The following is a 72,089-nucleotide window of genomic DNA, read 5'->3' on the forward strand; positions in this document are numbered from 1 at the left end:
TAATGAGAACCTATGTGGCAGCTTCTCAGAAAACAACATATACCTTCAAAGACTGCAGGGCAATAGACATATCATATACTCAACTTACTACATGTTAGCGAATCAAAAATGTTACATGATGATGAAGTTGAGAAAATAGAAAAAAATACTTTATGAAAATTATCTAATCTACCTACACCTATCTTGTCAAAACTAACTAACCTTAACACTAATTTACATTATTCTAACTAACCCTATGCTAGCTACACCTATCTAGCCTATTCTACCTAATCTTAACTCTAACCTACACTATCATAACTTATCCTAAACTATCTTATCTACTATACATAAAAGACAAGTTAAACATCTACCCCCACACACCCTTAATACACATACATCAGCACAGCACATATTACTAATATTTCCTACACATACACTACTTATACATGCAAACCTAAACAAATATGAACAACATTTGCAGCATTGTTCATAGGAAGAATGGTTTGTTTGTGATGGCTAGCCGGCAGACACGATCATGCACGTTTGTACATTTTGGACTTTTGCAATTAAACATAGCTACATGAACAGGTATGGGCCAAAAACCATCTTAAGTGTTGATCAGCATGAATGTCTGACCATGCATATATTCATTCACTTTGGTATTTTGTTGCAGGAGAAGTTCACCACATGTAACATAGTATGATGCAACACAAAGCAATATAGGTGGCATTTGGAAACACACATACTCTATTTTAAATTGCATAAAGACTCTAATGTTTACACTAGATAACGTTGTCTGGATAATGTGTTCCAACTCATCAGCACCAGTGTCTAACTCATATATTGACAGAGCAAAACATATCATGTCAAGACAAGGTAAGCCTTGCTCATTCCACTTGGCTCACACATTTGTTGAGCCATTCTTCGTATTGTTTGTGCCATGTGTTAGGTGTCACATTTTGCATCTTTATAACATCAGCTGATTAAGTGTCTGATTATGGAAATTGCGCCATAGACAATCAACCTGTTGATGAGCACACATCACCACATGTGGGAATGATACATGAATTCTGTTGTTATGCATACATTGTCCCTAAATACACATTGATAACACTAAGACATATCTCACAGTACGTCTGAAGCATGCCCCATGCATTTGACTGTTTTGACTACTGCTGGGCAAAATCATCCCAAGGCCCCTTGCACCATGCCACAAAAGCATTGGCTCAAAGCAGGGCAAATTAGTGCTGGGACGGGTAAGGACAGGTATACCCTGTACGTGACATCATAACAAACATATCAGGCTATTCATGTCACAGGTACACCAAGTGCTGACTTGTAGCAAAACATGCTACCTTAAACATGGTGCAAAGGTGCATGTCTTGGAAGACGGCATGCATTCCTGTCCTGTAAGTGGCACCTACATCAACTATAGTATTTCCCATTGTCATGTTCAAACTTACACGTGTGCAGAACAATTGAACATTGCATTCCTCCTTACACATCATCTGCGACAAATTAAAAGATTTTTGGGTAATGCCCTGCATAAACACCTATGTGAAATCAGGTCCTGTTTCATAATGTAAGCATGCATATTTTAAATATTAAAGCCACAAATCATACAACGGGCCTCTGGTGCAGAAAAATAACAATTTCAAAGCTTTACATGGTAAGTTATGAAGCACCACAGTAGAGGAACTGTCCAATGCAAATTTAAAAAATGTGTACACTGTGACAGTTACACAACTACATGCAGCTGGAACATAAATTCATACCTACAGGTCTCCAATCCAAAGTGGTGCACCAAAGCAGCCTCTAAGACCACCACATCAGCCTATCCATGCTTTAGCCGGTATACAGTGAGATCCGCCCTAAACACCCTGGACATGTGCCAATGCACCCTTTCCCAGTGATCCTTACATTGCTTTGGGGGGTAACCGTGGCTGACTCTACCTCTGATGCCATCATTTTTCAGGCCGTCAGAAACGTTTTTAGCTCTACCCTATAATGGCATGACAGCAACCACAGTATAACCAATAAACCCACAACAAACACCCCTTAACCTAAAAACCTAAGAAAACAAGGACAATAACAAGACAATTTGTGACTACAATACACAATAAACACAATTAGCACAAAACAGGGACAGAGCAGACAGCAACAAGACCTAAAAGCACAATGAAGCACCAGGCACTTTCAAAACACCTCCAACACCAAGAACAAACTAACAATGAATAAGGCAAAGTGAAAGTGAAAGTAACTTCACACTTCCTAGTAAGCAGCCTTCCACACTCACCATGACATTTATTTGGTTTATCTCACGTGCTTTCATCAAATGCGTCATTTTTCAGTACTGAAATTGCCATTGCATGATGAAGGCACAGAGCATTAGCACTTATGCAGTTCTTTCCATGCATTGGCGTTGATACACGGCTTACAACTGGCACAATGGTGCAATGCACCGTACAACAGGGGCAATGCGTGGGTTGTGACCATGCAACTGTCCTAATGTGTGGGACCTAACGTAGAGGACGGTGAAATTAAGGAAATCACATCTTTGGCACACTGCAATTGGTCCTGGATTTATAGCAGACAAATTTAAAGTTTGTTTTTATGTGCCATTTTATTGGTCATAGTGTGCCTATGTGTGACATTATACCTTCCTAGGGGTGGCATCTTGAGTGACAATCCATTGCAAGGGGAAACAAGTAATTATTTTAATGCACAGAGGCATTTTTAAGTCTTTCTTTTTTAGTTTGAAGTAGGCTTGGGTTTACGTAGATAGCGGCAGTGATGCAGAAATTATGTCATTTATGTATTACTGCACCCCGTGTTGCATTGTACTTGGCAGAGCTGTGAACTGAGTTTGCACCACTTGGAAGGTTTGTGTGACAAAGGGCAATGTGCAGATGGTGATTCTATCTTGGTGACATTAGTTCATGCCCCTGTCACTTCATGAATGGTAGAATGTTACATTGGCCTTTGAGTGAGTCTGGAATCAAGAAGTGCATGTGCATTCCTCTCCAACCAGCCAGGGGAATAGTAGGCAACATGGCAGTATAGCAAGGCAGGAATCAGGAGCATTCTCACACACTTCAATTGTCACATCCGCTACCAGGATACACCCCTGAATGTCCCCCACAGTCATATGTTCATGTGAAGATTGCTCCTGGGGCCTATGTGCCATGCCATTGCATTCCCTTATTCTGATCAATATCTTCATTCATTCAATCTGTCAGGAATCCTACCATAATATGTGTTACAGATGCAAACCTTAAGGAAGCACAGAGCCAGTCTGTCTCACCCATACTACAGTGTATGTGCCACCCAGCTTGCAGATTTACTGCATTTTGCATAAACATATGGTATAATTCAAGTATGGCACAGGTGATTGTCAGGCAGCCATGTATTCTAACACAAAGCTAGACAAGGTCTGCCATGTAATTTGGTGTTAAAGACACGTTTGCACTTAGGGCCATCTGCCTGACCCAGTATGTGAGGCACTTTCACAATGCACCATGGTAAATGTTCTACCCAAATCTATTTGTCAACTATTTGAGCTAATCAAGGCCAGCTTGTGTAGCCCTGAAAAGTGTCATTAATCACGAGTGACACAATGAATTACAAATCACTGCATTGCCTTACTCTACGAGAGAGAGTCTCCATGACCATTGCATAGGGGTATCCATTCACATCTGATAGTTATATATGCATTCCCAAACATAACAAACCAGGTAACCCTTAAAATGTTCCAGTAAGTGCTACTTTCTCAGGAGTAGCATTACAAGGCGTTAGAACTTAAATTCTGCTCCTTAATTCTTTTTTCTATGTGTGCTGATGGTGGAATATGGCTCACAGATAATTTTTGTTAGCAGAAAGATGCCCCTTCATGCAGACATACTTACCTGCGTATGATATTTGCATTCTTGCTCCACTGGGAGAGTGTGCCTGGGTTTGCCCTAGGCAGCCAAAACAACACAGGTGAAAAGGCATGAATGTTTTATATTCAGTTAGATAAATCACATTACTTGCAATCTCCTTTCACAAATAGCCATGCAGTAAGGAGACTATTTGTGCTACACTGTGTGGCCATGGTCATTCCAGGCCCCTCTGTTTACAGTCACAGGATATTAGTGGAACTGTACTGTGATCCACATGTGTTGGGTGTAAACAAACATCATGACTTGCAGCACACTCAGTCATCACACAATATTTGGTTCTACACTCCCTTTGGACTTTGCTTGAGTGTCTGAAGGTGAAGACAATCTTAAAGCACATATACTCTCATCACGTGCACATTGTTCCACATTGCAACCTTTCTGTTGTATATGTCCTGCAGAGGCACATTTGTTCAATGCATAGTGTTATCATACACACATATTTTTATCAACAGGATGTTGGGCTGGGGTGAGTGTGACACACAGCAACAGATCTTTGCAATAGGTGAGTAAGCATTAGGCCTCATTGCAGTGAACCAGGGTCACATGATATTGTACACTACTGATGTTCACTGAACATCATGCTGCCAAACACATAAGATCTCTGTCTTACTCCTGTCAAAGGCAGTAGCAGTACATCTTCTCTGAAGGCCGGTCTTTGTGTGGTCCTCCTGGTCCAAGAGGCAGCATTCCCTGACACAGTCCTATGCAATAGCACATAATGAAATGCCATTTCACCATTGGGATGATAGAAGATTTGAGATCCCATCAACTATGCACTTGAACACTCAAGGCAGGGGTAAACTACTCTTGTCATGTATGCATGCATGCAGTACACTGCATCACATTGAATTGCTGTGTAGTTTGACTGAATATTTGGAGCCATGACCGCATGATGCGCAATGGGTCAGACAACATGATTGGTACATGTTTATGCCTACTTCTAGTTGAGAATGAATGGTTTCAAACATTTATTTTCATGTTGAACATTAAAGATTTTTGCTTACATTTTGTCCATTGTGGAAAGTAATTAGGAAAAAAAACTAAACACAATGGCTTTGCTTTGCCAACGTCCTGCCATCATGTGTTGGAGGTCTCCAACATTGTCCTCCATTTACTTACTCTCCTCCGGCTCAAAGTCCCATGGCACATTTGTTCGGACACAAATGTTGTGTAAAATGGGACATGCTAAGATGATCTTGCATACCATATGGAGTGAGTAGAGCAATCTTCCCCAGACATGTCCAGGCAGCGCAACCTGGATTTCAGAACCTCAAACGTGCATTCCACCATGTTCGGAGTCCTGGTCAGAGCCTGGTTGTACCTCTTTTCAGCCTCAGCCTGGGGATAGGGGAATGGTGTCATGACCCCCAGCTTCAGACCATATTCTTGAAAGTAGAAAAAAGTTATATTTTAGTTCCAGTGCAACGTTTCCAGTGTGCTCCTTCATGAGCTATGATTTTTCCTCTTCTTGAGCTTCTTATATGGAGTTTCCTGCCACCTTTGGATTCCAGTTCAAGGACTGTCAAGGTTAAGTACTTAACTCTCACGTTAGTGCACACTAATCCATAGACTAGCAATATTTTGAGACTTATTCCTTGAAGGTGTGAACATTTTTGGGGTATTGAATCCTACCCTTGAGGCCAAGCGCTCTGAACTCTTTTTTTTTAAGTGGCCTGAAATCTTTATACACAAAGTTAAAGTTTGTCACTGTGTGCCAAGACACATTGCATCTAGTACTTTGGGACAAATTCCTAAAGACTGAAGTTGTATTTTTGTAGAATCAGAATCCTGTATGTTCTGGAGTTCTGCAAGATCACCAGTTATTCTTGAAACAATTTCTGCTCTCTTTCATGCAATGATTTTGATTATGCCTGCACGTGTTCCAGATGGGTAAACTATTGATAAGGATTCTAAGTAAGGAAGATGGAGGTAACATTGTCTTTTGTTGTTTTTAGTGTATCGCATCTTCATTGAGAATGTCAAGGACCAGGGAGTCTCGATTCTTCTAGGCAGTGCACGAGGCAGCGGAGCAGTTCCTGCACTGATATGGGTTTAACTTTTTCTTGCTTTCACCCTTCCCCCTTTACCCTCTGGGTGCAGTCTGTGGAACTAGGCAGTCGTTACTTTTTACACAAGGCTGCACCAGCTGGGACTGGAGGTCCAGCATCGCCCCTGCAGTTGGAATGCAGGTGAGTACATGACAACACATAGGAAGTGACTTAGACAACTTACATAATTTATTTTTGTTACGCATCACCTGGGAAGGCATATTTATTTTAGGCATTCCCATGTTTGCCACGTTTGGTATACATGACATGCATCATAAAACATGGGAGTTGCATGGATACACCCACACAATGCACATTAGACACCTCCCTTACACACAGTGATACCAGACAGCATTTGGTGCTATGTTGCATGACTCCAGTACGACATTCTAAACCACACAAAGTGGCTTGGCATGTCCTCAAATATCGGTTTTATGAGCACACATGTTATGCATTGCAGAGTGAAAGTATGAGGCACACCACTCTTAAATATGCCCCATGCTCCATCAACAGACACATAGGGGGTCATTCTGACCCTGGCGGCCGGTGACCGCCAGGGTCACCGACCACGGGAGCACCGCCAACAGGCTGGCGGTGCTCCCAAGGGCATTCTGACCGCGGCGGTTCAGCCGCGGCAAGAAAGGGTAAACCGGCGGTCTCCCGCCGGTTTACCACTGCCCTACAGAATCCTCCATGGCGGCGGAGCGCGCTCCGCCGCCATGGGGATTCTGACACCCCCTACCGCCATCCTGTTCCTGGCGGGTCTCCCGCCAGGAACAGGATGGCGGTAGGGGGTGCCGCGGGGCCCCCGTAAGAGGGCCCCACAAAGTATTTCAGTGTCTGCAATGCAGACACTGAAATACGCGACGGGTGCCACTGCACCAGTCGCACCCCTGCATCCTCGTTGCAGGGGCATTTCCGCTGGGCCGGCGGGCGCTCTTTTGGAGAGCGCCCGCCGGCCCAGCGGAAATGTAAGAATGGCCGCCGCGGTCTTTTGACCGCGGTGCGGTCATTTGTCGGCGGGACTTTGGCGGGCGGCCTCCGCCGCCCGCCAAAGTCTGAATCAGGCCCATAGATGTTTATTATGTCATACATTTCTACATGTTTGTTGGTATGTTGCATACTTCAAATTTTCTTACCAACAAGTAGGCCATTCCCATATTGGCCATTCTTGAAGCGCTCGTTCATGATACTGTGCCGGGGATGGGTGTTTCTCTCCATTGCAGATTGTCTTGAGGGTTTTAACCAACTCCTTCCTGAGCTTCAAAGGCTGGCTTGAGGGTTGTAGCCAGCACCTTCATGACTTCAGAAGTTGCTTGCACTGTCACTACCAAATGTTCACATTGCCTGCCTGCACTTTGTTTCATTAGACAGACTGCCACATCCAAATGATAAGTCACACATTGCCAAATCCATAAACATCACTGTTTGTTTTGTATGATAGTTTAGGGAGGAACTCCTACCTTGCATATTTCAATTTGTGTGTGGCACAGATGGTTTAGGCTCAGCTCTTGTCTGATGCAAGCCTTGAAAAATAATGTGTTTGGACAAATGCATGGTACCATAGATATGAAGTATTGCTTGCACCACAGTTGTGTCAAAGTTTGTGGAGCAATGGCAGCGCAAGCCTCTCAAAAATATGCCTCTACATTTGTGCTGGGTGCTCACAATGTTATTGCAGCTGATAATAATGTGTAATACAATCTCAAACAGTATTTGTATGTATTTTATAACCTTATTACCCCCATTTATGTGTGCTGTAACTCAGTATAAGCTGGTAGTAACAGTCAAGTGAGTGCATTTTGCTTTGAGATATAAATCGTTTAAAATTTAGAACATGTTCTATTACCATATTTCAGGTTACAAAGTAGTGTATGGCAGGTATGTCCACTGCTGGAAATGACCATCCTTTGTTTGGTATTCTCCCAGATTTTTGCTTTCACTGCCCTGTGTTTGCTGAAACAGTTTTTGTTGGCTTTAGGACCTTGCGTACTTTAGTCTGCAAACCACTGGTAAAGAGCTTGTGCTCTTTCTTCCAAACATTGTTAAACTGGTATACACTTGATTGGTGTACTTATAAGATCCTAGGTAATGGTATTGCATGAACTCAGGGTCCGTAAATTAAAAGCTAATACTGGGCTGCAGCACTCATTTTGCCACCCACTAAGGTAGCACTGTAAAACACGTCTCAGGCTGCGATTACAGCCTGTGTGTGCAGGTCTAAATCTGTCATTGCAATCTTGCAAAACAAACATTTTGCCAGGCCCAAGCCTTCTTTTTTAATTCTTTTAAGTCACCTCTAAGATTCACCCCTAATTTATTCCCTAAAGGTTCACAGGGCAGGGTGGATGGTATTTAAAATTTAGGACATGTGTCTGCTCTCCCCACCCCCCACAAAAAAAGTTATTTTACACAGGTTTACCTTATCACATTTAATAAGTGATAAATTCAGCATGGAAACAGCTACAAAAATAGTTTTCCCATTCATTTTCATTTTAATTTAAAATCAGCTTTAATGTAAAATTGGATTTGAAATTACTAGTTTGAAAATGCCACTTTCAGAAAGTTGGCATTTTCTGCCTAACCCAACTGTGTCTCTCTGCCTGTGTCCATGGTCACATTACTGTTAATGGCTCTCCTGTGGTGTTATGTGTATTCCTTGCAGGCAATGGATAAAAGGGCAGTGTATGTGGGGATGGGTGTTCCTCTCCAGTGCAGATAGTCTTGAGGGTTTTAACCAGCTCTTTCCTGAGCTTCAAAGGCTGGCTTGAGGGTTGTAGCCAGCTCCTTCATGACTTCAGAAGATACCTGCACTGTCACTACCAAATGTTCACATTGCCTGCCTGCACTTTGTTTCATTAGACAGACTGGAGCCAAACCCAGATGGAAGGGAAGAACTGACCAGAACTAGTTTTTGTACCCCACCCACAGGCCTCACACTGGCCATAAAAGGGGCACCCTTAGAACATGAAATCAGAGCACTTCTGGACCTGAGAAGATTTAGAAGATGGAGTAATCATCTGTCTAAAGTAGAACCACTTGACCTTCTTTCCATTGAATGCAGGAACCCAGACGTGACCTCAAGGGTCAGTTGACTGACCTCCAGTTTAAGCTATAGGGACACAACACGCTCTCAGATGCATTTCCTGCAATCCAGCTGGATTGACCATACCCAACTGGACATGACCAGGTGTCCTCTGCTGGCCTCTGTGGGATTGAGTCTTGACCACCCAAGTCAACTGCTGGAGTCAAAGTGTACTTGTCCCTGCTCAACTGAAGGTTCACCAGACACAATGTAGCATGGTGCAGAACAATGCAGGGCCTTGCACCACACTACCTTGCAGCTCCTGATCACTGACTTCATTGGATGGAATGCAGAATGGTGCAGAATTATGCAGAAGCTCACATCACACATCGCAAAGCTCCTGAACGGTAGCTTCCTTGGATCTGATGCAGCATAACGTAGAGCCTCTCATTGCAGACCTGCACAGCCCCAGATCAGTGGACTGAACGCAGTGTGATGCAGGGTTTTGCATCGCAGCACCATGGAGCCCCTGCACCAAGGACAAAAGGTACAACTCTCAGTCCCAGTTCCTAGTTCTATATTTGAGCAGTCCTCCACCGTGAGGGGCCTGAACCAGATACTTGCAGTTGGGGCTTCACGGCTTTTTGGAGATATTTTCACCTTAAGCTTTAAAAACTCATAATTCTGGTTCTACTGACTAGAGTATTGTCACTGTGGTCTCAGTTTATTAATAACAATTATCTATTTGTTTTAAATTGGTTTTGGATTCTTCTTGCGTTGTGTTTTCACTTTATTACTGTTCGAATATTGCATAATTACTTTACGCATTGCCTCTTAGTCAAGCCCGACTGATTTTGTGCCCAGCTACCAGACGGTTAAGCACAGGCTTATTTAGTGAGTTTTAGGGTTTACCCTGACAAGGATTCTGATTGTTATTTGAAGTGGGTTGGCAACTCCTTCAACCAATAATATAATTTCTTACTTAAGTATTCTTTGGTGGGACTCAGTCCTTGTGTTTGTGCAGTGCCACTCAGTGATTTCTGTAAAACTAAACATTCTTTGTATATTCTGACATCAAAATTGATTTAATTTTTTTTAATTATCCTTGTTTTTTAATTGGCCATTTTTTTTTAACCTTTTTCCAATTTCAGTTCCTGCCTCATACTTTGGACCTGTGATATTTTTCTTACAAGAATCAAAGGAGATCTCAGCAGCATTGACGACTTCACTGTGGCAGAACTGAAAATGCTGTCCAAGGAGAGGGGCTTGGAGCTTACAAAATGATCCAAGAATCTAAAGTATTAGTAGCTCTCAGCCTGGGAAAATGCTCACCTATTGGAGCCGACATCACAAGGGCAGGATGATGTAGAAGGGGGCGAATGAAATGGAAAAGAAGGGTGCGAATTACCTGAACATGGACACAGGGTCAATGGGGAAAAGAGGATCCACAGGAGGCAGGTCTTTTATCGGATCCAGAGCAGGAAGTGCTGTGTCCTCCAGCTACCTGGCTTATTGAAAGCTGGAGGAGAGGAAGGCTGAGAGAGAGCTGAAACTGCAGCTACATTAAATGAAAACTGGCCAGTGAAGAAGAAAGCTGGCCATGAAGGAGAAAATGTTTCTCTTAGGAGAGAAGAAAGCCTTGGTGTCTCATGGAGTGAGCACGAAGAACTGGATTTTAAAGTAAGACAGGTATCAGAGCCCAGAAAAGATGGTGACAACAACACAAAGGACCCAAGATGAGATAAAAGAGTCCACATCCATAAAGACCTGGTGCCTAGCTATGGGGAGGGAATAACACTGTTAAGTGGTTTGCAGCAGAAGCGGCAGCCCTGCGTATGCAAATAGTCCCAGAGGAAGAGTGGGGACTAGCCTATGGAAGCGCATGCCAGTTGTTTGGAGAAATACCCTACTGGCCCTAATGGTAGCTGACCAGGTGACATATGACCCTATAAAGGAAACCCTAATGAGCATGTTTTGTCTCACCCCGAGAAATACCGCTTAATCTTCAGGGACAGTCATAAACTGCCTACCCAGGCTTGGGTGGGTTTTATGGATTATTTCAATTAAGGCACTAAAGGGTTGGGTGAAGGGCAGCAAAGTGAGTGATTATCAATGGCTGAACAATCTAAATCTAGAGAGCACATGTTCAGTAATTTCTTTACAGAGCTGTGCCAACACCTGGTAGACACCAATCTCACTCTACCCAGGGAGCTTGCAAAGGAGGCTGACCTCTAAATTAGTACCAAAGTGTTGAGTGGAAGTGAGGAGGTTGTCCCAGTTAGTGTTAGGGTGGAGTGCAGAGGTTACTCTAGGGTACATGGGTGACATGGAGATGATGCCAAAGCTCACATTTCTGACAAAACAAAAACATTTATATCAGTGGGTCACCATCAATGGGCAGAGGATGGAGGCTCTAAGAGACACAGGAGCCGGCATGACTACTCTTCGATGCCATCTGATGTCCTCAGATCTAGTAGTCCCTGGTGTACTGCAACAGGTTATACCAGAAGACACCAGTTGAACCACTATCCTGGGGCTCTAGTTCCCTTTGAATAAAGAAGGGTCTTAGGTTCCTTAAAGATAACTGTATGTCTGGCGATGCCTCTTAACCTCCTTGTAGTGAGTGAGCTAGAGCACACCATCTGGAAAGAGTTGGAGCTGAGTTCTCACCTGCCGTTTTGGGACTGCCTGATTGGGTGTGCCTCACCACACAGTCCATGGCAGTCCATCAGGGGAGTCAAAATCCTGGAGCCTGGAAAAATGGAACAGGTACTTGCATAGAATGGGAGGAACAAGGAGCAGGGGAAGATTTCCACATACTGTGAGAATTTTGATCTTCAAGGTAATACCCCGGAACCTACAAGGAAAGATGTTGCTGCATGGGGGAACCAATTTGAGTTGATTGATTGGCAAACGGAAGGGGGCTGCCTCAAGCAGAGTTCTACGGTGTGCAGATAGAGTTCCCTTCTCCTGAGGGCCTACAGCAGCAGGCCAAGCCCAGACAAATGAAGAAACCTCTCAATTAGCAGAATGGTAAGCTGTACAATGAAGTTAAGGCCCCAGAGCCAGGAGCAACCCATGTGTTGGTGGTTCCCCAGTGCTACAAGGCCCTTTCACTGGACCTGGTTCATAATATCCCCCATGCATATGAGGGAACACCCTCTGGTGAGAGCTTGTGCTAAATGTGCGCCTTACGGAAAGGGCGGAAAAAGCATAAATGGCCCCTTCTGTAATATCAATGTAACCCAATGGTGCGTAAAGCAAGAGCTTATGCCTGTTGCACACCCAGTGCATTTTCCATAATAAGGCTCCTGGTCTTTCCCGTACAGCTCAATTTAACTACTAAACAAAGAGATACTTCAAAAAGTAACAATTTCAGCCCTTTTTCTCAAGATCCTATTTGCACTCAACAAACTCACTAAATGTAATTTTATTTCAATCTGTCAGTATTGTTAATGACCTGTAACCACACCTTCCTTGCCTCCTGGAGCTGTATGGTGTAGATACAAGTACATAAGGTTCACACTCATTTTGTCAAGAAATCCTGGCTACTCCACTTGCTAGCAGTATGTTTTGGAAACAAAAAAGAAGCAACTTACTTATTCAAGTTTCCATAGCTCAAGTCCCGTAATTATGAACTGGTGGAGGTCATGAAGAGAAACAAAGGGGCGCCTCCTACAACCTCTGTGTCTATTCAGACCCAGATTCTCAATGGTTTAGCATCAGTTTAGTGTTGCTTTTGTGACGCCAAACAGACGTTAAACTTTTTTTGGCATTCACAAACCAACGCAAATTTGTGAGTCAAAGTAAAGCAAAACAGCGCAAAATGCTGCTTTGCATTACTTTGCGTGAAAGGGGGTGTTACATGGGTGGTACATGGGCGTACCCGTGCTACCTCCCTTGCTTTTTTATGCTAAACCCTATTCTGAAACATCAGATGAAAGGGTTTAGTCCCCAAAATTAACACCTTTGAAAAGCAGGGGCTAAACTGAGAAATGTTTTTATTTCTCCTTGTTCTTCCCTATGTTTGTGTACTGCACTGTACAGCACACATACCAAGTAGGAAAATCATTTCCACTTGCCTAGGCATACTATTTTTTACAGGAAGTGTATCCTTCCTGTGCAAAACCTATGCTAGACTCACACACACCCTGAAATCAGCGCCCGCCCTAGAGAGAGTGGAGGAGAGTGCCATTTCTATGTGAATATTGCTCTCCTGCTCTCTCCTTGTCACACAGCCCAGAATTTGTGGCTGCTGCACTGCCTGACACCTTTCAGAATCTGGGCCTCACAGACTACAGGGCTGCCCCCCTACTGTTCCAAACACATCACTACACAACTTCCAGGCTATATTCTTTCAAGCGAGGGGCATTCCAGACAAGGTATCGGGCAAATTAGGTATATTTTAAGGATTAGGAGAGTAAAATACTGGAATGTGTACGAACTATGAAAGCTGTATTTATGTCACTCAGAACTGTAAGCTTCCCAAAACAGTACTGTCGATGGAGCTCAGTGACACGTCTAGGCAACATGAAGAAGTAATTGTGGACGGATTCACTGGCGGCATCGGGTTTACAGAGCCCGTTTAAAAGATTTGACGCAAAGACGCAGAGTCTGCGCACGTTCATTTAGTAAAATGCTGTGGTTGACTTAAGTGAGCCTTGGCCACCGCAGTGGCACCCGACTTCATTAGCGGAATTGAGTGGCATGCGGATGCGCTCGGGCGCCCTTCCCATGTTACAACACAGTGAGTCATTTCTGAAAAGACGGGCACCCCACCCTGCTTTAACTTGTGTGTGCTTCCCTGGGTGTGCGCGCAGTCATTTTGTGTACACTGCCTGAGCAGTTCAATAATCTTCTCCTTGGCAAACAGCCACCCCTTAGAGAACCCGTTGACGCACACCCTTGTTTATATAATAAATTGTTTTACATAATGCATCCCTTTCAGAGCTGCTTCGATTTGCATGCCTCGCTCGCTTCTGCTGCTGGCTGCTTGCTAGGAATTCTTTGACAGTGTATTTGACATATGGTGGGAGAGGCATTACACAAACCATCCCATCCTTCTTGCACGAATTCCAAAAGCAAACCAGTAAAGCTTTTAATGGGGTTACTGGATCGAAATCAACAGCACACAAATCTATTTAAAAAACAAACAAAAAAAACAAAGGAAATCAGCGAAGCTAAAGAGTTGCTTCATAAAAGATTTTTTTTAGTTGATGTCTGGCTGAGAATGCACTTTATATAAAATATGTCGCATAAACTAAATAAATCATAAATAAATAAGTACATGAAACAAAAGCTTTAGATTGATTTATATTAAGTTAGTATAATTAAAAAAGAATTGGGAAGCATTTTGATAGAAACGAGTGGTGGCCTGTGATAAGAAAAGGGGTGGGGCAGCGTGGCACGGGGGGAATAAAAAAATAAAAAATAAAAACGTACCTTAATTCTGCGCCAAGCTGCTCTGCTCCTCCGCTCCTCCGCTCCTCCGTCGTCGCTCCGGGCTGCAGGCACAGGCTCCCAGCCTGCCCTGCAGGCAATTCGGATATTGCTCAGAGCAGCGTCAGGATTGGCTGGGAGCACCCAGCAAGGGTGCTCTCAGACAGACTGGGAGCCTGTGCAGGCTCTTTCCAGCCCGGCAACACAGTGCCTGGCTAGGGAGACCCCTGTGCCCAAGATGTCCGGCCAAACATACATACGCACTGAGGGAGTGCTCTGTGCACTCCCCTCAGTGCTCGCCACCCCCAATGCCCCACCCCTTTTAATACACAACAATACTAAACATAGTTTAAAATAAACTTAATTAAAAAGGTTTGCAACTGCTGCTGCTGGCGGGGGGTGATGCTCCTCCGCCCTAGCAGAGGAGCTGCATCTGATGGAAAAAATTATTTCTGATTTTTGTCCAGTGAAGTATAATCCAGTGAGCACATGTGACATTCTAACATGGATGGACATTTCTGTATTTTCCTCTCTGAACATGCCTTGAACTTCTACATCATGGCACTGTGAAGAATACCTAACCTATTCCAGCAATGAAATGTCAAAAATTTGTGATGTCATCATGGGTAGCCTTGAAACATTTGCTTAACCTATTAATTTTCCCTTTTTCTTTCATAAAACAGTAGCCTCTTTCCTACTAACAAGCCTGACACAGGAGCTATGGGATCACAGGCAGAATGGAAGACTACAGCATAGCAACCCAGCAGCCCTGCCTCAGCAATTTATCAGATCTCTCCGTCTGGACAACATGGGCAGTATTCAGTCCCTGATGCCTCATATGTGCATTCCTTACCATCTGAAGAATCATAATGCGGACATAGAAAAGGTTCCAACTCCCGTCCATACTGAAGCACCATCCTGGGAAGTAAAAACCACACCAAACATTTGTGAAAATGTAAAACGTTCGTAACAGTCATCCATTAGGTGTCAGACCTTACATGGGCACTAAGATATTTTGGGCCAGATAAGACAGAAAAGCCATGTTGCACGGTAGAAAGGGCAAGTAGCTGTCCTAATCCTCTGGATATTGACACAATGAGATCTGCGTGGTTCACCTGCAGTAGTGGACAGAGTTATTGGGAACTGCCCTGCAGTTTATTATTCATTTCTCTCCCACACTAATTACACCTGGATCGTATCCAACAGGGCTTACTGCTTGCAGGATTAGTCTGGGATGCTATCAACCTGCATTTCTCCATCTCTATCAGGCACCTGACCGTTTCCTGTATCAAAGGCTCATGAAATGCAGGCTGGAAAAGACCATAGATATGTGCCTAAAATGCTAGTGCAAGGCATCCACGTGCATGACTGCCTAATGGAGATACTGCACAACACCAACACTTCTGAAACCATGATGCTCACCACAGGTACTGCTAATTTAGGTTTCCCCTCAAATCCATTTTCAGGTGTCCTGAAGGACCAACACCAACCTTATTTCTAGGGGTAGAACCCGAAGATTAATATTTTAAGTAGCAGCGGGCGTACCCCAGCATACAGGCTAAGAGACTTAATTCAGTGGATAGATTCATAATTTTTGAAGCTTCACGTCTAAAATTGCCAGGTGCTTCCTACCTAAAATTGCCTAAGCTTCAATATAAGCCAATGGAGAAAATATATTCCATTGATTTTCTTTTAAAAAACTCCCACTTCCCGGTCTGAAAATGTTGGCATACCATAGTGGCTTTGGGTTTTAAAAACAAGCTCTGTGGAACGTCTTCTGTTTCAGCCAACTACCTCTTGGAGTTACTCTGGGTTCTGAGTTCAAGAGATGCAGGCCCAGTCCTTCTCACCTAGACAAGAGGGCAGCAGGTAGCAGGTTAGCACAGTGCAGGCCTGCAGAATGGCAGTCCTTTAGCAGCACAACAGTTCTTTTTCCTGGTAGTGTATCCACAGGTCCAGAAGTGTACTGAAGTGGCAGTAACAGAGGTCTTTTTTTTATACCCTGGTGTCCTGTTTCAGGACACCAGGGTATAAAGGTGGGAGAAACTCTGACTGTGAACCCTGGCTCTGAAGTGCAAGGTATTCCCTGTCTTCCCTGACCTGGATCCTCGCTGGCCGGAGTGACAATGCAGCCTATTCAGGTGTAAGTGAGGCTATGCCAAACTGCTCCTTCAAATCCTGCCAGTGTTGGCCCGTTTAGTCACACCTAAGCTCCCATTGTGTGCAGCTGTCTAGGAGGCATACCCAAAGGTCAAGTGCCAACTACACCAAGTCATGTGACCAGAAACAGGCTGCAAGCACCAAATGGCTAGGGCAAGAAAATGCCCTTTATCTAAAAGTAGTATTTTCAGGATTACAATTTAAAACTCAACTTCACCATAGATTACGATTTTAAATTGTGATTCCAGAGACACCAAACATGAATCAGTTATCTCTTCCCATTTTAAAATTACATTTATAAAATGTAATACAGCACCTGCAATGCTATCCTATTGGAGAGATAGGCCTTGCAGTACTGAAAAACAAATGTAAAAGTTGTTCACTACCAGAACATGAAAAGCTTGTCCTAATTTATAAATACAGTGCACCCTGCCCTCTGGGCTGTCCAGGGCCTCCCCTAGGGGTGGCTTGTATGTATTAAAATGGAAGGTCTGGGCATGGAAAAAGTTTTATTTTGCTAGGTTGAAATGGCAGTTTAAACTGCACACACAAGTTCTGCCTGCAACATGTTTTAAAGGGCTACTTAAATGGGTGGCACAGCCATTGCTCCTGGCCCACTAGTAGCATTTAATGTACTGGGTCTGGGCCAATGGAGTGCAACTTCACAAGGGATGTGTAAGTAAATTAAATATGCCAAATAGGGATAAGCCAATATTACCATGTTTAGAGGTGAGAGGACAAGCAGTTTAGCACTGATTGGCAGTGGTAAAGTGTGCAGAGTCCTCATACCTGCAAAAATCAGGCCAAAAAAAGTTGAAGAGGAACGACAAAACTCGGGGGAAGACCATCCTATATCTGGCAGGTTTGACATGTGTTCCCCCAGCAGGAAAGTGGGGGAGAACTACCCACTCTCTTGGGAATTTTCATTACTAAGGTAGAAGAACCTGGACAGACCATTGGCACTGGCATGGTCTGACCCAGGACTGTGATCCACCGTAAAGTCATTTCCCTGTAGAGAGATGGACCACCTCAACAGTTTGGGATTTTGACGCCTCATTTTCATGAGCCATCTGAAAGACCTGTAGTCTGTCTGAACCCGGAAGTGAGTCCCAAACAGGTATGGTCTCAGCTTCTTCAGTGCCCAAACCACAGCAAAGGCCTCCCTTTCAATCACAATCTACCTCTGTTCCCGTGGAAATAACCTTCTGCTAACGAAGGCTACAGGTTAGATTAGGCCCTCCTTGTTTAACTACACAAAGACCACCCCTATGCCGTGCTCTGAAGCATCTGCTGCACCATGAACTCCTTAGAGAAGTCAGAAACCTTGAGTATGGGTGCTATACACACGGCCTCCTTGGGGGTATCAGAGGCTTTCTGGAAGGCCTCTGTCCAGATCACCTGCCTGGGTTGCATCTATAAAATCAACTCTGCTAAGGGGGCAACAATGCCACCATATCCCTCAACAAGCCTCCTATAGTATCCTGTGAGGTCCAGGAAGGCACTCACCTCAGTCTGTGTTTTAAGGGGTTGCCGTGCCAGGATATTCTCAATCTTGGCCTGGAGGGGCTGCACCTTGCCCCCAGATAAACCCTGCCCAATCTGGCACTTCCTGACCTTGAGAGCTAGAACAGACACGCAAATTACCACAACAACTGGCAATAGTCGCTTTGTTGTTCTGGAGTCAGTGTGAGAGAGAGGTTGACACCCTCCACTGACCCTTCATACTCTTGGGCAGACAGGAGGTCAGGCAGAGGCTAGCTCATCTTTTCCACTTGCTCACCTGTCACCAGGAGCATTCTCATTTCGGACCTCTCAAAGTGTGGTATGATGCATTTCACATTGATCACCGTTAAGGAGTTTCTAGGGAGTCTAAAGATCCACCAAGTAGGTAGACTCCCCGTTTCTGCTTCTTCACTTTATAGGGACCTGTCCAGTGATCCCGTAGAGCTCTGGGCTCCACAGGCTTCATATCCCACACTTTCTGGCCAGATTAAAACTCTTCCAGAGTTGCCTTCAGGCCATACCAGAGCTTCATAACATTCTGATTGGCCTCAAGATTACTTTTTGCCTTTTGCCAGAAGGTTTGCATCTGGTTGCAGAGAGCCAGCATGTAGCTGACCTCATTCTAATGAGGTTTCCTGGGAGCTTGCTCTTACCCCTCTCTCACAAGGCTAAGAGGTCTCCTATTCCCTTCTGTGGCACCTCCCTGTAGCCAAAGAGAAGGCATGGCAGGAGGGCGTCCCACTTACACCTCATGGGGGTCAGGTAGGCCCATTATCATGTCTTTCAAGATCTTGTTGAATCTCTCTCCAAGACAGTTTGTTTGGGGGTGAAAGGGTGTGGAGACCCTATAAGTTAACCTCCACTCATCAAACCTGGACTTAATGTATGCTGACATGAAGTTAGTGCCTCTGTCAGACACTGCCTCTTTGGGGAACCCCACAAAGGTAAAAATCCCCATTAGTGCCCTTGCCACCACGGGGGCAGTCACCGACCTCAGAGAGATAGCTTCTTTGTAGTGAATGGCATGGTCCACCAAGACGAGGATAAATCTTCGTCTTTTTCCTTGACTTCCCACTGGCCTGGCAGCTAATACAGGACCTACACAATTCATCTGAGGCAGTCTTCATCCAGGACCGACAGAAGTAGGCAACAAGCCTGACGAAGGTCTTGTCTTGCCTCAGATGTCCTGCCAGGGGTACGTCATGATGCAAACCCAGTAGGAAGGTCCTGTAGCCCTGAGGGACCACAAGAGCACAGGCTGCCCTAGATCCAGGAGCCTTAGGCTTGCTACATAGGTGGTCATTCTCACAATAGATCAGGTGCTCCCCAGAGGTGTCATCTGCTTCCTGGGCCCCAGCTTGCCACCTCAAGCCATCCAGAGTGGGGCACTCTTTCTGTACCATGCAGAATTCCTCCCTGGTGGGCCCACCCTCAATTTGCCAACTAGCAAGCTCAGGCAGGTCACCCAGGGTGGCACTGTCCTTCCCAGTTGGCTTGAGGGCATCCTCCCCAGGTACCATGTCAACCTCTACCCAGGGAACTTTGGGGGCTGATTTTCCATGTCCCTTTCCCCTCTCCTTCTTGGCAGCTGTCTGGGCCATTTTTCCAGGCTCCATATGCCATTGACTCCCTTCCTGGACAGCCATGGGCATGTGGTCATACAGACCCTTTCAGACAATCCCAACAGCTCCAAGTGTGACCTGAGCTCTAGCTGAAATTCGGGCAATGAAATGCGCGATGAGGCCCCAGGGCACCCCAAGTCCCCCCTTACTGCCAGCCTTTCCATGGCGGTGTTCAGTGCCGTGGCCAGGCTGGCGGTTGGGGACTCATAATCACCAGGACAGCGGTGCTTGCACCGCTGCCCTGGGGATTATGACTGCCAGGCTTTAGTGGAGGGGCCGGTGGTATGGCCGTGGCTATAGCGCCACGGTCATAATAGCTGGCGGAACATCACCAGCCTGTTCGCTGTGTTACCGCCAGCTTACCGCCGGCCGCCAGGGTCGTAATGAGGCCTGTAATGTCCTACAGCACCCTGGTGAATGGTGAGCCACCGGTCAAACTATATAGAAGCCCCAAACTTAGCACTGGGATTTCAACAAAGATATCTGGAAATGGCACAACGCTATTGTTGTACACTTTTAACAGCTTGCATATTCACCCTACTTCGGTATATGTGGTTCTCTTGAGTTGCAGCTGTTGTTTGTGAACACACAGTCGATATAGTCCCCTGAGGCTACAAATACCTTTGGTCTTCAAGTTGTGCTTGGCAATAGATCAGCACACAGACTCTGAGACAGGGTAGGATGTTTTTCACATGGCTGGATGCTGTCTCTGATTAATCTCATGCTAAATGAGACCTTTTGTGCATCTCTATTTGTGGATGCGGCCGCAGCAACAAGGATCTGCGTGAGCACAGTTTTGGGATACAATATTAATTTAACATCAGGTGGCAGTAGTTCTTTCTATATACAGCTCTCATGCACAAATAACAATTATATTGTATTTTTCATGTAAACATGGTAATACTGTCATCCAAACTGTTGCATTAGGAGGATTTTTAGGGAAATCCATTTAATCTAGGAGTCTGTTCTCCACATACAGCACCCCAAAATTAACTGTGTTAAGGGACTGGACTACTAAACATTTTTGTTGAAATTTTTTCATGTCCGTGGTGGTAAATTAGGCAGTGCTTGATGCAAACAATTTTTGCCACCGTATTTTCAAAGCAGATTGTTTGAGCAGACATTAAAAGTGCTGTAGAAAATGACGCAAGGAAATCTGTTTGATTTCCTTTCACCATTTTTTCACCCCCCACCAACAAGGGAACGCCCCCTTTGCACACATTATTCCTTGTGCAGGCATAATGTAGCGCAAAGGATTACAAAGTGGCGCAGTGCATGATTTGTGCCACTTTGTAAATGTGGCATGAGGATTTTGGCCTCGTTGGGCCACATTAGCATAATAAACGATGCTAATCTGGTGCAAGGTGGCGCTAGGGCTTAAAAATATGCGCCTTAGTTTGAGAGATGTAACACTGCCTTCTTAATGAACTGTGACAAAATGTCTCACTAGGACAGCATCTCTTCAGAAATACAGTGTGAATGCCTGTGGTTGCCTCCCTTCTTGTTCTCTGTTACAGGTTTCCACAAAAGCACCCATCACCAATCAGAAACAACAATTATTATTTATCACACTTTGCATTCTCTTCATCTATTTCCACAAAGCTCCAAGGGCCCACCTGGCAATGGCCATATTAATGTGATGTTAGGATGTACTGGTTTATAGAACAGAGCTTTCTTCTACCAATGGACTCTCATTTTGAGTGAGTTAATGCATTCCAATGACTCTGCAAACCGGAATTTCTGATGAGACTGGGATTCTGAGTTTTATGGTAAATGCCATTCTTGCACAATTTTTGGCAGACAAATTAAAATTTTGGCAAATCAAATCTTCCAGAATTTTTTTGAAGGATGTAAACAAAACTGTGATAAATTAAGAAGTAGGGGCCAGATGTACGAAAGGATTTTACCCATTCTGTATCTATGGGAAAAAGCTTTCGTACATATGGCCCTAGATGTGGTGAGCCCCCCTTCCCACATGTGATTCTTCATAGACCAATCACAAACTCAGAATCAGATTCTTTTACTGCACCTGGTAAAAACCTTTCCAGGTTGAATCAGTATTTCATGGGTGTAGAGTTTTGCTAAGCTCATATCCAAGAATTAAGAGCCTCATTTAGAGTTTGGCAGATATGGTACTCCTATATAAGTGGACTATTGGGCGGATATGATTCCGCTGGCAGAGGCTCCCCTGGCTTCACCAGAAGAAACCTTACACCGATAGCCCAATTAACTTTGGACTGCCAAGAAAAGTCTGGTGGTCCCAAACAGAAAAAAATGAAAAATGACTTCCACACCACAGAGAAAAAACTGCCAGGATGTCAGGGTCACTAACTGCTGGTTGTTTAAAGGAAAACTCCTAGTTTGGGTTGTTGTTTTTGAAAAACAAAACAGTTTGCTGAGTGGCTTCATGAAACATCTATACATATTCAGACGGAAGGGCCCACTAAACTCTAAATAATGCCCTAAATCTTACTCAAAATGTTGGTTAGGCACAGGAGAGATTTGAAAAAAAGGATCAGGGTGTCCCACATAACTGTAAATCTTAGGATGCAGATTCATATTCAAGTAACACTCCTGCTATAACCTCAAACAAAAGGCTAGAACTCTCTAAGAAACAACTTGGCTTTATGCCTGTCCACGTTACTATAAGGGCCTGATGTACGATACCATTTTGCAGTCGTAAACGGTGAAAATCACATTTTTGTGACTGCAAAATAGGCAGGTACGATGTATCATCCCTATTTTGCAAGTCGGTACGCAATTACTGAGTCGCAAAATAGGGAATGCGACTTGCAATTAGGAAGGGGAGTCCGGAGGACAGCACTTTTTAATTGCGAGTCGCTGGGGGGTGTATGATTGTTTTGTGACCATGAATGCAGTCCAAAAACAATCGCAGTTAACACCAGTTTTGAATTGGTGTTAACCCATTTGGAAATAGGAAGGGGCCCTCACGGGACCCCTTTTCCTTTTTGATAGCCTGCAAAAATATTTTTTCAGAGCAGGCTGCGTACTCTGAAAAAATTAAAAGAAAACTTTTCATTTTTTTATTTGAAATGCATCCCGTTTTCCTTTAGTGAGTGTGGCAATTCCCAATGCGGTCACAAATTGTGACTTACCTCATGAATATTGATGAGGTAGGTAATTTGTGACCCCTTTGGGAATCACAAACAGTGCCACTGATACTGTTGTACATTTGGTTTTGTGACTCGCAAATGAGCCACAAATTGTTAATTGCTAAACATACAGTCGTAGGTCTGGCCCTAAAACCTTTTTGCACTAATATCTTGTGAGCTATTGACACAGGAACATGTAATTAACCCTGGCCAGAGATGGACTGGCCATGTGGAAAAACGTCTCAAAGGAAAACCCCATGGTAAGCTGTGGGTCATTGTGCTGCTTTCAAGACTTGATGGGCTACCAGATCCCCAGCCCGAATTGCCCTGAAAGCAGCCCTAAGGGTGCAACACACAGTTTTCATGTAAATATGTACGATTTGCTGCTGCAGAAAAAAAAAAAATGCTCCTGGTTACTACGCGAGATCCTAAATTGTTGTAATATGTCATAGGTTTCGCTTCAGACCTGGAGAGCTGGACTTGCTTGCGCCTTGACACAATATAGGGAAGGTATGAAAACATTCTCTAACATTTGTTTTAGCACCCAAGTCAGCCCCGAACTGAAGTTCGATACTGGAAATAGCACCTAAGTTCATGCAAACATAGCGGATAATATTAGTTAATATCCACCAATAATTTCGGATTTATTTTTCATTGGTTCGTCAGAATCTGTCTCTAAAGATGTGTAGAGGAGATGCACGGTGTTTGTGAAATTGCTGTCTTACTGAGCACAACAGTTAAGCAATGAGATTCCAAGAGGAATGAATACTGTAAGGTCACGATGCTTTTCAGCACCGAATGTAGAAACATCGTAGTAAAGTAAAGCAACGGCAAATTACAAGAACATGGCTTAATAGAATGTTGTATTGTTCTGCAGAGTGGATGTGACCTTAATGGAGAGAACGGTCTATTATTAAGTTGATTGATGATTCAAAACGTGTCAGGACAGTCTGACATGGATACGGCGAACAGCAGCCTATCTGCCATTGTGCACTATTTTCATATGTGCCTTACAGTTACTTTTTTCTTCATTCTGTATGTTTGATTGCTGTGTGCATATCAAGGGTTAGTCTGTTGAGCAATTTGTTTGTAATATATTCAAGTGAACTAATGAATTATAAGATATACGATTAATATACTCGTATTTTTTAACACACGCTTTTTATTTTCTAATTAATATAGTCACAAGATTTATATACACACCTGCATAACTACGGCTTAACCATGGTATATGTTAGCTGTCATGGACATTTAAAGGTAATAAAAACATGCTGTGCTAGTGTGTGTTTCTATATTTGTGTGTATATATATATATATATCAGCCAAAGGTAATCCTGTGTTCCTTCCAGGGCTCGCCTGTCGAGGTTGGTGCTCAGTTAATGGGCACAGGACCCATTTTAAATTTCTCCAAAAACAAGACATGTATTGCAAGAAGGGCCAAGGAAGAAGACCGCGAAGGTTGAAACGCGTTGCCCTATGTTTCTGCTTTATGGAATTTTTTGAATAAATGAAGACCATCATATTTTTGTAGTTAGTGCCAGACTTTGATTTTTATATATTGTGTTTTTGGAGAAATATATATATATATATATATATATATATATATATATATATATATATATATATATATATATATATATATATATATATATATATAGGAATGTTATAGTTAGGAAATAGAATTTTAAAAACCTGAAGGAATTCACCAAAAAAGACAAAGGTTACATGGAAGTTCCAGTTAGGTTCACATTTTACACACACAAAACTCGAGCCCCCACCATTCACATTGTTCTCATCAATACTTTTTACAGCAAATGTTGCTAAAATATTATCAATGATGTCATAGAAGATGTTATGAATGTTGTAATTGTTGGGTAATTATCAGTGCATGACAGGGGGGGAAGTTATAGTTACCCTAGGGCATGAGTTATAGTTCCTTGAGATACCTCTAAGCACTGAATTTCTATAGTTTTGTGTGTGTAAAGTGTGAACCTAACGATGATGTCCCTGTAACCTTTGTTTTTTTTGCTGAATTTCCAAGGTTTTTTTAAAATTCTGTTTCCTAAATATAACAGCCTTGTAACCTTTGATTTATTCATTGAATTTCTATGTTTTTTTAACACATCGAGAGGTTGGCCCCATGCAACCAAGACAAGCATGGCATTTTGCTCTTCTTCCTATTGTGGTTTAATTTTTGTGAAATGAGCGTCAGTGCAAGAATGGATCCTCATCTGCTTATTTTTCCAAGAAGAGTCCACAGGTTTGTGCAAAATTGCTACCCAACCGGAGTACTTTCTATTGGCTAAATAGTAAGTGCTACCTCATTGGGTAAATGGATAGTGCATTTTCTACATTACCGCTGCATAAAGGACTATGAGGTAATTTCTCCAGTGACCATGTGTCGTGTAATTTTGACAATGTGATCATTCCACGAGCCTGGTCATACTGTAATCTGTGCCAACATGAGTCCTTTTATATAGAAGACAGTGACACTACCAGGAGGTGAATCTCCACCAAACAAAGGTACTTCCTCTTAATTACACGAAGAATGTGCTTCTTTGTTTGGTGGAAAAGTGCTCATATTGATCTCCATTGTGATCACTCGGGGTCCTATTGGTAGGCGGAAAATTCAAGCTGGGAAAGGTGGGAAGACTGTTGCATGCCACTAAGGTATAGTGGCAGGGCCAAACAGGCGATGCTTTGAGGATTTGATGCATTTGAATAATCATAGTCATTAAAAGAATGAAGAATAAACTTTGCTCTCAACAGGAGATGACAAGCAAGATCTCACTCGTCAGGATCACTACGGAAGGGATTCCACTCCAATAGAGCAACAATGCATTCACCTGCATCACGTTTTTTAGGTGGTTTTTCAACGTGGAATTGCAGAGAAAATACACTTGCTTTGCCTTCGGTAAGTTCAAGAAGTTGGGAGGATTTGTTTTTTACCGAAGCAGAGCTTCAGTTGGGCACCTGCTATGTTTTTATTTGTAAGTGCTTCCCGTTGACTACCTGGCCGACCCGGGGGGGGAATAAAAAACAAGCATGGAGACCATGCTTGTTATTTAAAGATTTTTGCTGTGGGTTCACTAACCCTGACCAAATACATGGCAAAAATTAAAAAATATAATTTTTTGGCCCCTGCTGAGTCCCTGTGGGACCCAATCACCAGGCCTAGGGGGTCAGATTATTCTTACTCTGCTCCGTTCTGCTCTGTTCTGTTATTTTTTTACTTTTTTCTTGGAACTCAACACCTCCTGGTTGTAGTGTTGGTAGCCAATCAGATCTCACCATAAGATTTGTCAGATCTGCAGACCCTCCACATCCTGAGATATCTATAAATCTTTTTTTCTTTAATAACTCCCAAAATTATGGAACAGATTTATCCAAATCACAAAAAGATATCTTTCTGGACCAAGATCCAGCTTTCTGCCAAATTTGGTGTAATTCCATTCAGCATTTCAGGCTTCAGTCTTTTTCGAAATCCCCATGGGAAATTGCATGAGGAAAAATTGTTTTATGACCCACCCCTTTTTTCTTGGCTCCCACTTGACATATCACCCCGAAACGTTCAAGACAACAGCTGAAGTGAATGGCAAACTAGTTTTGAATTTTTTTTAAGATTAGTCTAATGGCTCCAAAGTTATTACCAAAACAAAAAAAAATTCTATGGAAACTAGATCCTAACTATAACTATCTACTGGAGAACACTAGTAAGTTATATATATATATATATATATATATATATATATGTATATATATATATTTGGGAAATCTGCATGAAACTTTCCAAAGAAAATGTTCACGCCTTCAAGTGGTCCCAAAACATTGAATTCCTATGTTAATGGCCATAGAAAACTTTGCTCTCCAAAACAGAAAAAATAGCTGAACAAAATTACACCAATGCTGGCGAAAGTTAAAACTTTACTCCAAATGCTTGCTTTTCTTTATTTGGTGTAAATCTGTAGAGTAGTTCTCAAGAAATTTGTTTTTAAGGAGGTGCCTGGGGTGGTCATGAAGAGGCTAATCTCCAGAAAAAAAAATGTGTTATCAGGACTCTTATATATAGCGGGCATCTAGAGGGACACACACCGTACCAAAGATTTAAAAAATACTTGAAGTCTTTTGCTGAGAGAGTTTTATCAAACAATGGGGTATCACATTTGGCCCTGCAGCCAACCCTGTGCAAATGTCCAGCTCACATTCTCATCCCTTATTTTTAACTTTAACATTTCAGGAATATATAGCTTTTCTAAACTGTAAGTGGTCTATTTCTGTGTTATTTGAGTGTTTTAACTCTAACTCATCTCTCATTCCAACACCTAGCTATAACATCCCTTTTTTTTTTTTTTTTTTTTTCAGAGAACACATATATCAATAGATATATTTATATATGTATATATAGAAATAAGTATATATATAGTATGGTATTTTATTGTCACTTATATCAACACTCTCACATTAAATACCTGTTATGCATTGTGAGAAGTTTGTTGGTTTAATCAATTAATCAATCAATCAACCAGTTTTTGTAAAGGACAGCTACTCACCCGTGAGGGTCTCAAGGTGCTGGTGGGGGAGGGTTGGCGAGGGGCCTCCTCCGTAGAGCCACATCTTGAGGTTCTTCCTGAAGTTGGTTAGCGACGGCCTTTGTCTGAGTTGCAGGGGAGGTTGTTCCAGCTCTTTGCTGCAGTGTAGGTGAAGGATCATCCTCCGGCGGTGGTTTTGCGGATGTGAGGGATGGTGGCGAGGGCCATCTGGGTAGTTTTGCTTTTTGAACTGGTGTCTTGCCTTCATTTGTGGGGATGGAAAGAGTGCATCAATCATGCAGAAGGCCTTTCACAGTGTGGGTTATGTCAGGAATGTAGCAAAGAAGGGTGATAATGTAGTTGGCCATTGTAGTGGTCCACCTGGTCTGCCTCCGCAAACACTCAGTGGAGGAGGGACTATATGACTGGATGCCACTATTAGGGTGAACTCACTGGAAGTGGAGTTGTAAATCTTGTCGGGATTCTCAAAATAATGGTACAATGAGAGGAGGCTGGTGAAGGATAATTTTGCAAGGATAGAAGTGACAAATGAATGCCTGGTGGTGAACCTATATCACATCTCCCTACCTCCCTAATGGGGCAGTGTATTGTCTCCACTAAGCCCCCTCCTTACCCAAAACTTTCAACAGCATATTAAATGGGTTCTGCTATATATTATATATCCTACTGCTCATTCTTGAAGAATGGGCTAGAGTCACCAGATTTATTATGAAATAAATCCAATGTTCTACTGAAAATGCATTCAACTAATTTAAATTGATTAAATGCAATCTTCATAATGTGTCACAGCATGCAGGGTTGCACAGGGCCCTTTTTTATGCTACTTTCTTTTCAATGTTGTGTGTGTATTCTCTGGCATATCTCATAGAGAAGTATCATTTGACCATTCAAATGTACATTGTTGGCTTCTAATAGGCAAACAAACCACACTATAATCAATACCTTTTTCAGATGTGATTTTCACTGGCTCATTGAGATCTTCCGCTGCTTCAGTGGAGCAAACACAACCTTTTAAATGGCCTTCCATCTCAGGTGCACTACCAGGCACCATGACAAAGGACTGAACCAGGGAGGTATTTTTGATTTAAACCAAAACAGTTGTTAAGGGCATCGATTTGTAGTCCTCATTTTTCATAGAGTTCTTCCCCCTCTATTGTACTGACCTTGAAGTGGAGTCAATATGACACACTTAGCCTAATGTAACACTGTTTAAAGGGGGGTCCCATGATTCAAAATGAACACCAAAATAAGCTTGAACCACCCATCATGTGAACATATAAATCCATCCCTGAAAGAGCTATAGTGGATCCTAGTGGATGCATTCATCAAGGTAAATGTGGGTGCACTGTGCACAGTGGACAGTTGAGCAAAGGTCCAACACAGCTTTATAAAGATGCACCCCTACTATATTCCAAATAGGAACCTGTGCTAAGCAGCACACCTTGTTACCAAGGAACATTTATATTTCTTTGACAGTTTGGGGGGCACAGGCTGCTGAACATGCTGACTCCAAGCGTGAGAGAGGAGGTACATTGTTTGTATGTCAGAAAAGGCCTGAGAAATTCACTTTTATGGATGCTGTAAGAGTGAATTCCATGCATCTGAGGGAGATGAGTGTGGAACAGAGGATAGGATAGGATTGGATAACTCCTCCATCTGTCCAACATTCAACTGTTTAGTGGTCCTGAAGTCACCAAAATATAAAAGGTATTGTTATATGAAACTTCTAACAAAATGAATGCACATTGAGTCACTTACTGTGCGCTCATGCAGCAGCAGGGCAAATGTGAAACTAACAAATGAGAATATCACTTAAGCAGAAAGACCATATAACATTATGAAGATGAAAGATATGCAGCACATTCTAAGTATAATTCACCTTCATGTTTAGGGCAGCAAATTCCTCTTCCTAGCAGAATATCCACATATTTCTTGTCAGATGTCCATAATATTTTGATCATATTACACATGATTTCAATTTCAAGAACAATTTTAAGTATGACTGACTGACATATGCTCGATCACACGTTTCAAAGAACCAACACTAAATGCATCTTCATCTATTTCATATACCTCCTAACCCTCTCTGGAGAAGATCAACTAATCACAACATCAGTTCCTCATTCCAACACAATTTCCAGTCCTACAGTCTTTGGTAAGGTTCCTGTTTAATATCTCCTCACCCACCTCCTCTCTCGGGGTTGTGTGACGATCAATGCTGCCATTGCTTTTTCACCTAAATGAAAAGACTGCCACAATATGCCCTTCCCAATTGTGTACTTTATCTCCATATTGTACCCCTGCAGCTGCCGTAGTTGGTCTCTTGCTCTAGGCAAGACAGCTGGTTTAGGGATGACAGCACTTTTATATGTAGGCGACTAGGCCAATCCTACATCAAGTCGCAACTGTCCGCCCACCCCTCCCGGCTCACAAGCAGTACCTCACCAAAACCCATGCAGTAAAAGGTGATTTGTGGCAGCCTTTACACATGGACTTAAGAGTGCAACATCTCAGGGGAGTTGTGGTTAAACAGAGATTACCCTTTTCTCAAAGGAGCAACAAGTTTCATTTACACGCAGGCAATGAAGGAGATGCAGTAAAGTTTTCAATAGGTTTTTATTAACAAGACTGCAATCTACTGTAAATTGCATGGCTGCAATGATTAGGATAATGAACAATGCAAGAAAGTGAGTTGTAAAAATGAGAGTCGTGAATATAAAGACCCGCACCATCTTGCAATAACATGAGATGTGAAAATAGCTGTGAAAAAACCCATAATACCCTAGCATGATGAACCTAATCTCTAACCTAATCTGCCAGTACCATGTCCATGAGAAGAGCCCCCCAACCCTTGTTACCTTGCAATGAGGTCTCTGGATCAGACTTCGTGGTGACACGAAGGCTGAGTCTGCATCAAGGCGATGTGTAGCATAAATAGCGTTGATGCCATCTAGTAGGAATCCCTCTGATAACCCTGTCTGCGTGAGATTTATTTAAAGTGATCTTGTAGGACCCCTGACACAGGTATGTTCCCAAACAACAGATAAGAAGGCATGCTTGGGGTGGCAGTTATATAAACAATTTCCTGAAAAGGTGCATTATGTTACTGTCACACGAAAGTAGGAAAGTACATAAAGTGAATACCTACGTACCTCATTTATATTTGATGTTGATAGTGATGACTTTACAGAGTGGCACTGATAACGTGAAACTGAAACATCTTTCTAGCTATAAACATAGCAGCCATCTTGGAAAAATAATTAAATAAATGTGCTAAAACAGAGCAAGCTAAGTGGGTTAAAAGTCACTAGGCGACGGGGTACTGGACTGCAAGCCTGAAGGCTCAGATGAACTCCTGATTCCCATTAAAACTAAACAGGATCCACTAAACAGCTTTACTATTTATGTATCCTGAGTGTGGTGCTACATAATAATCTTCCAAAGAACAATACCATCAACAGCTGATGATCTCTTCACAAACAGGAGAGTATATCCACTAAAACATTCTGAAATGGTCTGAACACTATAGACAAGCCAGTCCTCACTATACTGCCTACTTCTCTCCACTTACTCTAATGCTCTGAAAGCATAGGTTTTGCATGATTGTGTTGAAAGTATTATCATATTTAAGGCAATCCTTTGTTAGAATTCTTGGGTAGAATAAATTTCACTCTGGTTATGTAGGGTTGATGCATAACTCATAGCCTTCTTCAAACATTAAAAAATACAAAATGATGTACATTCCTAAATGTTTCTAAATGAACAGGGTGGTTCTCTGAGTTGAGCACCTGACACTGAATATGTTCTAGTCTTAGGACATAAGTTTATTTGAGGGAAAGGCAGAATCAGCATACCATCCTTTTTGAGGATGGTAAATTGGGTACCATTAAATTTATGATAGTAACCTCTGCTATTTACAGTGTTTAAAAACCACACAGTGTTATATACAATTAATTAGTATCATTAGTGAAGTTTTACTAGCAAAGCTTGGCATACACCTTACATAATGTTTGATCATTCTCAACACATAGCTTTATTCGGTTACTTTCAACCATAAAAGCAAAACAACCAACAATTGAATGAAAAGGAAATAAGAATTGAGTTAAACAAGGGATAAGAATAAAATAAAAAAAACATATGTTTCAACCTTAAAACACATAAAATTACTTTCCTTAAAAATGCACCTAACCCCCTAATACCTATCATTTAAATTAAACATGGGGTTTTATTTCAGTCTAGGTGTATAGTTAAAATTTAACAACTAAAACACTTTTTTTTTTTTTTTAAATTTGTTCCTCATCATCATTTTTCCCCAGAAAATTAATACGTATATGCCAAGCAGCTACAATATACTTGCTAACCGCACAGGATAGAGGGAGAGAAGTATCCTTCATCATGATCCTTAAGGCAACAATACAGTGTCTTATCCCCATATTCCTGCACACAGGTCGTAACCACTTCCGTCGCGCAATTAAATAAGCAGGGCATATAAACATAAAATGTACAATAGATTCAGAAGTGTGGTTACAACTAGGACAGGGATCAGATCTTGTAGTCGCACTCATTCATAATGTTCACCTCACTGATCTTTCCGAAATCACTGCCTTTCATTATCCTCCAACTGTTTCAGCTTTTAAGTGTGATCATTTTTTGCGAACAAAGAAAGACATGTTACCTCACCCTAGCACAGAATCCTTTTGCTAGTCACCCCAGGATCCTTCGTGACAACTGAAAGCTTACACAATCCATATAGCTTATTATGAGAACCTGTCACTTACTACATGAAACTCGTGAGTATGTCACAACTGTGTCTTGAGTAAAGCACAAACATTCACAGAAGAAGGTCTTTGTATTGGGTCAAGCATGCTCCTCCTCACCTACCGCTTTCACTATTATGTCATTTTGAAAGCAAATGCTGACATCCATATCCCAACATAGCATTTCTGTCACCCTTTGAAAAACTTAAAAACTTAATGGCATAAGCTTATATCAGTGATAAATTACATCAAATTAGGTGAATTAGTGTTCAATACCACCTGATAGTATTCTAAACCTCAAAACCCCAAATCAGCAACTCCCATATATCTGGCAATGAGCACTAGTTAACTGAAAAGATGTTATTGAGGTCTTATGGATAGGTGCTTATTCTTATGTTACATCTAGTTATGTGCAGAACCAAGAATTCAGCCACTTCTAAACCTCTGTAGAATCTTTCACCTCTTCATGACGCAACCATTGTAGATCTGCATTTATTTGTTCAGGTAGGCCTATTGGGCCTATTGTTGTTCACCCAAATGGTATGTCCCCCTTCTCATTACACACACTGTTCCTTGAATCTCTTCCTGGAGGCTATATCTAACAACCCCACTTAGTATCTTTGTGGACAAACCAGCATATGTACCCAGACTTTTTTCTTGTGCTCCCCAAAACCTTCATCTTTGTCTTGAATCAAACAGCATACAATTATTTCAGAAAAAATGTGTATTGCAAACTTAATCAACTAAAAGTTTGATCTCATGGTCATTTGCCCATGCAATAAACAGTGGTTTCCTAATTATATCCCCAGTTGCTAACAACAAATTGATTACACTTTCGCCCTCGTCACCTGCTGTTACATATCTGATATTCTACTTCCTCATTGCCTGGCTCAAGCTAGTGTAATATCCCATTTAAGTTTCAGCCAGAGACCCCTTAAGACACATCTACAGGAAAGAGGCACACCTTTACTCCTTCTCTTAATCTGGCCTTAACTCAAGTCTGTTTGTTTGCAAAATATAATATCCAAGTAATACCTGTCAGTTTGTGATTTTTGGTAAATAATCAAGTAGCCCACTGGGACTTTGATCCTGTTATCTCTGCGATATCTTCTTGCACAAAGAACAACTTTTGTGCATTTCTATTCAACATTAACCAAACTTTATTGTTGTAGGACCCAGATTTTCCTTCCTTCCTCCTCTCCCCATCTTATCTTTCTACCATCCTTCATGTTCTCCCAGACACAGCTTGCAGATTAAAAAGCTGAACCCACTCCTCCTCCAGATGCATACATTTGGTCGTTGGTGGGAAACCGCTTGGCAGTCTGTCAGTGAGTCTAAGATAGAGTTTTGTGACCTCACCAGTAGCATTTACAAGCCTTCCACTCAGTGCATCTCAGTTAAGAGCAGAGAAGGCAAGGAAAATTTCCTGTTTGGTGTGGTTCAGGCAAGAAGAACTGAGAGTCAGAAATGCGGCCTATTTCACCATTTACACACACTGACCAGGAAGCAGCCACAAACAGAGCCATACACACAAACTCACAACAAACACACGCTTCTCTCTCCCAACAAATAAGGTCACTCCTCCAACCACTCACTTATCAAACACACTCCTGCATACCGTTTACCCCAACAACAACATTCCTGCACAAACCACAGCTCTGTATGATAACATAAACAAAAATAAATATTGCTAGTATACCAATAACACACAACGCACAAACCCTTAATTTCTCGAACACCCACTATTTCCAACCAACATTCTTCCACTGCCATCTGCCTACTCCTAACATCACCTCTTGAACCCCTCAACCTTTCTTCAACAGATTATCACACCACTTAATCCACAACCAATTACTCCAGTCTTTCAACACTCCCCTCCATTAATAAGGTAAAGTATTTACCCTTGTCACTCTACAGCCAATGCTCAAAACCTGTTTATCCACTCACAACAGTCCACAGAGACTCTCCTCTCACAACCAATCCCACACCCCCTCACCATCTACACCCACAACTCACCAGTCCTTCACAGTCAAATCCTATGCCTTAAGTCATGACCAAAATATCGGATCATAATGCCCCACCAAAAAAACTAAAATACACATAAGTGTGTATCTGAAAAAATCTCACATGTTCAATAATACCCAACTATCCCAATATAGCTACATACAACCACGCTGCTTGGAATATAAACATAAATAACATACATTCAAACTCGGGGTGGGCGGAGTGCACGGGGTTGCGCTACACAGAACTCCGCGAAGTTGCAAAAATATTTGGATGTTCTTTGCGCACTTAGGGCTGCCGGCCCTGGCTCCTTCAGCCAGCCGGCAGCACCTCCAGCTTCCCAGCTATGCCAGCAACACCATCGCAGCTGGCAGCCAAACTGTCCAAGTTCTACCACTGCTTTCCCTTTCCTCACGCCTGGCCCAGGACCACATATTCCAACATTGCGTCCTACAACACCTTGCGTGAGTGTACCACCAGGTGGAACGCATTGAGGTGGCCCTCAATGATATCTGGACCCTACTCTAGTGAACTTGGACGTGCCCTCTTTGGACCCTTTTTTTGTTTTGTTTGTTTTGGTGGGAGGGACACTCGTGGGTGGAGAGGTGGGGATGGAGTTAGGACAAGGCTTGAAAGTTACTTGGACTTTTCATTAGACGTTCTGGGGCGGAGATATTTGTTTTGGGAGAAAGGTGGGCCTGTTGTGGGTGGAAAGGGTGGGTGTTCTATTTGTAAAAATAAAAGGAGATCATTTATTTGACTTTGTTTATGCCTCATTCAAATGTTTATTTTGGTGTTTTAGTTTACACTGCCTTCTTCTAGTGTAGCCTGTTATTTAAATCTGCTAAAAAAGTGTATGTCATTTACTTATACAGTTACCCTTGCTGTATTGCCCTCTGCACCTGAACTGTATTGATCTCTAGTGGATGATTGCCATTGCCTATTTTGCCTATAAGACCTAGATACATATAGACAGGTAAGACAGTATCTTCTTTAGTAGGAGTTAAATTACTAACTAAACAAGTTAACTACGTCAATCCATAGTGCTTTTCTAATCTGAATGGATGAAGTCAGGGTGTTATCTTCTTCTTACTGCAGGGTTTTACCCAAGATGGCATTGTAACTCTAAGGGGGTGGTAGGTGGTAGTAATAGCAGGCTTACTGTGTCACAAAGTGGAGTTGGTTCATATTACCAAAGCAAATATTACCGCTAGCTTATAACCCTTGCGTTTATCGGTCCCCAATAAAAAATATTATTTTATAAATGGAAAGGCCTCAACTACCTAATAGTGGGATGCTTCATTATTTGGCCAGTCCACCCACCAAACAAAGATGGTACTGGTTTAGGCGGTTTCAACCCTAACCCCTCAGGAGAACCTGCTCCTACTGGAACCAGGAGATGAGAATAACTTTTGTTCTTATCAGTGAAAACCAGGATTAAAGAAAATAATTAAAATACCTTAATGCCTGTCTAAAGATAATACTTTATTGATGTACATTAGTACATTCAATTGTGTTTCTGTCTGTTGTTTGTCACTCAGATTAATCACAACATTCTCTTGTGGTGTTAATCTTTGCTTGTGCCCGGACCTCCCCTATAAGCATGCTATCAAGGAGGACAGATCTTCACAGAAGGTGCCACTCCAACTACCGGATTATTCAAAGTGTTATGCATCAACTCAACTGAAAGAAAAGTAAAACAGAGTTAGTGGGTCATCATATCATAACTTTAGGAAGACTGATACCAGACTACCCAATGACTGTATTTGACACACAGCAAAGAAGAGCGAGACTTGATATAAAAATAAAATCTAGCAATATCAATTTTTTCTGAGCAATGGTGGGGTTCTATAAAAATTAAACATAGGAAATTAACCAATGGAGTCAGGAGAAGTGGGCTCACACTCTAATGGTTGGACCAGGTTAAGCATTTAGGGAACACACACACAAGGCCTGAATGATGATGATTTGATTGGGCTGGTGTGGAATATTGCTCAGGAAGAAGAATGCAGAAAGTCATGCAGTGTTTTGGTGTCACTTTCACCACACCGGCTCCAGCAAGTATGTGATTAATTTTAGGTGTAAAATTAAGTCACACCTCAATTAATCACACAGCCCGGGGGAAGAGGGTGTAAAATTAAGTCACACAACAATTAATCACACAGCCCGGGGGAACAGGGGTAGGGGCTTGATGAATGAATGGGATAGGGGATTTGGGGAAAGGTGTGCCAAAGACAAATGTTACACAAAAGAAACCACAGCAATATTGTTTGGTGCACTCATCAGCACACCATCAGCAATCTGTTGGGAAGGAAAGTGGAAAGAAAGGGATAAGTATGACCTGGTTCAGTTAAATTCATGCAAAAAACTGCCCCTTTGGCCCAGAGAGGCTCCAGATAGTGTTCCCTAAATGTTATGTCTTGTATTGTTGAAAATAGAAATTATGGATGATTGAAGATACCCCACACAGTTCTAAAAATTATGATTGTTAAAAGGAAAATTATAATGTATTGCCAAATTGGGCAATACATCTCTCCATTCTTCTTGGAATATTGGTCACCCCTGGGTGCCTGTCTGAAGCCTGAACCTGTCCAGTAGGTAAGCTGGAGTCTTGAGTTTTCCGCAAGTTTTGGTCATGCAGGAGATAACTAGGAGAAGGCCTGTGTATTGAGAAAAAAACAGTAGCTGTGTAATAGAGTAAAGAAGAAGGACAAAAGGAAGCAATGTAATCTTCACTCGGGGGCTGAGCAAAAACATAAGAAGTTTTTCATTTGAACCAGCAGTACAATAAACACATACTCAGCAGCATTTCCAAAACAACACTCCTCTCTACAGTTCACAGAGCTGAGTGAGTGATTACTAGGCCTCAGAGCCTTCACCATTATCATGGTTTGAAGTTGATAACTTTCTTCTTCTAGCTGTTGAGCTAGTCCCGCCCTGAGTCCTTCCATCCTTTTCCTCCAGCTTCTGAGTAACTCCATTCCAGTCCCAAACCAAGCGAGCTAAACCTGTGAAATGCACTACAGTTGAAATGAAGATTAGAACAAATTGGGAAACATAACTGGAGTATTTTGTGTAGATTTGTGTTTGAACTAAAGTGACAGTTCTGTTCTGAGAAACCAGAAATAACTGAGGAGTGGACCCTGCATGTAAATTTCACAAAGTTTGAAAGGCCAATCACTTTCAAGGAAACAACTATCACCCATCAGCCCCCAAACATTGCAAATCCTCAGAAACAAGTTTACAAATTGCTTTAACCTCCTCCCTCAATTTCAGCCCCTACATAAATCAGTTATCACTGAGAAATTCACAAACACACAATAAATCACCACTCATTGGCGCAAAAAGAGTTACTTTGGTACTAGTTGTAGTTACTCTTTCAATCCAAGTATGGTGGTTGAACAAAATAACTCCTCTTTGTTGGCAACTCAACACAGTGTTGACTTTGGCACTGTCAGTCTTTTGTTTTATGATCTTTCAGGGCAGCCCTGTTAGGTGATGTAAAAAAAATGGAGAGGCAATGACATGTGAGGCAGGCAGGCATTGTCTCCAATGTTCTGAAGGGTGTGTGGGGTCTCTTCACTACACACATGTTCAACTCCAGTCCAGGTTTCTAATATGTGACTATAAAATAGTGGGGCAGCATAAATCAGACAAAAACATAATGTTCCACTCCCATTTTTGCAAAGAAAGAAAGAGAAAAAGAAGTTAAACGAGAAACATAATTACAAAGTTCTATGGTGGCAGTGGCATACTCAGTCCAGGAAGTACAGTTTGTCCTCAAACTCTGTTGGGTCACCCAGAAGTTGGTCAGCTAACACATTTGATTCTGACCAATCATCCTCTTCCTCCTCCTTTGGTGTTTCGGGAACGGTGTAATCAGGTAGTATGAAATGCTTGTTCATTTTAGGTATGAAATGCTTGTTCATTTTAATCATGGTTAATCTCTCCATGTTTGGAGACTGTTACATCTGTACCAGCTGCACTGAAAACACATTCAGCAGACACACTGGCTACAGGACAAGCCATATTCTTTATTGCCAGCTTGCTGAGCTTGGGTCATTGGCGAATCTTCCCATACCAAAACACCAATGTGGTTTGATCCATATACACCTCTTTCAGGTCATCAAGATACTCCTGGGACATCCTCTGAATGGTCATTAGTGCTGCTACTTTCTCAGCCGTTTTTTCCTTTTCCTCTGCACTGGACTTAAGACCTTCCACTTGAAACAAAGTCAATGCAGAGGTTGTGTCTGATTCTTCTGTTGCTGTTGTCGCTGGTTTTCTTGTTGGTGGGGTTGGCGTATGTGAGACAAGACTGCCATCTTTCTGGAAGTTGAAGGTGGCATCCCAGAACTATGGAGTGGGACTCTAAGTTCCAGGCGTTCTTCTTCCAGTTTTCTTGCCTGCTCAACAATCCACCTCTTGCACATCCCCTTCAGAAAATGGAATGATAGCCTAAAGAATTTTTTGTAGCATGGATCAAGAGGGCTGGCCGTATATACTCTATGAATGAGATGATGTAATTTTACAACCTTGCATTACAAGTCAAGCGATAGCTTAGGCTGGTAACCAAAGCATGCGCTTTTTGGTTTTGTTTGCACGCCGAAGGCAAACCTTTCAGACACCTTCTTTAGCTGCTCCTGTAGCAGATGCAATAATGGGGTAGCTTGGCCCATTGTAAAGTCCTCCTTGCTAACTTCCAGCATGAAAACCTCAAAAGGGAGCAGCATCTGTGTGAGGCACTTGACTAGGCCCCATTTGTCCACATTCATGGTCATAGCTTTCCCAATTCCATCAGCTCCTCTTTGAATGACATAGTCATTGATCTGTTTGTACTGCTCAAACAGATGTTGCAACATATAATAGGTTGAGTTCCAACGTGTTGGCACCTCCTGTGTCAGGGCTTTAACTGGTACTCTATTATCACGTTGAATAATCCACCACTAAAAGAATGGCTGAAATGAATGCAAGTGGTCAGTATGTTATTGACGTTTTTAAGAAAGTCTTTCACAACCAGGTTGATGCAGTGGGCACAAACACACAACCCTGAAATATCCACTGTCTGTCATGGCCTTGACTATATTACTGCCATTGTCCATGGCAACATATCCAACTCGAAGACCTCTGGGTCACAGCCATTCAGACACCTTGCTATTAAATTCCTCCAAGATGTTTGCAGCTGTGTGTGACTTCTTCATAGCGAACATGGCTACTGTTGCATGATGTGAAACGCTCTTAAAAATTTCTTCAGTGTCAAGACCTGTAGATAGCTCTTGCTTTAACCCCTGAAAAGAGATCCAGTGTGCAGTGATGCAAATGTAATCAGTTGACTGACAACTGGTTAACATGTCTGTTTTCAGGTGGATAGTGTGTACAACACTTTGCCGCAAAAGTTGGCCAACCAATTGCAGCACATTGTGATGCAGTCCTGGAACAGCAACTCTGGCAAAATAGGTCCAGCTTAGAACCTTCCATCTCAGGCAGAGGGCTGCCACAAACTCTAAGAATATCACTCCTTTCACAAAAAAAAAGGGAGGAGGTCCAGAGCTAACATTTTTGCCAGCTTGTCCCTGTACAAACATGCCAATGGTTGGTCAGCGTCATAGGCCCCCTCCTGCCTAAACATGTCCCTAATTGTAGCCTGGATTTTCTTATTTTTTTGGGGCCACTGACGTAGGCAACTTTTCAGATGTAGGTGGTTGTAGACTCAATGCGCGTTGTGGTGCAGTCACTGTATGCTGTGGTGTCTCCATCTGACTCTGAGTCTGGCACACTGGTGGGGACAGGGCTGCTTTGCATGAGGATGATGCCACCCTCTTCTTCCTCACCGTCCACGTGATTTGACAAGGTGTAGCTGATGTTTCATGGCTCTCCTCACCTTCACCACCAAGATTTAATTGAGTGGTTTGTTTAAGGTGCTGCTCCCATTGGATTGTGTGATGTTTTTTTATATAGGTTGTCTGGCCTCCAGTACCATAATGTTTACCTTGACAAAAATCTTGACAAAAATGTGCATGTCAAATGGGGCATATGGCAATGTTCTCCTCCTGTTTGCTAATCTTAAGGAAGTCACAAACTGGGAAGGAGTACTTTCTTGTTGGGCCACTGCCAATGCCTGATGAAGAACTGGGTGTTGGTGGTTGTGGGTGTATTTATTGCCTCTCTGCAGTGCATACTTGTACTGGGGTAGGGGTTGTTACAGGTCTCTGCTGGGGCCTTACAAATATGGTAGCTGGTGGTGCTGTCTGTGTCACATCCCTCTGGAGAGTAATGGATTCCTCTGTGCCAGCTTCCACAATGACTGTGTCATTGTCATCTTCCTCGTCATACCCTCCCATGATTCTAAGGCTTTCTGGAACTTTTCTTTTCCCTTGCCTCTCCTGGCCTCTCCCAGACTCTACCGGGGTCCACTCCATGTCCCTACCATCGTCATCAGAAATGGTGCTTGGAGAAGATGGGGAAGTAGTATCCTTCCTTTTTCTTGCTGGAGATCTGGGAGCCCTTGATTCTAAAAGAGGCGGTTTTTGCTCAACAGAAAGAAAAACCTCATGTTCTACTCCATCTTCAGGAAGATCTGGCTGCGGCTGCTGTCCACTTTGCTGTGTTTCCAGAAACAGACAAATTCTATTTACCATTACTGCTCATCAGCATCACATTGAGTGCAGTGGCTGCCTCACTGACAGAAATTGTCTTGGGCTTGGGTTGGGTGGTGCTGTTGATATGGGAGTGCTCCCTGGTTCCTCCTGTGAGGCTGGTCTGGCAACAAGCACATGTCTGCCGAAAAAGGTTGCGGTTGGCACGCCACTGGAGGAAAGCTGCTTCTCACTAGCCACTTTCTTGGGAGAAACCTTATTTGGGGCAATCTTAACTAGCTCTAGGTTGGCATTGGCACTTAGATGCACATTCAAAACAGTTTGGTGCCTGTGGATCGAAGTAACTGTAAGGCCTTCTCTTTAGCAGTATTAAAGGTGTTGTGAGGTCTCTTCTCTTGTACACCTAAACACAACCAGGCAAGAAAAACATATAGGGCCAGATGTAGTAAACTCCAATTTTGCGACTTGCAAATTGCGAGTCTGACCAACTCGCAATTTGCAACTCGCAAAATTGGATGCAGAAAGGTGTCTCAGACACCTTCTGCGACTCGCTATGGGGTCGCAAAGACCCACCTCATCAATATTCATGAGGTGGGTCGAAGTTTGTGACCCCATAGCGAGTCCCTGCACTCACAGGGATGGTGGCCTGCTGTAGTCAGCAGACCTCCATGTCTGTGACTGCTTTGTCAATAAAGCATTTATTTTTTTTCATTTTGCAGCCCGTTTTCCTTAAAGGAAAACGAGCTGCAAAATGAAAACTAAACCGAAACCATTTTTTATTTTGTTTGTCAGAGTAGGCAGTGGCCCATAGGACCACTGCCTGCTCAGAAAAAATATTTTTTTCGACATTCACAAAGGGGAAGGGGTCCCATGGGGACCTCTTCCCTTTTGCGAATGAGTTACCACCAGTGTGACACTGGTGGTAACTGCGAGTTGGTTTGCGACCGCATTCGCGGTCACAAAGCAACTCTGAATGGCGATGCGGTCGCAAATAGGAAGGGAACACCCCTTCCTATTTGCGAGTCGCATCCCCAAATTGCGAGTCGGTACCGACTCGCAATTTGGGGATGAGCATCGCGTTCAGCCTTTTGCATGCCGCAAACTGCGTTTTTCGCAGTTTGCGACATGCAAAAGGCTTCGTACATCTGGCCCATAGTTACTGAAATATAGCATTGTTGAAGCAGGTTGAAAATAGTACAGAGGAATGCAATCTTAGGGGCACATTATACTTTGTTTGCACCACATTTGTGGTTTTTTTTTATGCAAATGCAGCGCAAACTTAACTCCATCTTTGTAATTTGACCCTAGACTTGCCTAGCGTCAAAACATTGGAGTTTACATCATTTGTTGGAAGCGTGAACCCACCTTGCGTCAATGAGATGCAAGGTAAGCATTACCATCCAAAAACTAACGCCATCCCCATAGCACCATATTTAACCCCGTGCTAAAATGACGCACGGGTGGGAGGCGGACCCAAATAATGGTGCTAAGCTTGCTTAGTGCCATTATTTAACGCCTGGCTCAGACCAGGCATTAGTGGACCTATGGACCAATTTTCATGGTCAAACACCATGGAATGGACCCACAGGTGTTCAGCCCAAGCCCCAGGAACTCCCCACCCACACTACAGGGACACCAGAGGATGGGGGACCTCATCCCAGGTAAGTGGGGTAAGTATAGGTAAGTAATTAAAAAAAGTAAGTGCATGGCACTGGGTGCAATGGCCATGCCCAGGGGACACTGGTCCCCGGTGCTGGCCATTGGGGTGCCGGGCATGACACCTGTCTTTTCTAAGACAAGTCATGTGTAATGGATGGTTGTGCGTCAACAAAACCCCACCCAGCTAGCATCCTTTTTTTAGATGCTAGCCCAAGCTTAGCACAGGCTTGCGCCATTCTATTAATACAGCGCCTGGCTAGCATTGTAAAATGATGCAAGCCGGGCAAAACGTTTTGGAAAAACAAGTATAAATCTGAGCCTTAGGGGCATATTTATACTCTGTTTGCGCCGGAATTGCGTCGTTTTTTTTTACGCAATTCCGACGCAAAACTAACTCCACGTCTAGCGCCAAAGTCCATGGAGTTTGCGTCATTTTTTTGCGTGGACACCTACTTTGCGTTAATGATATGCAAGGTAGGCGTTCCCGTCTAAAAAATTGACTCCGAGGCATGTGCGCCGTATTTACACTCCCGGGCAAAACTCACGCCCGGGAGTGGGCGGGTCAAAAAAAATGACGTCCAGCCGCTTTTGTGTCGTTTTTTAGCGCCTGGTCAGGGCAGGCGTTAAGGGACCTGTGGGCTCGGAAGGAGCCCAGAGGTGCCCTCCCATGCCCCCAGGGACCCCCCCTGTCACCCTTGCCCACCCCAGGAGGACGCCTAAGGATGGAGGGACCCATCCCAGGGAACATAAGGTAAGTTCAGGTAAGTAATTTTTTTTTTTTTTCTGGCATAGGGGGGCCTGATTTGTGCCCCCCTACATGCCACTATGCCCAATGACCATGCCCAGGGGACAGAAGTCCCCTGGGCATGGCCATTGGGCAAGGGGGCATGACTCCTGTCTTTGCTAAGACAGGAGTCATTTCAATGGGGGTTGGGAGTCGAAAAAAATGGCGCAAATCGGGTTGAGGCGAAAAATTTGCCTCAGCCTGACTTGCCCCATTTTTTGGCGCCCAAGCTCCATATTCCCCTACGCCGGCGCTGCCTGGTGTACGTCATTCTTTTTCACGCACACCAGGCAGCGCCGGCGGCTAACGCCGGCTAACGTCATTGAATAAATACGGCGCTTGAAAATGGCGTTAGCCGGCGCTAATTTGTTTGTCGCAAAACTGCATTGCGCCACTTTGTAAATTTGGCGTGGCTATTTTGGCCTTGTTAGGCCACATTAGCGTGAAAAACTGGTGCTAATGTGGCTCAGAGAGGCGCTAGGGGCTCTTAAATCTGCCCCCTAGTATTTAATCCAAAATTATAAAGGCAAACCACACCACCACACCATAAAAAATGACATTCAAATCATACATCATAAGAGGCAGATCTAGTTCTTTGCTTTATTTCCATCTGCTTTAGGAGACACCTGTGGCAGTCAGAGAGAGGTGTATGGGTAAATGGAATAATCCTTTAAATAACCTATGGTGGCAAGGTGGTCCAAGAGAAATGGAATAGTCACTAAAAAAATCAATTATGGTGTTCATTTGTCTGCTGTGCTCCACAGCCAGTATGTCCTGGAGGAAATGGAATTACAGCTAAGAAACTGAATGCTGTATTGCAGCTGTGCATCTTTGGTGGATGGATGGATGGGTGTGGTATGGAATTGATTGGATGTAAGGAAGAGGGCAAAATGCAGAATTAAATAAAAGTGAATATAAAAATAAGACACTATATAAAAAATACATATAAAATTAAAATGTAAAAAATAAAAAATATTTAAAAAGTAAAAAATATAAAAATTAAAATAACAAAGAAATAAAAAAAATGTAAAAAGTACAATCTAAAAAATAAAATTAAAAAATAATTAAAAAATGAAATAAAAATGGCATAAAAATTCAATTATAATTAAAAAAATAGAAAAATTAAAATAGAAGAAATATAAACCTAATAAACAATTGATAAGAAATTAATGATGTTTATAAAATACAAAAATAAATAAAAAAATAATATTAAACTGAAAATAAAAAAGGTAAAACATAAAAAAAAATTAAAGAAGGAAAAATATATAACAATTTAAAAGAAAAAGAAATTGAAACATTTAAATTGAAAAAGTAAAGCAAGCAACAACAACAATGAGCAAGGAGGCATGGCAAACAAGGAACACATTCAAGTCTATGGCAAGGGACATTGACTGTATGCACAAAATGGCTGCCAGCCATGCACATGGTCAAACAACAACAACAAAGAGCAAGGAGGCATGGCAAACAAGGAACACATGCAAGCCTATGACAAGGGGCACTGGCTGCACACACAAAATGGCTGCCAGCCACATTGTCAAACAAGAGCAAAAAGGAGCAAAGAGGAATAACAAACAAGGAACACATGCAAGACTATGTAGAAGGACACTGTTTGGGTAGGTAAAATGGCTGCCAGCCAGCCATATGGTCAAACAAGTAGGAGCAAGGAGGAACCAAGGAGAACAAAGAACACATGCAAGCCTATGGCAAGGGGCACTGGCTGCATGCACAAAATGCCTTTCAGCCACCCACATAGTCAAACAACAATAGCAAGGAGGCATGGCAAACAAAGAATACATGCAAGCCTATGGCAAGAGACACTGAATGGAGGAAAAAATGGCTGAAAGCTAGCCACATGGTCAAACAACAACAACAAGGAGCAAGGAGGAAGAATGGAGAACAAAGAATACATGCAAGCATGTAGCAAGGGAAACTGGCTGCATGCACAAAATGGCTGCCAGCCACATGGTCAAACAACAACAACAAGGAGCAAGGATGCATGGCATACAAAGAATACGTGCAAGCCTATGGCAAAGGAACACTGGCTGTATGCACAAAATGGCTGCCAGCCACATGGTTGAACAGCATCTTCATATATGATAAAATATTAATAACTCACAATAGATACACTTTTCACGCAAAAAATGAAATGCAAACAATAGCCAACATTTTACATTTGAATTAATCCAATGTCATCCATGCCCTAAATGAAGTTTTAAAAACAAACACCACTAAAACTTTCATTTCATGCACTGCTGACTACAAGTACTGGGCCAACTGGCTAAATGGGTCTTTGAAAATTTAGGCCAGATACTAATAAAATATTTAAAATATTACAAAGATGTAGAAAAGGTACTGAGCTGTGCAACAATTTCCATTTACAAAAAAGTAAAAAATCCATGAAATGCCAAATAAATAATAACTAGTCCCACACTCCAGGATACCCATCAATCAAATTAAAGTACAACGAAATACTGGTACACACCTTAGCAAACAAACCACAACACCCGTATTCAATATAGTTTTAGAACTTACATGTGTGATGAATTTACAAAAACAAAGTCCTTAAATCCAAAGGGATATCCAGGAGACAAAGAGAGTGATCTACCATGAAATCCAAGTGGAAAGTGACCAGGAGATGGACAAAGCACTGGGAGGAGCCTCCCGGACAGGAGCAAGCATTTGGAGTCTCTGACACACTTCCTTCCGATATGAAAAAAAAAAGGCTTCTCAATCTGAAAAGCAAATTGCAGGGTCCATTGGAGAAGAAAATCTAGTCAAAAAAGATCTTTTGACTAGATTTAGTGGCTCCTGAATAGAAAATCTACTTCAGAAGTGAGTTTGTGCAGCGCTGTCCTGGCGGATTAAGATCTCTGCCACCGCCAGGCCATCAGGATCAAGGATCCCGGAAGTGCTGACGGAACCCTGACAGTCTGTCCGCCAGGGTCTTTATGTGGCGATCGGACCGCCACAGCAGTGGTGGCCCTGACTGCCTCTGCGGGGCTGGTAGTCTGAAGACCGCCAGTCTTGCAATGAGGCCCACAGTATATGACAGTTCATTCCCAATTGCACACACATCGCAGGACAGCTCATATTAATTTTCAGCAACCAAGGCCTAGTCACGATCCAAAGGACTGCTCCATTTATGTGGTCAGACAACTATGTGTTGGATCCCCAAAACAAGACACCACAACTCACCCCAGTTAAACTCATATTACCCGTAACTACACATCCACTATGAACAAGCTGAACTTGGAGGAACCAGAAAATCTTCTTCTCTCCAAAAATAACGGGTCTCAATATATTCTGTACAAAAAAGACCCCATTAAGCTCCTAATTCCACTGAAAACTTTTACAAATAATAAAAGTAAACACATCCTTGGATGAATACAGAATTACAAAAGATAAAAACTAAATTGGTAAGCTTCAATGCAACTGGCTACTGAGAAATAACAAATGATGCAAGCCAACAATCAAAAGACCTAAAAAATAGTGCTCCAGCTGAACCCTCAATATTAAATGTACCAATTAAGAGTTTTATAAAATGCTCACAGAATTCCATAAGCCAAATGTTCAGAAGGAGCCATCCCATTTCTCAGGATTTTTGTGAAAAGTTGGCAAATCATTACACAACTAAACCAAAGATGTTTGATTCTTACTTAACCAGCAAAACACAACAGCCCCAGTCTCTTTGCAAAAAATCCCTCCAGGAGGAGGCTAATACAGCTTCTACACTCCTTCAAAGAATTATCACCAACTGATTTTCTGGATATTGTCAAAGCAAACAAGCCAGCTGGCTGCCACTCTGACCATTATCCACCTCACCCTTGTCCAGCAACTTCAGCAGCCATCTCAGTCAGAACAATTTCCCAGAATATTCAAAGAGGGCGTACATATGACAAATATGTAAATACAAATAACCTGGACACTCAAGACCCAGACAATTGCAGGCCTATCACAAATGCACCTTTCCTGGCTAAATGTATAGAAAAAGAATCCTTTGCCCAGATGTCACAGTTCACTGAAGACAATTCCTTTCTTTCCGATGTTCAAATTGGATGCCGTCCATGATAAAACACTGAAACAGCCCTTAACTCAATACGGGATGACCTCAAAAAACACAGTAGACCCACATGGGATTGCTGCCCTACTTCTCTTGGACCTTTCAGTAGCCTTTGACACAGTTGATCATGATGCACTAATCTAAAGACTAAAGACTAAAGAAATCTGGAATAGAGGGTGCAGCTCTTGCTTGGATCACATACTACTCCTGCACAGTAGAACAAATATCATTCTTACTCCTCTATTCTCTTCAAAACCATACAACACAAAAGCAGTAGTCTCTCAAGGCTCACTTATTTCAATTTTGCTTTTCAAAATTTATATGAAATCATTACCAGAACTGATCAGATGACTAACCAAAAAGAATTAATGTTTTACCGGAGAGGCAAGTCAAGATCAAGAGTAGTTTTAATTGCAAAAGAGTCTTTGTTGCACTTGTGCAATTTCTTTGCCAAAAGTTATACATTGGAAATGCTACCCTCCTGATCCATTAAAGGATTCTTCAACATCTTAGGGCAACTAATAATAAGGACATGAACTACCTGGTGGTGAACCACTTCCAGAAATTCCACAATGGTAACAAGACTAAAATAAAGTATTGTGTTATAGATTCAGTCCCTTATAAACTGAGAGATAGAAATTGGTAAAAGGATTTGAGAAGATGAGAATCAAGATACATAGTAGATTTGAACACTGTTGAACCCAGAGGATTGAATGCTGATGAGGAATTACATGTCCATATATGAGAATATTGGAGATGTCCCCTTTTCTGATCATGAGATTAGTTGATTCCGCCATTTGATTCTTGAACTCCATTTTCTATATAAGATGTCTCATGTAAATGTACATATGTTTCTTTATAATAAGTTATGTATTCTAATGATGGATTGTCTTACATTTTAAAATAATTATCCATTCCCAGCAGAGTGGAAGATTTTCTTCATTACAAAGCTCAATGATGTCTCTTAAGATTCATTATATTGATGTATTTGATGGTCCACTGGGGCATAATTGGATGCAAGAGGAGGAGCCATGTATATCTAAATGAAATGTATTTTTGATAAATGTATGTGATTTAATTCCTGTATTTGCTAGTTTAATTTTAATATTTTTTAATTCATTCTTCATGCAGGCTTTCATCTTCTGCCCTGCATTTATTGTGAAATCTATGTCACACTAGTGTAGATATATTACACAGCTTAGCTGTGGACACAACAATTAAATTTAGAAACAATGGGGGAGGCATGGATATTTTCAGTATTTTGTTTATGTCTGTGCACTTACACCTATCACATGCTTATTTAAACCCTTCTGTGCTGGGGACATAATGGTTACGTCCACCAGCACAGTACGCCTGTGCCGAGGACATAACCATTACGTCTTCGGCCATGAGCTCGAAGGGAGCGCTTTGAAGTCTCTCAGAGCATTTTAGAAGCCAGATCGTGAAACGATCCAGCTCCTGAAATGCCCACTAGATACCAGGGATTTTTTCCCAAAAATACATTGGCATCAGGGGAGTGACCACTTTGGCAAGGGTCGTACCCCAGGGGGGCAATTTTTTTCTAAGCCTTTTCTGCCCCCGCCTTGTTATTAGGCCAATCTGCCCCGACCCTGGGGGGGGGGGTGTAGTTATTTTATTTTTTTTACAGGTGGGGCGCGACCCCTTAGACAAGGGTCGCTCCCCTGTGGGACAAATTATATTTAGGACGGGGGGGAATTTATTTTAGGCCAATTCTGCCTCTAGGTGCCAGGGATTCTTTTTTTTGTTTTTTGTTTTTTAGAGGTGGCGAGCGACCCCTTAGGCAAGGGTTGCTCCCCTAGGGGGCAAATTATAGTTAGGCCATTTATGCCCCCGGGGGGCAGATCGACCTATTGCTATTAGATGGCAGGTTTTTTTTTTAGTTTTTTTTTTTAGGTGGGGAGTGACCCCTTAGGCAATGGTTGCTCCCCTGGGGGACAAATTGTATTTAGAACATTTCTACCTCCCTTGGGAGCAGATCGGCAGAAACCACCGGACACCAGCGATCTTTATTTTTTTGTGTCAATTTCACGCAAGGGGAGCGACCCATTAAGCAAGGGTAGCGACCCCTTAGGCAAGGGTCGCTCCCCTGGGAGGGGGCAAATTTATTTTAGGCCATTTCTGCTCCCCTTGGGGGCATATGGGTGTGTTTCTATTAGGCCGATCTGCCCCTGGGGGGGGGGGGGGCAGAAACCACTTAGGTACCAGGGATTGGTGTGTGTATGTGTGTGTTTTCTTTAGAGGGTCAACCCCTTGAGTAAGGGTCGCTCCCCATGGAGGCACATTACTGTTGGCCATATCTGCCCCCCTTGGGGGCAGATTGGCCTATTTTTGGAAGGCTCATCTTCCCCAAAGTGAGGGCAGAAAGCTCACCTGAAACCAGGGAAGATTTTTTTTCCCAAAATAAGAGGGTGGGAGTATGGCCATACCCCCACCCCAAAGAAATGGGGCCAAAGTTGTTCTGCCCACCAGTGGACAGATGGGGCAATTACTCCTGATTCACACCCCAGTGGGCAGAAAGTCTACTAGATGCCAGGGAATTTAAAAAAACAAAAAATAGTGGGATGGTGGCTACCAACCAGTATGGGCTTGGTTATGCCCCCACCCCAACTGAAGGGGGTAACAGTCTTTCAGCTCTCCCCCACACACTGAAACATCTTATCCCACGGCAAGCAAGAGGACATTTGATTATTTTGGGTTTTGGTTTTACATTTGGGCCATGAGAGCTTGGCTAACTCTCAAAATCGTCCCACTTGGAATGGTGAGGGCTGCACTTTATGGACTTTGGGACGCTGCCATGTAGAAAAGTCCACAAGACCTAGACACATCCGAAAACTAAACATCTGGGTGATTCCAGGGTGGTGTGTTTCACATGCACCCCACACCGTTTTCTTACCCACAGTGACCTGCAAACCTTCAACTTTGCTGGAAATCACACATTTTTCCCACATTTTTGAGATGGGACCTTCTGGAATCTGCAGGAATCCACAAAATTCCTACCTGTCAGGAATCCCCAAGGTGCCTCCTGCGTTATCTGTCAGCATCCCCAGGGATTAGGGTTAAATCATATCTCTGTTCTTGATTAAACCTTCATGTTTCTAAGTAAACATAATGTGCTGTGTTACACAATTGGATTTATCAATGCTTATTTTACCAATGCTTGTTTGCTAATGTGAGCAAGTGTAGACATGTGCTTCTAATAGGGTGTGGTGAAGACATGTGCTTCTAATTGGGTGTGGTGACTCATTCACATGTGGAAACTCAACTGCTTTCCTGATTGACTATAAATAGCAGAGTGAAGCATGCTTCCCTGCTTGGCTTTGTTTTGCTTCCTGATCTCAGCATCTGGTTTGGCAGTCCAGCCCCTGCTGTCATCCTCGTATTCAGGACTTTTGAGGCAATTCTTTTCTTTGTTCCTGTACCAACTGACACCAGGCATTCCTCCGGCACTCCAGAAAAGACTGCAGCTAAGTGACTAGTATTCTCCAGGGAGTTTGTTCTTTGAACGCCACGCTTTCCTAAGATAGCTGGTGTATTTCAGACCTCGTATTTTGGCAGAGTGCTTACCTTGAAGAGACAAATGCATTTCTGAACATTCTACATTATTACTGTAGTTACTTGCCTAAATGTGCTTCAGAAAATCTGCTTGAGCTCAAGTACTACAAAAAGTGACAGTGCAATTTTAATAGAGCATTTACGTGATTTTTCCTTCTCTAATAGCATATCTCTTGGATTTAGATTGTGTCATTCATGCCTGTTTCAGGTTTAAGGAATTTGCTTTTGAAGGGTTTTCACACACACAGTGAAACCTAACCAAACTGTTCCACCCTAACTATTTAGACCCAGAGTGTACATTTGTATTTCTTGGATTGTTTTTGTTCCTTTTAGTTTAACCCTATGCATGCAGGAAAGTTATACGTGATGTAATTAATGCCCTTTTTTTCTTTCTTGTGCATAATAAGTGCAACCACAGTTCTAATTGTAGTATGCAACCATAAATCTCTGTTCAGCCAGCCCTAATGTTGCAGTACTTATTGTTATGATACTCAGTTTGGGTTTTGGTAATGCAGTGTTAGTAATTGTGCCAACAGTTATTATTATCCAAGAAAAGTGCTGGAGCATCCTGGTGTTTTTCTACCGCTCCCGTGCCAATATCAGAAAGAGAGATTCAGTTTCAAGGAAGTTGAGTGCACTAACTCTACAATCACTCTGTCAACAACGACCTGCCCCCATGAAGATACAGGGTGCCTGGCTGGACCGGCAAGAATTGGCAGTGTTTTGTCTCTTTCTCTTCCACTCCCCCTTTCCTCTTGGGACACCAGCCGGGGTTTCTGTGTCCACCAGGAAGTGCTGAGAGGTGTTCCAGGAGGTCAGGGGGCGTACCAACGCCCCTGCAGACAACCTGCTTTTCAGGCGAGTGGGCCCGTCTCTACCCCACCCAGCATTGTCTCATCAATACCGATAAAAATTCTGCTTCACTTGTCAGCCTAAAAATGTTTTTTTTCAAACTGCCCTTTTGGACCCGCTTTGGTTCGCCCTAAATTTCAACATGTTTTTGGTTCTTCCCTGTCACAAGCACTTGGCCCACCCACACAAATGAGGTATCATTTTTACCGGGAGACTGAGGGGAACATTGGGTGGTATGAAATTTGTCCCGGTGCGGTGATCTCACACAGAAATGAGGGAAAAATAGATTTTTTAGCTTTTGAGGTTTGCTGAGGATTCTGGGTAAGAAAACATTGGGGGATCCACGCAAGTCACACCTCCCTGGACTCCCTCGGGTGTCTGGGTTTGGTAGGTTTCCCTAGATGGCTGCTGAGCCCACGACCAAAAACACAGGTGCCCCAGCAAAAACAGGTAGTTTTGCATTTGATAATTTTGAGGTGTCCAGATAGTGTTTTGTGGCATTTTCTTTTGCGGGCAGTAGGCCTGCCCACAAAAAATGAGGTACCATTTTTATTGGGAGACTTGGGGGAATGCTGGGTGGAAGGAAATGTGTGTCTCCTCTCAGATTCCAGAACTTTCTGTCACCAAAATGAGATTTGAGGTTTGCAAAGGATTCTGGGTAACAGAACCTGGTCAGAGCCCCACAAGTCACCCCATCTTGGAGTCCGCTAGGTGTCTTGTTTTCAAAACTGCGCAGGTTTGGTAGGTTTCCCTAGGTGCCGGCTGAGCTATAGGCCAAAACCCACAGCTAGGCACTTTGCAAAAAACAGCTCTGTTTTCTTTGTGAAAATGTGATGTGTCCACGTTGTGTTTTGGGGCATTTCCTGTCGCGGGCGCTAGGCCTACCCCCACAAGTGAGGTACCATTTTTATCCGGAGACTTGGGGGAACGCTGGGTGGAAGGATATTTGTGGCTCCTCTCAGATTACAGAACTTTCTGTCACTGAAATTAGAGGAAAAAGTGTTTTTTTGGCCGAATTTTGAGGTTTGCAAAGGATTCTGGGTAACAGAACCTGGTCAGAGCCCCACAAGTTACCCCATCTTGGATTTCCCAAGGTGTCTTGTTTTCAAAAATGCTCAGGTTTGGTAGGTTTCCTTAGGTGCCGGCTGAGCTAGAGGTCAAAATCTACAGCTAGGCACTTTGCAAAGAACATGTCCGATTTCAATGTAAAAATATGTTGTGTCCATTTTGGGTTTCCTGTCGCGAGCATTAGGCCTACCCACGCAAGTTAGGTACCATTTTAATCGAGAGACTTGGGGGGAACACAAAATGGCAAAACAAGTGTTATTGCCCCTTTTCTTTCTCTACATTTTTTCCTTCCAAATGTAAGACAGTGTGTAAAAAGACATCTATTTGAGAAATGCCCTGCAATTCACATGCTAGTATGGGCACCCCGGAATTCAGAGATGTGCAAATAACCACTGCTTCTCAACACCTTATCTTGTGCTCATTTTGGAAATACAAAGGTTTTCTTGATACCCATTTTTCACTTTTTATATTTCATCAAATTAATTGCTGTATACCTGATAAAGAATGAAAACCCATTGCAAGGTGCAGCTCATTTATTGGCTCTGGGTACCTAGGGTTCTTGATGAACCTACAAGCCCCATGTATCCCCGCAACCGGAAGAGTCCAGCAGATGTAACAGTATATTGCTTTCAAAAATCTGACATCGCAGGAAAAAGTTACAGAGTAAAACGTGGAGAAAAATGGCTGTTTTTTTCACCTCAATTTCAATATTCTTTTATTTTAGCTGTTATTTTCTATAAGAAACACTTGTAGGATCTACACAAATGACCCTTTGCTGAATTTAGAATTTAGTCTGTTTTTCAGAAATATTTAGCTTTCTGAGATCCAGCATTGGTTTCTTACCCGTTTCTGTTACTAACTGGAAGGAGGCTGAAAGCACAAAAAATAGTAAAAATGTGGTTTGTTTCAGTAAAATGTCAAGATTGTGTTGAAAAATGTTTTTTTTAAATTCAAGTCTGTCTGTTCCCGAAAGCTGGCTAGATGGTGATTTTACCACCGCAAACTCTTTGTTGATGTCATTTTCAGGGAAAAAACCACAAGCCTTCTTCTGCAGCCCTTTCTTCCAATTTTTTTGAAAAAACTAAAAAACTACATTTTCGCTGTATTTTGGCTAAGTTCTTGGTCTCCTTCAAAGTGTGGGTACCTCTAGAATCCCTAGGATGTTGGAAAAAAAGGACACAAATTTGGCATTGGTAGCTTATGTGGAGAAAAAGTTATGAGGGCCTAAGCATGAACTGCCCCAAAAAGCCAAAAAAAGGCTTGGCACAGAAGGGGAAAAGGCCTGGTAGCGAAGGGGTTAAGGGTTTGATAGTATGGCATCAACTGTTGTGACAAATGCACTGTAAAGCGGTAACACATTGATGGTGCAATCCACACCAGCACACAATTACAAGATTTTGCAAATGCATGATCAAGAGTGCCAGCCTTTTTAATCATATATATATATATATATAGCCAGCAGGTAGTTATATTTAGGACCAACTTTTGACATAAACAAAGTGTTTATGTGTTTCGCAACATTTTCAAAACTAGTTTCAGGGTGATTTGTCAAGTGGGGCAGAGAAATGGGGGGACCAAATTCTTTTCCCCCATTCTATGTCTATGGGGATTTTGCAATCTTCATTCACGGCTACAGCCCAAACGCTGGATGGAATCACACCAAAGTTTACGGAAAGTTAAATCTTGGTGTAGAAACAGCCCTTTTGGTAATGTTTTCTAAATCTTTTCATATATATAGTGGCCACACAGACCACTAGGAGCCTCTCCATCCCTGCAGACATCCGATCACCACCTCCTCTGCCACATTGTTGGTGAGCTGGTGCACATCACGCGGGGGCAGTAGAACCTGGCCCAAGAGATGACCAGGATAAGGCAGGATGCCTCAAGGACATTTTGGGTAGGAGGGACTGTTGCAGGATGTGAAGGTGAGAAGGGGAGCTGGGTAAAAGGACATTTATAATTTTCTGACACTTTTGTGTTTTGCTTACAGAGGGGCATGGCCTGTTGTAGTTTTTTGTATGTTTTCCTATGTTTGAAGTAAAAGAGATTGTATTTATTTTTAGTATCTGTATTTGCATTGATATATTGGCCCTCATTCTAACCCCAGCGGTCTCAGACCGCCGGGGCAAGGGTCGGCGGGTCAGGGCATTCTGACCGCGGCGGTTTGGCCGCGGTCAGAAAGGGTAAACCGGCGGTCTCCCGCCGGTTTACCACTGCCCTTAGAATCCCCCCCGCCATGGGGGATTCTGACACCCCCTACAGCCATCCTGTTCCTGGCGGTTCGCCCGCCAGGAACAGGATGGCGGTAGGGGGTGCCGCGGGGCCCCTGGGGGCCCCTGCCGTGCCCATGCCGATGGCATGGGCACGGCAGGGGCCCCCGTAAGAGGGCCCCACAAAGTATTTCGGGGTGCAACTGCACCCGTCGCACCTTCCCACTCCGCCGGCTCAATTCTGAGCCGGCATCTTAGTGGGAAGGTTGATTTGCCCTGGGCTGGCGGGCGGCCTTTTGGCGGCCGCCCGCCAGCCCAGGGCAAATCCCAAAATACCCTCAGCGGTCTTTCGACCGCGGAGCGGTATTTTGGTGGGGGAACTTCGGCGGGCGGCCTCCGCCGCCCGCCGAAGTTAGAATCACCCCCATAGTGTAGTATTGTAGTTTAGTGACAAAAGCGAGACAAGAAGCTACCCTCTGAAATTGTCACACATTACACTGTACATCCACTTTTCCTCCTAGACTTTCCCTACTTGAAGTCCCTTGCCATGTACTTTTTTCTTCAATAGGTTACTTATCTCTTCCTGAAATTATCACTCATTACACTGTACATCCACTTTTCCTCCAAGACTTTCCCTACTTGAAGTCCCTTGCCATATACTTTTTTCTTCAATAGGTTACTTACCTCTTCCTGCAGTCTGGTATACCCTGTTACCAGAGTGGTGAATGGAAAAATTACAATATGTTTGACTTTATTACTTAATGAAGGTTTGCAGCACCTAGTCACCTATCATTGATACTTGTATACTAGTTGATGCCATTCTCCTGCTCTCTGTAACTACTGACCACTAATGGGGTCAGCCAAAAACATAAGCAAAAATCAAAATCTCTCATTCCCAAGAATAACTTTTTTACTAAGTTCTTAACTTCTTACATGAATAGATTGAGAGATGTCTGCTACCACTCTCAATCTTCTCAAAGATAATTGCAGGGTTTCCCAAAGGCCATTCTAAATGCCCGTGGTAGTGGGCAAGTATTAACAGGGAAGACATCACAAAACAAGGTCTCACCTTTTCAGAATGATGCTTGCAATGTGAACTTCAACTGTGGAGTTATTCAGAAGGTTGATCCGTCACAGGCAACTAGACAGAAAGAGTTAGTGCATAATCCAAGACTAAGACCACTGCGACAAAAAAGTCAAATAACTAGTTACTACCCTTAACTTTCCTGGTAGTACAGTTACACTGCAAGAGTAAACTTACACCAAAAGTGTAACTTTACCTTAGTGAATCAGACCATAGTGCACACTAGTACTACCTATCATTTTACAGACATTGTCTTAAAACTCTGTACTTTGGTGATGTTTCTTTCATGCCTGGGTGGATAGTAGTGCAAGAGTGGGCTAAAATTTTGTTAAGAACATCCTGTAACTGTTGGTGTAGCTTTAACTACATATGTTCCACCAATTGTGTAATCCATTTATGGTATAAATTATGAAGTCAGACCTCAATAGATCATACAACCTGGGGGAAGAGGGCTAGAGGTTTCATGAATGGATGAGAAGGGGGAGTTGGGGAAAAGTGTGACAAAGATAAACAAAACATTCATCACGTCGATATACAGCACATCACATCTATTGTGGATGGACGACGACAGTTCAGTTATCAAATACAAACAATCCTTCAGCCCCAGAGGATCAATTTACCAAATTAGGGAGTACCCACAGAGTTCTAAGAAATGTTAATATTAAGAAAAGAAAAATGATACTGTATATAAATGTCAAAATGGGCGTTGCATCTGCATTCTTTTTCTCGAAATTAAATCTTGGGTGCAAGGATGAACAAGTCCTTTAAACAATGGTGTTATGGAGCTTTCATGCAAAAGAAGAGAAGGCTGGTGGTGTGGAATGCAAAAAAGTCAATATTGTAGAGTCGAGGTAAGCTTCATGGGGGATGAGGGACAACAGGGCTGATGCAGTCAAATACAATTAACTGAGAAGTGAGAACAACCTCTTACCACAAATCACAGACAAGTAGCTGCATGCACCTGGCTGATCAGTCTTACAAAAGTAAATAACATTTAACTGTGTATGTCCATTTTGTTGCATGTGTTCAGTGACAGTACCCCCAGACCACAACCACTTAGTTAGAGTTTGACATTGAAGTCACCACTCTGTATTTTCATAATCAATACATCTCTCTCTCCAGTCCAGAGGAGTTGGTCTCCATGAGTCTTGTTTCCCATTGAAGTTCCTACCTTTCTTCTTATGGCTGTTGTGGAAGTCCCATCCCGACTCCTGACCTGAATGAAATAGAGTATTTTTGTAGGCTTGGGAAATAAACTGACTGGTCTCGGAATAACCTATGAAACAAAAGAAGAGTGTGAAAGGACAATGTAAGTAATTATAGTGAAATGTAAAAAGCAAGATTGAGGCACAATCATTCCCCTGGGCCACGACCATTACAAATCAAGTTTAAAAATTTGTTACAACACCATCCTAAGCACCACATAAATCACATATCAGTCACTATTACTCACTGGTGCAATAGTTACCTCTTCCAAGTGTGGTGCATATTTGCTTATTGTATCGCTTTTACCAAGGAAGCAATACACTCAAGGGCAGTCTTATATAATGGTCTGTATTGATAGTCTAGCTAGGGAATGAAAAAATGAAGGATAGGTATAGGAGTCAGTGTCCTTGTGTCCTTTAGGTAATGGAGGCTTCTTGTGTGCTCACTGGTCCACTCCATTCATGACAAATGGGGCAGTGTAAGCCAGACAGCAATTATATAAATGTTCTTCAATATACGTTTTTTCAGAGCAGTTCAACAATATATGCAAGAACTGTTGTGGGCTGGTTAGACAGGCAAGTAGAGTTCATCCTCAAACTCAGGGGGTTCACCTAGACGTTAATCAGCTAACACAGTTGAGTCTGACCACGTGCCCTCATCCTCCTAATGTGCTGTTTCAGGAACAGTGTCATCTTTTGTCATGAATGATTTGTCAATTCAAATCATGGTCATTCTCGCCACACTTTAAGGCAAGAGACTGATCATTCTGACTGTGACAACTGCACCAGCTGCACTGAACACACGCTCAGAAGACTGGCTGGCTACTGGACAAGCAAGGGACTTAATTTCCAGCCTGTGGAACCATTGAAGAATCTTCTGATGCCAAAAGAACAATGGGTTTTGATCCAGGTAGACCTTTCTTCTTTTGGGTCATCAAGATAGTCTTGGACCATCCTCTAAATGGTCTTGGTGTTGCCACTTGCGATCTCTCTTGCACCTGAAACCAAGCGATTGCAGAGGTTGGGTCAGTTTTTTCTGTTGCCGGTGTTGCTGGTGATGGTATTGGCTGTGAGACATCAGCACTGCCCCCTCTGGAGGTTGAAGGCTCACCAGAACTTCTGCCAGGGCCTCTAACTTCCAACAATTTTTCTTCCAGGTCTCTTGTCTGATCAACAATCCAAGTCTTGTAAAGTGAAGCATCCCCATCTCAAAAAAGAATGAAAGTAGACAGTATTTTTTTGCACAGGGAATCAACTATCGCCACACATATGTACACATTTGGAGAACACAAACTCTTTTTGCAGCCTTGGATTAATAGCCAAGTGAATGATTAAGCTCTGAACCAACTCATATGCTTCTTCATTCACACTTGTGAAATTTTGTATCACCCTTTCAACTAGTTCTGTAGCAGATGGAAAAACGGGATTGCTTGGCTCATCGTACTATCCTCCTTGCTGACTTCCCATGTGAAAACTTCATAAAGAAGTATTATTTGTGCCAGGCACTTGACTAGCCCCCGTTTGTCCACATCCATTTTGAAGGTTTTCCCAGTTGCATCCCCACATCTTTGAAGGACATAGTCGGTGATCAGTCTGTACTACTGAAACAGATGTTGAAGCATGTGGCAAGTTGAGTTCCAATGTGTTGCAACCTCCTGTATGATGGCTTTTATCGAAACCCTGAATGACCCACAACTGTTTCCAGGATTTAAAAGAATGGCTGAAATGAGTGCAATTTTTTGGCAGGTGGCTAGTATGTTAATAACTATTTTTTATTTTTTTGCGAAAGTCTTGCACAATCAGGTTGGTGCAATGCACCAAACATAGGACACCTGTATGTCCACCATCTTCCATTAGCTTGTATTGTTTTCTTTCGTTGTGCCTCTCGCACAGGCGACTTCCGGAGAAAAGCACCAAGAGGTGGTAGATTTAATGTGCATCTTAAAGCAGGAATCACTGTATATGGCAGTGCCTGCATCTGAGTCTTGTTGTGCCATTTAGAGGTCACTGATGTAGGTGATGCTAGCACTACAAGGGACACTTGTTACAGCAGGGCTGCTTTCTGTAATGCCATCATTCGCTTCTACCTTTTGACCACCTTCTGCTTCAATCACTGTGAGCTGAGCTGCTTCCCCTCTCTCATCACTTATCCCTGGTACAAGAATGCAGTGTCACATGTATATATGTATGTACATGCATGTACATCACTGCATGTTTAGAGGTTAAGTATGTCTCTATAAATGTACATGTTAATTTTAGTTACTGGCAAAAAATAACATAATTTCCCTTCAACCTTTATCCAATCCGTCCTCTCCCTGACTCATCACAAACTTTTCTGACTGATATAATCCCAAACCCCCATTTGGGGTGGGTGAAATTTGTGCAATTTGCTGCAGTGTAATTATGGAAAATTACAACAAAATTATGTGAGATAGTGCAGAATTATGCAAGGAGGGTGTGGTGGGCTCAGTGGTACAGAGGACTCGGACTTGGATTTTAGGGGCCCTATAAGGGCGTAAGCACAATTTATTTATTATAGTGGGAAGATTGTAATTATAATGACTGCAGTTCTTTCCAATTTATCTTTGGAGGTTTTCTTGCGAAGGTTTAGTTGGCTTTTATCAGTCTTTAATGTTCTTTCTTTTCCCTTTAGGTGGCGTTCTCCGGACTGCTTCTTCTTGGTTCCCGTGGGCTCTCGGAAAAACAAGAGGATATGGCCAGGTAAGTGGGACGGTATTTGGATATCTCTGTGATGTGTTAGTATAGGTGTGGGAGGGTGGGGGGAAGGAACTCTAGGAGGCAGTGAATTAACTGGGGATAGGTGAAAAAAAGGAGGGAGCGGGTTATTATAGTGGCTAGATTAGGCTGGTGACAGGGTGAGAATAGGATCAGTGGTTCCCCGGTCCCCTGCACTTAAAACAACCTGCCCCGTTTCCTTTATGCCCTCCCCGGTGTTCTTTCTTCCTCCTACCGCCCCCTTATCCCCCTTCTGTCGATTTCCCTTGAATATAGCCCGTACCTTGTTCAGCCACGACCCTCCTGGGTCGTGGCAGGGTTCATCTCCTCCACGAGGCTTTTCCCCGGCTCCACTGTCAGGGCTGGGCTTCCTCTCCTCGTCACTCGATCCACTGGCCTTCTCTCTCCTTTGTGTTGTTATCTCGGCGTCCTGGATACCGCGTCCGGCGTCTCTCTCTTCTCCGGCGTCCGTCTTTCTTTCTTGTGCGGCAACCCGGATATCCGGTGCCAACAGGACGCTCCGCCCCCACGCGTCTCCTTGGTGACGCTGAACGGGGACGGAGGAGGTGCGCGATCGGCGCCATTCTGGAGCTTCGGTAGGCGAGGTGGACGACACCCGCCTACACACCCCATCCCAGGAACGGGACTGGTATAGGACCGTAGAATCCGGGCAGCGGGAGAGAAAATCAGCGGGGCACTGGCGGGACCCAGGGATGTGACGGACCTGAAAAGTAAAGGGCTGGTGTTCAAGGAACCAGCTCAACACCCTCGAATTAGTGTCCTTATGGGAGGCTAACCAAGTTAATGGGGCATGATCAGTATAGAGGACGAAAGGCCGACCCAAGAGATAATACTGTAGACACTCAATCGCCCATTTTATGGCAAGGCATTCCTTCTCAATAGTGGGGTAGTGAGTTTCTCTTGGTAACAGCTTACAACTAATATATACGATGGGATGGTCATGCCCCTGATCGTCGGGCTGTGCTAGGACTGCTCCCAGGCCGACATTGGAAGCGTCGGTGAAAAGGTGGAAGGGTCTGGAAAAATCAGGACATCTCAACACTGGCTCGGTTGAGAGAGCCTCTTTGAGAAGCTGAAAGCCTTGAAGTTGAGAGGGAGAAAAAGAAGGGAGGGTGGCGGGATATTGCTTCTTTAACAAATCTCTGAGGGGGGCAGTAATGGTGGAATATTGTGGAATGAATCTACGATAATATCCCACCAACCCCAGAAAAGAACATAGTTCCTTTTTGGTTCTGGGGAGGGGTATCTGTCTAATGGCGTCTACTTTATCCTTTTGGGGACGCAAAACTCCCATACCAATAACATACCCGAGATATGCTATTTGGGTTTTCCCTAGGACACACTTTGTAGGATTGGCGGTAAGGCCTGCTCTCGCTAGTGTGAAGAACACTTTCTCTAGGTATTGGTCGTACTAAAAATGACAATATCGTCAAGATAGGCTGCAGTGAACTCTTGGAAGGGCCGTAGGAGTCGGTCCATCAAGCGTTGGAATGTAGCGGGTGCACCGTGAAGCCCAAAGGGAAGTACAGTGAAATGGTATAAACCAGAAGAGGTTGCAAACGCCGTCTTTTCTTTGTCTTTTGGGGCTAAGGGAATCTGCCAATATCCGTTCGTTAGATCAATGGTGGACATAAAACGTGCATTTCCTATCTTTTCTAGGACCTCATCTACCCGGGGAATAGGATATGTATCGAAGAGCGATATCTCATTGAGCTTTCTAAAGTCGATACAAAACCGGACAGAGCCATCCGGTTTCGGAACCAAGACAACTGGGGAACACCACGGACTCGTGGAGGGTTCGGTGACTTTTAAAGATAACATTTTTGTTATCTCCCCTTCTATAAGGATTTTTCTCGCTTTGGGAATTCGGTAGGGCCGTAGGCGTACGGTTCGGCCCTCGGGTGTTCGAATATGATGTTGGACCAGAGACGTTCGCCCGAGGAGTTCGGAAAAAAACTCGGAATGTTTTTGTATTAATTCGAGTAATTGACGTTTCTCAGTTTCAGGTAGGGAATCATTGACACAAGGGTTTCTTTGTTTTTCTGGTTGGAGGGTGGGACATAGGTCTAGCCCTAATGAGTTGGTCGCTGTTAATAGGCAGCCAGTAGCAGGAACCACTATTGTTCTCAGGACTTTCCCATTTTTTAAATAAATTAATGTGATAGATTTGAGTCCGTTTAGGGTGATCGTTTAGTTCAATAAGGTAAGTAACAGGGGTAACTGCTTTTATCACTCGATACGGTCCTTGACATTTTGCCAGTAACTTATGTTCAGAGGTAGGTCGCATGATCAGTACCTGATTGTTGGGTTGAAGAACCCGTAATTTGGTGCCCTGATCATAATAGTTTTTTTGAGTTTCTTGGGCTTTTTCCAAATGGTGTCTTACATCCTCCCAGACTGTCTGGAGTTGTGCTTTTAATTTGTGGATATAATCTAGGAGAGGTCTCTCTTCATTATTCTCTTCCTCCCACATCTCTGCTGCCATGTCTAGTAAATTACGGGGCTGTCTCCCGAATACTAGTTCAAACGGACTATGCCCAGTAGAGGACTGCTCATGTGTCCGTATTGCATACAGCACTAGGGGTAGTTTCTGATCCCAGTCTTTTCCTGAGTCGCTTACTATCTTCCGCAAGAGAGTTTTAATGGTGCGGTTATACCGCTCCACAAAACCATCTGTTTGTTGATGATATACTGCCGTTTTTATTTGGGTAATTCCTAGAGTTTTACATATCTGTTTCATGAGCCCAGATATGAATGGTGTCCCTTGGTCGGTAAGGATTTCTTCTGGGAAACCAACCTGTGAAAAAAATGTTATCATGGCTTGTGCAACGGCTTTGGTAGTGGTACTAGTAAGGGGGATCGCCTCAGGGTATCTGCTGGCATAATCTACCAGAACGAGGATATGGGTATGGCCCTTAGCAGATGGTAAAAGAGGTCCGACCAAGTCCATGCCTATTCTTCTGAAAGGAGTGTTGATAATTGGTAGGGGATGTAACGGGGCTCTCCTAACTGCTCCTGGTTCCACTAGTTGACATTTTGGGCATTGGGTACGGTATTTTCGGATATGGGCATAGACTCCCGGCCAGTAAAAATGTCTCAATAAGTATTCCTCTGTTTTTTCTCGGCCATAATGACCTCCTCCTGGTTGATTATGGGCTAGGAATAATACCTGAGTCCGGTAAGGCTCAGGGACTACTAGTTGTTTCTTCTCGCCGTTTACCGTTGTGGAAACTCTATATAGAAGGTCCTTATGGACTATAAAGTGTGGACCTACCTCCCCGGTAGAGTTACTTTTGACACTTTTCCAGGCGTGCTCAAGGGTGGGATCCTTGCGTTGGCTTACTCTAAATGAAACTGGGGCGCTGTTTATATTGGCCACTGTTTTCTCTGGGTCCTCCCACCTTTGATTTACAGCATATTTTCGTTTTTCTGCCCTTTTTTCTTTTCGGGTTAGTTTTCTCCGTTCTGGGGGGCCGTAAATGGGAGTATTACCAAACGGAGCGTCTACCCACCATCCCTCGATAGGGTCGGATTTCCGTATTTGATCTAAGAGGTCATGAAATCTCGGATAATCAGTCCCAATGACGCAATCTTCTATCAAATTATCCATGAGTCCCATGCGGAGGAAGTCATGATAGGTGTCCCACTCCACTTCCACCAACTCAAGGGGGTACTTAGCCCGGTCCCCATGGATACAACATATCGTCACCCACTGATTTGTGGCTGGATTTACAGATTTGACTACATCTCGGCGTATAACTGATTGACTACACCCGGAGTCAATCAAGGCTGTGACCAATTGACCATTTATTCGCAGGGTGTGTTTAAATGACTTATCTCCCTTCCCTATGCACAGCACTCTCCCTCGAGTAACCCCTATCTCCATTGGTACCACTCCCTCATGCTTCTTTGGACATCCTCGGGCTATGTGGCCCCATTCACCACAACTGAAACACTGGGGTTGTTGCATGGGGTTTCGTTCTGTACTCCGGGAGGGTCCGGGCTCCTCAAGGGTTCGTCTGGTTGTATATTGAGGAGGACCCATGGGCATTTTGCTCAGGGGTCTGGAAGCTTGGCTTTTAACGTCCACGGACCGGTGATGGGTACAAGCTAAGTCGACGGCTAGTTCGGTTTTAATTTGAGGGTGCTGCCTTATCCAATTCCGGGTGCTCCCAGGAAGGGAATCCAGATATTGCTCCAAAATGATGGCTTTAATGAAGTCTTTGCGGTTGGTCCCCAAGGGCCCCAACCACTTCAGTCCTAAGTCCTTCACCCGGTAGTAAAATGTACGTGGATCTTCATTCTGTCCCCATTTAACTTTGCGGAACTTCATCCGATAATATTCAGTATCATGCCCCACTCTCTCAAGAATACTCTTCTTAATGTTGGAATAAGGGGTGGTGCCATCGGGATTTGCAGCCTGATAGGTGGACTGGAGGGTGCCTGTTAAGAGGGGGGCGATGTATTGGCCCCATCGGTTTTCAGGCCATTGGGCTGATGAGGCCACTCTTTCAAAGTTCGTAAAAAAGGAGTCGGGATCCTCACCCTCTTGATATTTTTGTAGTACCGAGCTAGGCACATTCGGATGTACCTTGCTGGCAGCAATGGTATCGGTCAATTTTTGAAGGGCGGTTTCATGGACCAGTTGATTATTGGCCATTATAGTGGCCTGACTTTTCAGGGCGGCTTGGAAGGCCTCTCGGTCTTCTCTGGCCTCCCTCTGTTGTGCCTCCCATACCAATTGGAGGTGGCGTTGACCCTCCGCCAGTTGTTTTATCATGTCTTCGAGTGTAGGTTTCTCCTCCATGCTCACAATACCTCTGTACCGCCCGGGGACAATATCCCACTTCTGACACCACTGTGGTGGGCTCAGTGGTACAGAGGACTCGGACTCGGATTTTAGGGGCCCTATAAGGGCGTAAGCACAATTTATTTATTATAGTGGGAAGATTGTAATTATAATGACTGCAGTTCTTTCCAATTTATCTTTGGAGGTTTTCTTGCGAAGGTTTAGTTGGCTTTTATCAGTCTTTAATGTTCTTTCTTTTCCCTTTAGGTGGCGTTCTCCGGACTGCTTCTTCTTGGTTCCCGTGGGCTCTCAGAAAAACAAGAGGATATGGCCAGGTAAGTGGGACGGTATTTGGATATCTCTGTGATGTGTTAGTATAGGTGTGGGAGGGAAGGAACTATAGGAGGCAGTGAATTAACTGGGGATAGGCGAAAAAAAGGAGGGAGCGGGTTATTATAGTGGCTAGATTAGGCTGGTGACAGGGTGAGAATAGGATCAGTGGTTCCCCGGTCCCCTGCACTTAAAACAACCTGCCCCGTTTCCTTTATGCCCTCCCCGGTGTTCTTTCTTCCTCCTACCACCCCCTTATCCCCCTTCTGTCGATTTCCCTTGAATATAGCCCATACCTTGTTCAGCCACGACCCTCCTGGGTCGTGGCAGGGTTCATCTCCTCCTCGAGGCTTTTCCCCAGCTCCACTGTTCGGGCTGGGCTCCCTCTCCTCGTCACTCGCTCCGCTGGCCTTCTCTCTCCGTTGTGTTGTTACCTCGGCGTCCTGGATACCGCGTCCGGCGTCTCTCTCTTCTCCGGCGTCCGTCTTTCTTTCTTGTGCGGCAACCCGGATATCCGGTGTCGACAGGACGCCCCCACGTGTCTCCTTGGTGACGCTGAACGGGGATGGAGGAGGTGTGCGATCGGCGCCTTTCTAGAGCTTTGGTAGGCGAGGTGGATGACACCCGCCTACAGAGGGTAACCCTGAATTTAGAGCTGCTTTCTTTCCACAAATTGTGTCCAAAATGGAACTGAGAATGCATTTTGCACTAAGCAAATAGCAACAGAACATGAGCAGCAGCCTCTCTTTCTCTGCTCCTGTACTCTTGGGTAGGTTTTTTTTTACCCAAAATTATGCAAAATTATGCAAACAGGCGCAATCACATAATTTTCAGTAATCACAAAATCACAAGAATAATGTGAAATTACTGAAAATACTCTGATTACTCCGGTGTTAGTAAAAGTTTGTTAATGCCCACTTTTTATTCAACCTACCCAACTGACAACACACAAGGACACTTTTCCCAATAACAACTCCCAACTTCACATTTACATTCACTTTCCTTATTCTATCTCTACTCGCAACTCTAGTAAATACATGAGAGCACAAACTTAATAAACTTACCACAACTAATCCAGGAGCATGCTACTTGCTGAAAAGTGTGTCAATGCTTCATCAGAGATGGTAAGCGATACATAAATAGAATTTACAATACATTTTACATTTACAACTACAATTTGCCTTCATTATAGCATACTGATTTCACTGCCTGAACCTCTTTAGCTCTTTTTATGTGACACACATGAAGCAACTTAATTTGCACCACAATTTATTATTCTTAGTTTTCCATCCACACATTAACTCTCTAGTCCTAGTGACATCATAAAACTCATAGCCAAAGGCTGAGTAGTTTGTAAATATTATCAGAACCCCACGACTGCAAGACTTGATCATATAACAGATTAACTGGTATGTATTTGTTACTTTAAAAGTAAATTTTGGGATAGTTAGCTCTAAAATGTGTTTTTCTTCAATGTGGAGCTAATGAGAAGCCCTGATTGAAATTACATTGTTTAGGGTTTGTTTTCCTTTTATTAAATTGTGGACAATGGTGGGAGACCATCTGTAAGGAAATGCCTCTTTTTTCATGTTCACCCCCACATTTCTTAACTGACGCTGCTGGTTTTTCGACTCTGAGAGTGGACGGAGGCCCGCTAACCAGACCTCAGTGCCACTGTTTTCACCCTATACAAATTGCATGTTGAAATAGATACACCCATTTGGAAAGGCCTTGCTTGCTTATATGTCCCTAGTATTTGGTATCTAGGGTACCCAGGGCATGAAAGACAGTATCCACTCAAGGCTGAAGCACTGTTTGTGTCACCCTTTATGTGACAATGTACAAGATGTTTCTGAGCCTGCTTCTGCAGACTAGAAGGGCAGTGTTTTCACTGCCAGTTCGCCATGCCATTTAAATCAATGGCAAACCCACCCTATCCTATAACATTATATGTAAGTCTCCCCTAAGAAAGGCCTATCAAGTGGAAAGAAGCATTATTTTTGTAAAGTAGGACATATGTTTTATGATATGTCTTAGCAGCAACACTTCCAAATTATCATTTTACTGTTGATAAAGTTGGATGCCCCATTGGCTACTGCAGTGATACCAGGTGGTATCCAACCTGGCTAACGTTTGACTGAGACTACCAAACTGGGTCATGTGAGGTATCAAATTAATTGTGGCATTAAATGCAACCTGATACCTAGGTCAAAATTAATGTCACTATTAAAGATAGGCAACTTTTTCTAAAGTTGCTACTCCATGTTCTGCTCATCCAGTAGCCACACAAAGGTATGCACATCCAGACAGCTTTCTGACCACCTGGGAAAATGTGTGAATGGCTCCCAGGAACAAAACAAAGGTAGTGCAGCAGCAGCGAGTTGCCACCTCCTCTCCCCAGATGGCCACTCAGGGGGTTTGCTCAAAAGCGTGCTTCAAAGGGGAAGCTGCCTTTCATGGGCCATCCAGCCCAACAACCCCGAGCAGGATGCCTTTTGTTTCTGTAGACAGCTTGGAGACAGGTCCAGAGAGTGGAAACTCACCCCCAAACTGGTTTTACAGTGGGTGTATTGTCCTTAGGTAGCCTCATCTCTAGGGTGGGCTACCTTGTTCCTCACAACCAAGGAAGGGTTGTGCAATCTTCAAGGGTGCAATAATTTTTTGTATGCTATGTTTGCCCACTACATTGTCTTAAATTTAATAAATGTACAATACTATACATTGGGAAATTAAGCATAGACCCCATTGTGTTTCTTTTTTACATTGATTCTTATTGTTACCCTTGAGGGAGTGCTGTTCCTTTTATGAAATGAGATTGCTTGAAGCACTATACCTGCCTGCAAAAATGGCAGTTGTAAAGTGTTTCGTTCACCGCAGTGGTGATGATTATGTGACAGTGGGCAGCTATTATGCTGATGAGGTTGCACAATATTGTGCTCATGGGTCACAAACATTCAACGGTGAATATGTAAATGAATCTTAAGGTGAGAACAACTAAAACCTTTTGTTGGCAACAATTGATACCTGAGAGGAAATGAAGAGATTGCAGGAGGAAGTGTCAGAGGCAGAACAGTAGGGGTAGAACAGAACAGGTTGTGTGAAGAGAGGTGATGATACATGGGTTTCTGTGGATGGCGGGCCAGTATTACCAGACAGCATGCTATCCCCAATGGCAAGACATTTTCATGAATCTGCACATATTCAGGGGATGTGTCAGGAAAAGAACCATGCGCGGTCCACGTCCCGCCCGATACTCCGCTGTGCGGCTCTGCGGCGCTTTCTGCGCACCACTTGTCATCCCCTCATGCTCCAGAGGTGGCCATCAACGTCATCTGCCCTGTGGCAAAGCTCATAGAGCTGCAGGTTCAGGTCATTGGTGGACAAGATGCACATATCAGTGCTATTCCATGACGGGACTACAATTCCCATGATTTTAGAGGCAGCAGCCATCTTGGGGTGCGGCAGGCCTATAAAGCCAAGCCACACCCAAGCACATTGCTCACTATTTTGAAGACTTCAATGCAGCCAGACCTCGTGGGGGTTTCTCTGGAGAAGAGCAGAGTTCCTGAATGGCAGAGTGTCATCCAACCGAAGTATCCTTGTTTCCATGGTGCATTCAAAAACGAGTAGGTCGTACTCGTAGCGATAATGCCTTGCTGAATCCAAGATTGAAGGAAGTTGTTACTTCCAAAAGGTAAAGCGCACTTGGCACGACATTTAAAGCGCTTCAGTTCACAGGAGTAAAGTGCACTTGGCATGACATTCAAAGCGATTCAGTTCACAGGAGTGAAGCACACTTGGCATGGCATTCAAAGTGCTTCAGTTCACAGGAAGTAAAGCCCCCTTCACACAGCAATCAAAGCGCATCAGTTTATAGGAGTAAAGTGCTCTTGGCATGGTATTCAAAACGCTTCAGTTCATAGGAGTAAAGTGCTCTTGGCATGGTATTCAAAGCGCTTCAGTTCACAGGAGTAAAGCACCCTTGGCACAGCATTCAAAGCGCTTCAGTTCATAGGAGTAAAGCGCCCTGGGCACAGCATTCAAAGGGCTTCAGTTGACAGGAGTAAAGCACCCTTGGCATGGCAATCAAAGCGCTTCAGTTCACATGAGTAAAGCACCCTTGGTCCAATGAACAAGGCGCTTCAGTTTACATGAGTAAAACTTTCAGGCCTAGGAGGCAAATGTGAAAACATTTCAAAGATAAGCAAATCATAGTTTCATTGTTTTTGAAAGCATAATATGTGAGAAACATATTTAAGTCTTTGATGATATGTGAGATACATATTTAAGTCTTTGCGAATTTCTAGACTGACACCAAACGTTTTATGTTTATGAATGCATGGTAGTTGCATGATTGATGTTCAGAGTATGTCCAAGCTCTTGCCTTCTCAAGGTTCAGAGGTCTCAGTTCGTTCTTGTTCCATGACTCAGAGAAGGTCCACGCCCAGTTTTGTCTAAAGTTCATGACATTCTGAAGTATCATGATTTTGCTAATTGTTCTTGTTCCATGATTCAGAGAAGGGCCACGCCCAGTTATGTTTAATGCTCATGACATCCTGAAGTATCATGAATTTACTAATTGTTCTTGTTCCATGATTCAGAGAAGGGCCTCGCCCAGTTTTGTTTAATGCTCATGACATCCCGAAGTATCATGATTTTACTAATTGTTCTTGCTCCATGATTCAGAGAAGGGCGACGCCTTTGTCTATTCCGTAAGGATCTCAACTCTTGCACCCACGGAGACGACTTTGTCTATTCCATAAGGGTCTCAACACTTACATCCACGGAGATGCCTTTGTCTATTCCATAAGGGTCTCAACTCTTGCATCCACGGAAACGCCTTTGTCTATTCCATAAGTGTCTCAACACTTCCACGGAGAAGTCTTTGATTATTGCATAAGGGTCTCAACACTTGCATCCACGGAGACGCCTTTGTCTATTCCATAAGGGTCTCAACAGTTGCATCCACGGAGACGCCTTTGTCTGTTCCATAAGGGTCTCAACATTTGCATCCACGGAGACGCCTTTGTCTATTCCATAAGGGTCTCAACACTTGCATTCACGGAGATACCTTTGTCTATTCCATAAGGGTCTCAACTCTTGCATCCACGGAGACGCCTTTGTATGTTCCATAAGGGTCTCAACTCTTAAATTCACAGAGACGCCTTTGTTTAATCCATAAGGGTCTCAACACTTGCATCCACGGAGATGCTTTTGTTTATTCCATAAGGGTCTCTTCTCTTGCATCCACGGAGACACCTTTGTTTATTCCATAAGGGTCTCAACACTTGCATCCATGGAGACGCCTTTGTCTATTCCATAAGGGTTTCAACACTTGCACCCACGGAGACGCCTTTGTCTATTCCATAAGGGTCTCAAAACTTGCATCCACGGAGACACCTTTGTTTATTCCATAAGGGTCTCAACACTTGCATCCATGGAGACGCCTTTGTCTATTCCGTAAGAGTCTGAAGACTTGCATTCATGGAGACGCCTTTGTCTAAGTGTATAATTGAATGTTAATGCTGTTATGAACAAGTATATACATACATGCTTAACCATTTTTCCTTTTCAGATCTCTCTCCCTGCTGTTCCCTACCCTAATTCCCTTCCCCCCGACTGGCTTCACCATAACTCTATAATAGCTTTCTGAGTTGGTGACGCCGGAAGGTGAGCCTTTTGTTCGGTGGCGTGCAGATCCCGAGGAAAGGACACTGTGACAGGATGCCTTGGTTAGGTTGTTCAGACAACATTCGTTTAACTCATGACTTAGACTTGTGAAAAAAGAATTGTGCCACACATGTGTTGTTAGGCCTACGCCACAGTAGAAGCCTACACATCCGGGGAAATGAGAGTCTCACTGTAGCTAAGTTATTGTTGAGGGAGTTGATACATAGGCTTGGTTTCCTGACTTCGATGGAGTCAGACTAAGGGTCACATTTCAATAATGAGGTCCCAAAAATGTTGTGTGCAGCATTACATTTGGAGCAGAGATTGCATTGCAGGTATTGATTGAGAGAGGTGGAGCAGGTGAATGGAATGATAAAAGCCTGACTGACCAAAATGTGTGCATCAACATCTCTGAAGTGTCCAGATGTTTTGCATCTTGTACTGAGTCTTCACAGTGTTCCTGACAGAAAAACAGGATTGTCCCCTCATGAGATAATCGTGGGAAGGGCAATGAGACCACCTGCAGTGGCTGTAAAAGCACTTGTGAACATTATAGATGACCTGGTTCACGACTATTGCAAGGGATTAACTGATGTGGTCCATTCTGGGTCCCACCAGGTTGAAGCTATTGCCGCCTCTCCAAGTCTGAAGCAATGCCATGACCTCAGTCCTGGGGCCTGGGTTTGGTGGAGTAGCACGTTTGAAAAAGGTGTCATTGATCGTACCAGGTCATCCTAGTGATTATTACGGCTGTTAAGTGTGGGATCTTTCCAACTGCATTCATGCAGCCCGCACTTGTAGAGTGGAGTGTCCTCTTGATGATGTGACAGTGCCTCTCCATGAAGTGCAACCCGCAACTGAGAGACAGCAAGAAGAGTGTGAACTGAGTAATAAGTCTTACAGAGTACTGAGACTCGACAAGAGCTTGTGACAGCACATCCTTAGCCTGAGGGAGGTCTTGATGACTTGGCAGTTGAAGAGTGTTAGAAACTTGTTCTCTAGTTGGCAGAGATATGCATCCTGTCTAAGCAGGGAGCACAATCCTAGTCAGGGTAAGTCAGATACACAACCTAAATTAACCTTTGCTCTCCCTCTGGTAGCTTGTCATAGATCAGTCATTCTTGACTTACAAAGCAATATGTAGAGTCTCTGTGCACCACACTTAACATACAGTAACTCAAGGAAAACACCACAAAAGACTCATACCTGTTTAGAAGAACAGAGAATAGTTACCTGAGTAAAACATGACCAAAATGACAAAAGTCCAATTAGCAGATGTTGAGATATGAATATTTAAAGATTAAACGTGAA

Source organism: Pleurodeles waltl, chromosome 4_1 (genome assembly GCF_031143425.1).
Source record: "Pleurodeles waltl isolate 20211129_DDA chromosome 4_1, aPleWal1.hap1.20221129, whole genome shotgun sequence".
Lineage (NCBI taxonomy): Eukaryota > Metazoa > Chordata > Amphibia > Caudata > Salamandridae > Pleurodeles > Pleurodeles waltl.